At 52.1% G+C, this 60,576-nt stretch overlaps 5 protein-coding genes across 11 annotated transcripts; 2 read left to right on the top strand and 3 right to left on the bottom strand.

Moving 5' to 3' along the window:
- Window positions 1–7,772: 7,772 nt before the first annotated feature.
- LOC140252884 (olfactory receptor 5AR1-like) lies at window positions 7,773–8,711 on the top strand. The gene has a single exon (XM_072338099.1). The coding sequence runs from the start codon at window positions 7,773–7,775 to the stop codon at window positions 8,709–8,711; it is 939 nt and encodes a 312-aa protein (XP_072194200.1).
- Window positions 8,712–13,427: 4,716 nt separating this feature from the next.
- On the bottom strand, window positions 13,428–14,396 carry LOC140252901 (olfactory receptor-like protein COR8). Its single transcript, XM_072338124.1, has one exon. It carries the CDS (start codon window positions 14,379–14,381, stop codon window positions 13,428–13,430), a length of 954 nt encoding a protein of 317 aa, XP_072194225.1. The 5' UTR covers window positions 14,382–14,396.
- Window positions 14,397–16,146: 1,750 nt separating this feature from the next.
- FEN1 (flap structure-specific endonuclease 1) lies at window positions 16,147–17,635 on the bottom strand. The gene has a single exon (XM_072338087.1). The coding sequence runs from the start codon at window positions 17,383–17,385 to the stop codon at window positions 16,240–16,242; it is 1,146 nt and encodes a 381-aa protein (XP_072194188.1). The 5' UTR covers window positions 17,386–17,635; the 3' UTR covers window positions 16,147–16,239.
- A 22-nt stretch (window positions 17,636–17,657) lies between these two features.
- TMEM258 (transmembrane protein 258) lies at window positions 17,658–19,952 on the top strand. Of its 3 annotated transcripts, none has more exons than XM_072338139.1 (4): window positions 17,658–17,790; window positions 18,597–18,706; window positions 18,781–18,942; window positions 19,793–19,952. In XM_072338139.1, exons 1-3 carry the CDS (start codon window positions 17,788–17,790, stop codon window positions 18,905–18,907), a joined length of 240 nt encoding a protein of 79 aa, XP_072194240.1. In that variant the 5' UTR covers window positions 17,658–17,787; the 3' UTR covers window positions 18,908–18,942; window positions 19,793–19,952. The 3 variants fall into 3 exon arrangements, with proteins under 3 accessions (XP_072194240.1, XP_072194242.1, XP_072194239.1); XM_072338141.1 differs by having other exon boundaries at window positions 18,781–18,917; XM_072338138.1 differs by having other exon boundaries at window positions 17,660–17,790; window positions 18,781–18,922.
- Window positions 19,953–20,669: 717 nt separating this feature from the next.
- On the bottom strand, window positions 20,670–58,564 carry MYRF (myelin regulatory factor). 5 transcript variants are annotated; one of them, XM_072337988.1, is made up of 28 exons: window positions 58,386–58,564; window positions 46,724–46,811; window positions 45,990–46,325; window positions 43,349–43,410; window positions 40,702–40,990; window positions 40,307–40,479; window positions 39,878–40,001; window positions 34,433–34,628; window positions 33,998–34,074; window positions 33,627–33,737; window positions 33,246–33,336; window positions 31,822–32,022; window positions 31,515–31,623; window positions 31,313–31,422; window positions 30,571–30,731; window positions 30,051–30,123; window positions 29,664–29,752; window positions 29,316–29,384; window positions 28,658–28,738; window positions 27,069–27,154; window positions 26,765–26,926; window positions 25,714–25,819; window positions 25,526–25,614; window positions 25,351–25,438; window positions 24,996–25,070; window positions 24,747–24,849; window positions 24,370–24,444; window positions 20,670–24,251 (listed from the first exon to the last, which is right to left on the bottom strand). In XM_072337988.1, exons 1-28 carry the CDS (start codon window positions 58,429–58,431, stop codon window positions 24,165–24,167), a joined length of 3,357 nt encoding a protein of 1,118 aa, XP_072194089.1. In that variant the 5' UTR covers window positions 58,432–58,564; the 3' UTR covers window positions 20,670–24,164. The 5 variants fall into 5 exon arrangements, with proteins under 5 accessions (XP_072194089.1, XP_072194090.1, XP_072194087.1 ...); XM_072337989.1 differs by lacking the exon at window positions 28,658–28,738; XM_072337986.1 differs by having other exon boundaries at window positions 25,526–25,819.
- Between the last annotated feature and the right edge of the window lie 2,012 nt (window positions 58,565–60,576).

The following is a 60,576-nucleotide window of genomic DNA, read 5'->3' on the forward strand; positions in this document are numbered from 1 at the left end:
CCCTCAGCTTATAGCTTAAATCATAGAACCATAGAATCATAGGATCAGTAAATGTTGGAAAAGACTCCTAAGGTCATCTAGCCCAACCATCAGCCCATCCCACCATGCCAGCTAATTGTCCCTAAATGTCACATTTCCATGTTTCTTGAACACTGCAGGGTCAGTGACTCCATCACCTTCCTGGGCAGCCTGTTAGGTCTCTTTTGGGAAATTTTTTGGTCCTAATCTTACTTTATGATCTCTTTTATTGTCAGGACCTCCATTTCCTACCCTTTAGAGGTAATGGTTACTTTTTCTTTGCCACAAATACTGAGTTGCCTCGTTCCCCTGTCAGGAGGTCTGTAGATCTTATTGGAATATTGTGCCACTGCTTTCTGCCAGCAAACAAATGGAAGGGGCACAATTAGTTTGCTAAGTCTGCATTTTGTGGCTACTTGACAAAATCCAGCTTGACCGATTCTCAGGAACTGCTGGAATCACAATGTCCCGATTCAAAATAAATATTCATTATCACAGACACCCAAATCTCACATAGGTAAAGACACTGAGGACACACATTTGTTTTACAGCTACCTGGGGTAATGTGTTGCCAAATTCAAAGTTGCGTGCGTTTCAAAACTTCCCTTTAGCAAGAGGCTGAGGTCACAGACGAAATGGTTAATTATGTTGGAATTCCCAACAAATCCCCCAGATGTGAAACTGGTGCATATCACTATGTAAAGAGGATGTAGGCCATTGAGACTGGATGGACGCAGGCCTCTTTTGGCACAGTGGGCTACAGATAGCGGTGTATTGGTCATACGCCATGATAGTCATAAGGCAGCACTCAGCAATCCCAAAGAGCATTAATTTCTAAAGTTATGCTGCTCAGTCAAAGGAAAATGTCTTCGTTCCCTGAGGCCAAGGGCCCAGCATGTTGGATGTGATGGTTGTAGACTAACTATGATCCACAAGGGGAAAGTGGCTGAGGAAGAAGTACATGGGAGTGTGCAAGTCCTGGCTGGTCCTGACCAGAGCCATCATGACAATCTTCCCAGGAGCATCAGCAGAAACACCTCAAAGAGAGGGATCTGCATACCCAGGCTTTCATCCCAGGAGGATGAAACTGTGGACTGTATACTTAACTATCACAAACATTTTCTTCCCTAAAATGGACTCCCACAAAGAAGAGAATAGTAAAAATAACAAGAAAAAAATAGATCCTCTCCTACCTACACTTTGTGTTTATCCCATCTAATGGTTCTTTCAATAAATACTTATTGATTACAGAGCTCTCTATTCAGAGGGGGAAAAATATATTAGCTTTGCCTAAATCAAAGTATTTTGTCAAAATCAAATATTCCAGTGAAATATACTGAGTGCATTAAGCATTTCACCACCGGTGCAAACAATCCACACAGCGTTACAGACAGGAGTGTCTCTCCACTTGCCTGTACGTCATTCACAGTTCAGCTATGGCATTTGAAAAGAAATTATTCGTTAAGTTCAACAGTGCCTTATTAAAACAATTAGACCTGTTTGCCCTTCCCTTAGAAATGCTTAGAAAGATGCTGTAGGAAACATGAGCCTGACATCTGTTTGATGGTAGGAAATGTTCATCCAAATGGTTGGTATTTTGTTCAAAGAATATTCATACCAGCCTTTCCATGCTCTGTTCTGCAGAGCTCTGATAATAATATCTTAACTGAAACATCCCCTCCTTGATAAACGCAAAGCATCTATACTTTGTTGGTCATGTTAGTGAGAAACTTATATTATGAGAAAATATGAGGTTTCTCTCACTTGTGTTATGCAGTGCTCGGAAGCATTGTCCTCTCAATGGAAAATGGAGAGCTAGACTTGATGTCTAAAGCTTTAGGTCCGAGAACTAACTTTTAGGAGATAAGATTAGGTCACCCAAATAATAGAAGGAAGTATAGCAAGGTGTGGAGAAGGAAATAGAGATTCATCCCACCCCATATCAAAACTCTCCATACTTGAAGACTCCAATTTAAACTCAGGCACATGGTCTAGGGCAGCTCCTTCTCCTGGGAAGGAGCCTCCAGGTTTCTAACAGGCTCACTGTGGTCTCAGAAAAGAAGACTCAACTACAGCTCTTAGAACATTTTAGGCTGTAGATGAGTGGTTTGATTATGAGGGTGGCCACATTGTAGAAGACAGAGGGCTACCTTGTCCAGTCTTCTGGACATAGGCACATGAAGAAAACCATCCTGTAGGATCGACAACAAGAGCCATCAGATGGGAGGCACATGTGTGGAAGGCTTTGGATCTACTCCATGCAGAGTGCATCTTCAGGGTGGTGTAGAGGAGAGAGATGCAGGAGAGAAAGATGACCACGGCTGTGCCCAACGTGTGTATGATTACAAAGACAAAGATGACAGTCTCACTACTGTGGTTTGATACTTAAAATTCTGGATTTTATTTTCCCAGCACTTGCATTTTTATGCAAATAATCAGATCTTTATTCACCCTCATTTGGAAAGAAAATGTGAATTCCTGCAGGTCGTAGATGAGTAGGAAGGGAAACTCTCACATGATGGAACAAATGTCTGTAGATGGTGTGATAGCTGTTGCAAAGGATTCCAGGAAAGTTCTAAGTTAGCAAATCTCATGATGGAAAATATGATTCAGCTTTAGAGAGGAAGCCTAGAATCATCATGCACTTTTAGAGCTTTTAACTGATAGCATTTAGCTGATACTGTGATTTGTTTTATAGGATGGCTCAGGGCAGCCGCACAGACATGCACATAGACCTAGAGCAAGAGAAAGTCACAGGTTTCTGACTCTAATGCCACTCAGACCTTCTCCTTTGGCTTTTAATTACTATTCCAGTCTTAAAATCAGATTACTACATGTTACTCACAGTGGGTAATTTCATGTTGGTAGATTCATAATGTACATCTTTAGGAGCTCTGGTACATCAAGGCATCTTAAATGTACTACTATTCAGATAAGACACTTTCTTGAAAACTGAATAAATTTTAAAACATACTGATTCCAAAAGCTGTTTTGTTATTGATTTGTAGTCCTATTCTGCTGACAGCTGGAAATGTTGCTTTTCTTCATCACAAAAGTAGGCACTACCTCGTTTAATACTTGCATAAATTGTCACTGCCAAAGTGAAAGAAAAAGAATTAGTGTAACCCTAACCCTAACCCTAACCCTCTTACTGTAAAGAAAACCCACTGTGGTATAGCTGAAGGAGCCCCTAAAAGCGATGTAAAATGACATGAGCAAGAAACCCTGTTGCGTAAAGCAGGAAAGATTCTGTTTTGCCACGGTGCTACGGCTGCTCCTATTCAAGCTCAGCCTCAGAAAGCATTCCTCCTTTGAAGAACTTAGTCCCTCAGTATGTCCTCCAATTACCAATTGGATGTTGTAACTATCGTCTTCAGGATGTTGGCAATGTCTTATTTTTGAATTTGGTTGAATGTTCCCTATGACTTTCAAGGCTGAATTCTTTTCTTCCTGGCCATCACAAGCGTATTTTCCAAAGCTTCAATCTGATAATAACGCTACCATGTAAACTTGCAGTCTAAGTACTCTAAACATCATGACAGATAGTTATGCTTTGGCAAGTTCAAGTTTACATCAGCTAAGTGACAATACAGACAGAAGGAGGAAAGTAGAAGCCCTGCTTTTCCACATCAACAAAGATGTCAATCTTCACGGCCCATGTTAGATTCTGCAATGCAGATGTTCCAATTAGGTAAATATCTAATGTTTTATTGCATACACTGCACACAAATACACAGTTTTACACATACATCAGTGCTGGTTCCCCGTTGCTGAATTGGAGAACTTTGGTGAATCTTTCCAGCTGGAGTGCTTCCATAATTACAAGGTGTTGAGATGCTGCCTCTGAGAGAGGCTGTTTTTCAATAACATCACTTGCTGATCTTGGTACGCTCCTGCTCCCAGAAGACAGCCCATCTCAAGAGTTGAGGAATTAATAGCTCCTCGTCTCTGTCTCTCTTGAAATCACTAAGGGAAGCATAAAAAAAGCAATAGAGATTGACCCAATGAGGCTGTTGGCAGCTTACCCCAACCATCTAAGCTGGAAAGTAATAAATGTTGAAGACAAGAAATAGCCTCTGGGAGAGACATCCAACACCGTGTGGAATCAAGAGAGAAAAGAAGACAAAGAATAAAGATTCAGAATAAATTCGCTTCTCTGAAGTTCTGATTTATACAGCAAGCTGGATGGTGGAAAAACACTTTTTTAAGTCAATGACTGTGAATTAATTATAGAGAGATCAGATTAGAGGCAATGGTGTCAAAGGGAAGTAGCAGTAAGTGACAGCAGCAAAACTTGCCACTACGTGAAAACATCCTTGCCCGGTGTTAAGAGGTACACTGGGGCAAACATACAGAGAAGAAACCTTTAATACGGAGTGGGAATATTATCAGAATAAATGTTAATGAATATAGGCTTCACTTCCCTTAGTATGGTGAAAACTGAAGATGAAAACAATGCATGTGGTGAAGTCCAGAATGATGTAAAAGGGAAGGCTTGCTTTTAGACCTTTATTTTGACCTCATATTCGACCCTTCTCTAACTGCTTAGATATTGCATGGTCAATTAGATTTCAAGTCAGTTCTCCACCTATTCCAGACATGGCATGGAACCTCCTAAGTTCAGGTGAACATCAGTACTGAAAAAAGCTTTCACAGCAGCTGAGACCAACTGGATAAATCAGGGCAAGTGTTCCCTGACACTCAGTATGGGGCTGATGTGCTGGGAAAATGCCCAGGTATGTCTAATCCAGGTAGGAATGCAATGGGCTTTATAAATCTTTATGGTCCTTTCTATGGGACAAAGCCACCAACTTGACTGTAATGGTCTCCATTTCACTGTAGATAATGGCTTCTTCAGGTTGGAGCAGCCAGACTGGAAAAATCATGGTGGGTCTGAACTAGTCCTGGGCGCACACATCTATTGAACCACAACCTTCACCCCCTGCTGGCTGTGAAAAGTACAGAGGCAGTTGTCTTATCAGTTTCTCAACTGACAGATGAAATCACACCTATGGAAGTCAGGGATCCAAACAAGGAGTCCTAGTTATATGGTGTCTGTATCCATGCATTCTGTTTTAAAGCATGGTCTCCTATAAGGGGAAAAAAACTGTATAGCAAAGGACATGTTAAGAACTGGGAGCTCTTTAAAAGAGATGCTTGCAGTAAATTGCCCTTTGAATGCCCCTTCCCACCTCCTTCTTGATTTTTGGAGTGGATGGTGAAGAATATCTTTCAGTCATCATGACCTCCACCTGTTCTGTCTCTTAAGGCTGCCACGGGTTGTCACGGGTCATCGATATCTGTGACAATAACATTGCTGTAGACCAGCAATTAGCAAAAGATTTTCACAGTGCTGTGTGCATAGCTAAATCTCTGTTAGCAGTTCAGGCTGTTATGACTCATGGATTCTCATTAAGGAGCGAGCAGTATACAAGCAAGAATCACTTCTCTTAGGAAGCCAAATTGTGGCCAAGGAAAGGACAAAGGCTCCTTGCTGACCACAAGAACTTGTGGAAATCTGTGTCAAGGCAGCAAGTAGCTGCAATCAAAGAACGTCATTCAATGGAAATATGCACAAAGCTCTTGAATGCTTGGGAGATGTGCTCCTTACCCGGGAGTGGGGAGGATGGCTTCAAGTTGTAACACTCCAGATTTCCTGTGTTTTCCTCCTGAGCCTGTGGTTACATCCCAAGTGGAAAAGCCTTTGCAGCCAGCCAAAGGAGTGGCCTCCATCCACAGGGAGGTGTGAGCTGAATGGTCAGGGTGCCGCTCCATTGGGACCATCCCGTGGTATAAATCACTGCAGCAACACTACCTTTGGGGACGCTGCTATTTACAGCAGCTAATGGCTCGCTCGTCTGCGTTAGTTAAAGGTGAAATATTTCTGCTGAGGTGCACATCAGTATTTTGAACTCAAAAGCATATTTGGATCAGAAATTACGGCACTTGTGGTATCTTGAAGGAGACTGGGAGAAGAAGAGAGAACACTCTCAAGGGGAGATCAGCTCACAAAGTAAGGCTGAAATAAAGTGCATACATTCATCTGAAGGAAAAGGATTCTGCAATGACTGCTCAGATCCCAGCATTCATCTGATAGGGTAAGACTGATCCTCGCCTTTACTCCTGTAAATTTGTGATTATCCTATTTTAAATCTTCATGTTATCAGGAACACAAACCTATATTTCCTCTATCGCTAAGGTGAATAGCTTGAATAGGTGCCTTAATTCAGACAACTGGAAATACATGAGCCTGGCTCAGCACAGCTCCATGGTCTCCTCCCTGGCTAAGGTGAGCAGTGGGAGCTGCTGGGGAGAGATAAGCTTTGCCCTCTGAAAATGGGATGGGAGAAGTTTTGTGAGTAACTTCATTGCCAGGATGCTCTGCTGTGCCACAGAGCTTCCTCTGTGAAGGCTTTCCTCCATTGACTGTCAATTAAAGCAGTGAATTTTTACAGTGGCTCTATTTTTCCTCCAGTTTTTCCCCACGTTCTTTCCCTCCCTTTTGCCAAACCTGTGAGCCATACCCTGAAAATGAGGAGCAATTCAGTCAGATGCTGCTGCCTGAGCACACTGGGAATGGCACTGGGGTTACCCTGTGTTCCAGGACACGGTGGATCCCAGTTCTACCTGGCTGCAATCACTGCACCACAGCTGGCTCATATTCATAAACGCACACAGCTCCCTGCCCCAACACTTCAGTTACATCTGCAAATCAGGTTTCATCCCCCAGCCTGTCCCTGCAAACTTAAGATGTGATGAATGCCATCAATGCGTGGTAGTGGTTAACAGGGAGATGATGAGCTGGGACACAATCATTCATTTATCATTTGTTAAATTCATACGTACTCTTTATAGGTGTGAACTTAACACCCAGAGGAATGCATTTGCTCACAGTGTCATGGGGGCAATCAAGACATAATTTTATGCTTAACACTTAATTTTATATTCTCTAAGTTATATGAAGGAAATGTTTGATGCCCACCCTAGTGCAAATTATCAACTTTAAATCCAAATTTCTCTCATGATCTCTCTGAATTCATCTTCCCAGTGCTTCTAAGACTGTAACAACAAACTCCTAATTTATTGAGTGAGTTTCAGGATCACGCCACATCCCCTTCTCCCTCCCAGAGACTCTCTTTTCTGCAGTGTCTTGTCCAAAACTAAGGAAGAAAAGTGTCTATATTTTCACTTATACTCCAAACTATTACAACTGTAGCCTGAATATCCTCCTGAATTCCAAACCTTCCTGTTCTGTGTGTTTTCTAGTCTGTTTGAGGTGGGAAGGAAGGGAAACAAAGTCAGAGAGAGTCATAATCAACAAGAAGCCAAGGACAGAGTCTGTTGTCCACTGCCCTATCCCTTGATCTCATCAACCTGGAGGTTTCAAAATAAGATCCTGAGAAAGAAACAGAACTTCCTTAAGACCTCTACAGTCAGAGAAATGAGATGCCTTCAGCAGGATCTCTCCGCAGGCTGGGAGGGGTGTTTAGAAGACTTCACTTTAGAATGGGCTTCCTCTTTCCTTGACCTGGAGAAGAAAGCAAAGCCTAGCCGAGCTGGCTAACTTCTTGTAGTTAATGTGCAGCCCAGCCTCTCCTAGCTCCCTAGAATTGATGGATCTGGATGCCCCAGATGCATATGCATGAATCATCAAGTTACCCAACATCAGCTTAAAAAAAAAATCACAATAAAAGGCATAACTTTTACTGTCCTGTGTCTTTGTGCTCTCCCCCTTGGTAGAGAGGAGGCCCTGAATGGCGGAGGAGAATCGCACCTTGGCAGCAGAGTTCATTCTTGAGGGCTTGAGTGATCATCCTAAGATGAAGGCAGTCCTCTTTGTGGTGTTTCTGCTCATCTACATCATCACACTTCTGGGCAATGTAGGGATAATCATCCTCATCCAAGGTGACCCCAGGCTCCACACTTCCATGTACTTCTTCCTCGGCAGCCTCTCAGTGGTTGACATCTGCTTCTCCTCCGTGGTTACCCCCAGGACTCTAGTGAACTTCCTATCAGAGAGGAGGACTATTTCCTTCACTGGCTGCACAGGCCAAACTTTCTTCTACATTGTCTTTGTGACCACTGAGTGCTTCCTGCTGGCTGTCATGGCATACGACCGGTACGTTGCCATCTGCAACCCATTGCTCTACTCAACTATTATGACTCGCAGGCTGTGCATGCAGTTAGTGGTAGGGTCCTACATCGGGGGCATCCTCAATGCCATTATACAGATGGCTTTCATAGTCAGGCTGCCCTTCTGTGGCTCCAATGTCATAAACCACTTTTTTTGTGACGTTCCTCCCCTCCTGGCCCTGTCCTGTGCCAGCACCTACATCAGCGAGATGATCCTCTTCACCCTAGCTGGCATCATTGAACTCAGCACCGTCGCCACTATCCTAGTCTCCTACATCTTCATCTCCTGGGCCATCCTGAGGATCCGTTCAGCTGAAGGCAGGCAAAAAGCCCTCTCTACCTGTGCATCCCACCTGACGGCTGTCACCCTGTTGTATGGAACAACGATATTCATGTATTTGCGCCCCAGCTCGAGTTATTCCCTCAACACAGATAAGGTGGTCTCTGTCTTCTACACAGTGGTGATTCCAATGCTGAACCCACTCATCTACAGCCTGAGGAACCAGGAGGTGAAGGGTGCACTGAGCAGAGTAGTAGAAAGGATTACAGTTCAGGTCTGAGCAGAGTGGATGACACAGGAGCTGAAGAAGACCCTGAAAACCACAAATGCTCTGAGCACCATAGGGCAGGTGTCGGGCCATCCAGCTATGGGGATTCATCTTGGGCTGTGGAGGCTCTGACCATGGAGATGTTCAAAATATGCCCTGATGAGCCATGAGCAGCCTGGCCTGGCTGTGAGGTCAGCCCTGCCTTGAGCAGGAGTGGGATCATTTTGAGAAGAAAGGATTTCTTAGAGGTCTCAGGTCCTATGGGGGGCAAATGGCACCTATGCAAACATCTGTATGCATAGAATTGCATACAGACTACGCATTTACCTACATAATAACAACATATTCCTTTGTGTTCACGTACACATTTATTAGAGACATCCTCATCAACCCCTAGCTCAAATTAGATGTAATACCAAGCTGTAGCCTCTGCTCAGTAAATGAAGGAGTGGGGGACATGCTGTTGTTGGGTTTAGAAGACAAGCGCCTATACCAGAGGAATGCCAAATTACAGCACAGAAGCTTTCAAGTTCCCACAGAGTTTAGCAGCATGACATGGACAGTCTGACTGTATGATCTTGGAGGTCTTTTCCAACCACAGTAACTCTGTGGTTCTATGAGTTGGAATCAGCATTTCTCCTCCTTAAGGCTAACCTGGGCTGATGTGTACTTGGTAAGAAAGTGAAAATAGTTCCCTTATTCAGAATGGCTGGAGTGAAGCCAGGACATCCCACTCTGCTTGGCATGCAGCTGCTGTTAGATGTGTTGGCATTTAGAAGATGGCCCCTGCAAACCTCTGAGAGGTTTGCCCAAGTTTCAGTGTAGTTGATATTTGTTAGCTCTTTTTGGGTGGCCATATGTCTTTCTTCTTCCTTTCTTCTCCTTCCTCCCTCCCTCCCTTTTTTCCTTTCCTTTCCTTTCCTTTCCTTTCCTTTCCTTTCCTTTCCTTTCCTTTCCTTTCCTTTCCTTTCCTTTCCTTTCCTTTCCTTCCCTTCCCTTCCCTTCCCTTCCCTTCCCTTCCCTTCCCTTCCCTTCCCTTCCCTTCCCTTCCCTTCCCTTCCCTTCCCTTCCCTTCCCTTCCCTTCCCTTCCCTTCCCTTCCCTTCCCTTCCCTTCCCTTCCCTTCCCTTCCCTTCCCTTCCCTTCCCTTCCCTTCCCCTCCCCTCCCCTCCCCTCCCCTCCCCTCCCCTCCCCTCCCCTCCCTTCCCTTCCCTTCCCTTCCCTTCCCTTCCCTTCCCTTCCCTTCCCTTCCCTTCCCTTCCCTTCCCTTCCCTTCCCTTCCCTTCCCTTCCCTTCCCTTCCCTTCCCTTCCCTTCCCTTCCCTTCCCTTCCCTTCCCTTCCCTTCCCTTCCCTTCCCTTCCCTTCCCTTCCCTTCCCTTCCCTTCCCTTCCCTTCCCTTCCCTTCCCTTCCCTTCCCTTCCCTTCCCTTCCCTTCCCTTCCCTTCCCTTCCCTTCCCTTCCCTTCCCTTCTCTTCCCCTCCCCTTCCCCTTCCCCTTCCCCTTCCCCTTCCCCTTCCCCTTCCCCTTCCCCTTCCCTTTCCACTTTCTGCTATTCAAAGGTTTGAAACAAAGCTCTAATTAGCTTTCTAATTTATGTCCACAGTGGCTTGTTAGATACAAGCAGAATGTTTTCAGTAGAGGCCACATCCAGAAGGCATTCAGCTGGGTGGGAGGCATTTGGGAAAAGGAGTTTGAAAAAAGAAACAAACAGAACAACAATGGAGGATAACAATAACAGCAAAGTCTTTCTTTCTTACACAGAGATAACTCCTGGCTGAAATTACAGCTCCCATCTTTCACCGTTCTAGTTGGAAACTGTCGGGTGCTGTGAACTCCCAGCAGGGGAATGGTGGTCACATTTATTTCTTCCCCACCTCTAGGAAAGTTTTCTGTGACCCTCCGGCATTTAGACAAGCTGTCTGAGGTAGAGAAGTCTGAGATGTAAGCTGGATGAGGCCTTTCTAACTCAGTGTGAGATCCACTGTCTCATACACAGTATTTCCTGTACATCATCACTGCCTATGGGGTACCACTGGGAACAGATGTTCCCTTTTCTGCTATCTGAAAATGCTATCTGAAAATGCACATCTCTATCCTGATGCAGATATTCCAGGTTTTACAATAAAGGAAATGAAAATACGCCATGATCTCACAGCCATAATTTTGGGGTTGTAATGTCAGAAAATCCTAATGAAGGGCCACCTGGTTGGTCAGGGGGCTTATTGGAAGGTCTTACAATGGTTTACCCAAGAGATGCAAGATCTTACTGATCACAAGCAGGAAAGCAGCAGCCACAAATGCAGGTCCTTTCCCCGGGGGGAAAAGGATGAATATTGGTGGGTCTGCTGGTGGCTGCTTAGCAGAATGTGGAACTGTGAGCATGAAGAGGGCACGACCTGAGGCTGCAGGGTATGGCTTGCAGTTCAATTTCTTTCTGCTCTGGACAATGGCTTCAAGAGATGTGACTCCTGTTGGGGAGTTTCATCTGCCCTTTCTGAGATGAAGTCCATGCCCCCGGGCTTTAGTTCAATACCAAGACTCCCTGACATGAAGCAGCTGCTGGCAGGAGGACGCACAAAAGTTCATTGTGCTGCAGTCCACTGCTTTTCCTCTGACAGAGTGAAAAGCAGCTCTAAATCCCCATTAATAATAATGGAAGGCCATGCACATCACCTGCAGGGCATCTGAAATGAGGTGTCTGGCTGCGGAGCTGAAGTTTCCCCTGGAGCAAAGTGTTGGAAGATCACGATGGCTTTTAAGCGTGCATCCGTTTGTCAGATACCAGATAAGATGAGCACTTTCTCTGCTCTCTGGTATAACCCTGTCAAGTAATGATTAATGTTATCCAGGAAAAAAATCGATGCTTGGTTTTTCTTTTCATCCCATGTATTGCAGACCGTCATTTTAGGAGCAGATGATTTTATCTCAGGTGAGCTGAGAGAGAGTCTGAATTTACCTTTTATCTCCAGCTTTGGCATCCTGTCCAAAGAAAAGCCCAGTAGGGTAAAATCTTGGTTTTATTACTGCTCCATTTTACATGAGGTCAAGTTACACTGAGAGAGAAGCCACTTTTTATAGTCCTTTCACCTAGATGTGGCCTTCCTGGGAGATTTCCTGCCCGAATTCCTAGGATACGGATTTCCCACCCAGGTTCTGACACTGTCCTCATCAGAAAAGATACATTTCAGCACACAGTATGCTGAAAGTTAGATGTATTTCAGCAGAAACGACACAAAAGCTGTCATCTTGATGTGAGCGTGATCTATGGTCTGCGTCAAGTCTGAATGAGCATAGCCTACCGGTGTGTAGCATGCATGCCTTATTATATGCCAAACTCGTACTCGTTACTTTTATTTTCCCCTTTTCTTAGCTGAAGTGAAGGTACACAAATTATCCAACAGTTAAATCCATTTCCTCAGTGCTTTTGAGCAAACTGTGCCCACAGAATCTCCTGGTCCATGAGCTGCACCATCTCAACGAAGAGAGGTGAAGCAGCTACATGCCTCATCCAGGCACAACCTTGGCTGAAAGGCTGCCTGGTTTCATACCTTATCAATATCTGTATTTCTTTGCTTCCCTTTGGAGAAGGGAAGAACCGGCTGATCTTCCAAATGCTGGCCTCCATTTGAGCACAGGGTGCTCAAACACTTGGCTGCTGCAAAGCCACAAGGCACCAGGGAGTCACAGAATCATAAATTCAACAAGGTTGGAGAAGATATCCAGGACCACACAGTCCATCCACCTACCACTAGTGTTGCCCACTAAACCCTGTTGTCCCTTAGTACCACACCTACGTGTTTCTTGAACACCTCCATGGACACTGACTCCACCATCCCCCTGAGCAGCCCATTCCAACACCTGACCACTTTTTTGGAGAAGAACTTGCTCCTAATATCCAACCTGAACCTCCCCTGGAGCAAGTTAAGACCATTCCCTCTCATCCTATTCCTAGTCATTTGGGAGAGGAAGCCGACATCCACCATGCAAACTTACTGAAGGTGCACTCAATCCCCTCATCCAGGTCATTAATCAAGATTTCAAACAGGACAGGCCCCAGCACTGACCCCTGGGGAACACCACTTATGACCAGTCACCGTGCTCTCTCAGGATTTGCCTAAGGGCAATTGTAAAATTAAAATGGTAGCACTATGAGATTCCATTTCTAATTTGCCCTGAATCCAATGAGCATCACTGTCTTATTTTAGCCAAATAGTGAATGCCTTTTCTGCCTGCCTCGTCTGTTGTTTTGTTAGTTTTTGTTTGTTGGTTGGCTTGTTTAAACCCAAATCAAACCCGTGTCGGGTCCTTTCTGCAGTTTCAGCTATAAACATTTAAAAGGTTTGTATTGATCTGACCAACAGTGTAAGTTTTCTTCTCAGAGAGTATTTACCTCATATTGACTTGAAGTACCAGACAAGAATTAACATTCTTAACACTGTTAATGGATTTGGACCTCAACCTCAACCCGAGTTAACAGCTTGTTGCCCGGGGTGAGATGCCATGAGGAAAACAGTTGGCAGAAAGCTTGTTCAGTGTTTAATTAAGACACATCCTTTTCCTTCCACGAACTACATAAATTCTGGTAGAAACTGTACAGCCACGATTCCACGCATAAATGCAAAAGTGAATTAACTGTACGTCTTACAAAAGGCACCTTTGTAAACCAGGGCTTTTCTAAGAGAAACGCAACCAAGGGAAGGGGATGTACTGCTGAGTAAGAGAGAAGAGTCAGAGTACACAGTGAGAAGCTTGAGAGAGTATTTTCTCTCTTGCTCTCCTGAGTGCTTCTTTGACATCCTTATTCCTCAAGCTGTAGATCAGAGGGTTGAGCATAGGAACAAGCAAGGTGTAAAACACCGCCGTGACTTTCTCCATGTCCAGCGAGTACTTGGAGCCTGGCTGCATGTGGCTGAGGCCAGCAGGAACGTAGAACAAGGTGACAGTCAGCAGGTGGGAGGCACAAGTGGAGAAGGCTTTGTGCCGTCCCCTGGCAGACCTGATGCTCAGGATGGAGATGAGAATGTATCCATATGAGATGACGACGATGAGGAGCACAGTCATGGAAATGGTCCTGTTGAAGGTGACGAGCAGAAGCTCATTGAGGCGGCTGTCAGAGCAGGTGAGTTTCAGCAGAGGGTTGGTGTCACAGAAGTAATGGTTGATGATACTGGGGCCACAGAATGGCAAGGGCAGCAAGCAGCACGTCTGTGTTAGTGAGTTCAGAACGCCCCCCAGGTACGAGCCAGCCACCAGCTTCACGCAGAGACACTTGGGCATGGAAATAGTGTAGAGCAAGGGGTTGCAAATAGCTACATAGCGGTCATATGCCATCACGGCTAGCAAGAGCACCTCTGTGGTCACAAACATGAGGAAAAAGAAATGCTGGGTCAAGCAAGCGGAGTAGGAAATGGTTTTATTATCCAGCAAGAAACCAATAAGCAGCCTTGGAGAAAAGACAGAGGAGTAGCAAAGATCAACAACAGACAGATGGCAGAGAAAGAAGTACATGGGAGTGTGCAGCTGGGGGCTCCTCGCGATCACTGTGATCAGCCCAACATTACCCAGCAGGGTGACGAGATAAATCACTGAGAACACTATGAAGAGAGGAGTCTGCAGCTCGGGCTCACCTGTCAGTCCTAGGAGGATGAACTGACTCCCCACCGTGCTGTTCCCTTCAGCCATTATCACCAAGTATCAGCACGGCACGCCTGCTGGAAGGAGAGAAAACCGTGCAGTAAGGAAGAGCAACGGCACGGCTGGTGTACGAAGCTGCTAGCAGTGAGTGTAGCACGGGATAGTGGGGACATCTACTGTATGGGAGACGTATGGGCCGGCTAAGAGGCTTTTTCTCTGCGTCAATACATTTGCAGCGCTCCTTTATGGCTTCGACCCTCAACATCAAAGTCCCCAAAGTAAACGGTGGCTCGGAAGCTTCGTGCCACAGAGGGGATCGTTAGAAACTCTCTGAAGAGTTTTGGTCAGCCTGAACCGGGGTCCGGTCCCCGTCCCAACCCCTCCCACTCCCCACCCCCACCACTCCCCCCTCGGCATTAGTTTGCTCAGTGCTGATGTGGGCTGTGGGGGAAATTCATTTTGGTAAAGCCACAGCTGGGAGAAAAAAAAGCATCCAGTAAAGCTTAACGGGATGCCAAGGTTGGGCAGCTGAGCTCTCTAGGTGAAAATAATCACTGCTAGGCATCTGCCCATGATTTAAGATGCAGCAGCGTCCAAAGACAGAGACCTGCATGGGAACCTTCATCCATTCCCCCGTACACTGTGGTTTTGAGCATGTGAGCAACAAAGCAGCGGCTCTATCAGCTGCAAGGTCTAACATGAGCTCCGAGCAGCACGCAGACAGAACTGAAGCTTCAGATTAACCTCCCTGATGAGCTGCGCACTGTCAGACACCAACACTGACAACATCACCCCTCACACACACAGCTTGAGATCCAAACTTGGATCCTGGGTGAAGATCCTTCCAAAGAAATAATAATTACCATTATGATTATGAAGCGACAGGAGCAGACTGTGTTGCTTTTTATCTGCAGTGTCACTTGCAGAGAGCAGGGCCATCGAGCTCCAAGCACAGCACACACAGCTGTCCGGTAGCAGCATCAGTACATAGTGGTACTATCAGAAATACTTGCTGCTCTTGGCTGCAGTGTGTTTATTAAAGACATCAGAGGGCTTAAAATCCAGGGTTACCTCTGTAACGTTAATGGAATTCCCCTGTGAAACAAGCCCAGCCTCTTTTCTAACTTAGCAACCAGCTGATACAGATCAACAAAGCACCCAAAAGCCACTGTTAACACCGGCATTAAAACGTGAGTTTCCCATATTCCAGCCCGTGCTTCATTTGTTGGCTGTTGTCACTGATTTACACTAATGGGTTTCCATTTGAAATCAGGATTTTGTTACCGACAAGGTTTAAGCTCCCACTCCAGAGAACTTGAGAAATGTTATATTTGCACACACACACACGTTTTATTCTTTAAAAAACTAAAACAAAACTAAAGCGGTAACAGAAAAGCACGTCGCTCTGACAGGTAGAAGGTTATGCTTAGTACAGAACTAAATAATAACTTTACAAGGCAATGTCTTTATTTTTCATTTCTCCTTAGCCTGGGACTTGTGTGCCTGTGTGTACAACGTGGAAGGATGCGTCAAGAAAGTAAGGGATGTTTTATTGCCTTCTTAGTTTTATTGCCATTTTTCTTGTTAAACATAAAACTGAGCCTGGTAGGAAGGCTGGGGCTTGAGTGCTGCTGTTTGAGCTCAGCTTGTCCTTGGTTTATACACATTAAGCCAGAACTTGAGTTCCTCACTAAAGGGAGCCTCTTACCTCATCATTTCATTCTCCTCCCAACTCCACCCTGTCCTGTATTCACCTCCCCCTGCTGTTTGTGTCGGAAGGACTTTGACATTAACACACACAGCACCCCTCCCAGCAAGAACACTAAGATGACCGCAGATTTATTAGCCTAAAGTTCCCAGCTGAGCATAAAAACTAACAACAGAGGTTTGTGCTTGGCCAGTCCAGCTATTTCCCCTTTTTGAACTTGGTTGCGGCGCTGTTGGTCTTGGCTTTCTTCTTGGCTGACCCCTTGGTTTCAGGCTCCTTGCGCTTGGCCGACGTGATGGAGCCTGTCACCTTGAAGAAGTCATCCAGCCGGCCCTGCGTGCTGCCCTGCCGGCTCTTACTCAGCCTCTTGACCCCATTGCGGATGCGCTCCTCGTTGAACTGCTTCTCCCCACACATGAACCGCACGAGCTCCTCCTCGTTTGGCTCCGTCCACTTCAGCTCGACGTCATCGGGGTTGACAACGTCAGGCTCCAGAAAGAGCTTCTGGGCCTCTTTGTGCAACCAGTTGTCAGGCAAGGGGTACTTCTTGGTGTCGATGTGCTGGATGATCTCTTCAATGGTTTTGTGCTGCTTGATGAGCTCGACCGCCCTCTTGGGCCCGATGCCGCGGATGCTCTCACAGTAGTCGCAGCCCAGGAGGATGCACAGATCCACAAACTGTTCCCAGGTCAGCCCCAGGTCCTGCAGGATGCGGCTCAGGTGGAACTCCTGGATGGGCAGCTTCTTTGCCTCGCTGGCAGTGAGGTGCCGCATCAGCACGGGGCTCCCAAAGGTCAGGCAATCCATGTCCTCCGTGGCGGCCGCGTACACCTTCCCTGCCTTCACCAACGTAGCACAGCTGGCTTCCGCCTCCCCCGGCGCCTCCACGTAGGGGATGCCCATCAACATCAGCAGCTTCTTGCACTCGTCGGTGTGCTGCTGGGTCACTTTCACCAACCTCTTGCTGAACTTCTCGATGTTGTTCTCCTCGCCGGCCTCCTGCGCCTCCTGCAGGTGCTTCTCGGCCTCGGAGCGGCGCTCCGTCCTCTTGGCCAGCTCCCCGGCTTTGAGCTGCGGCGGTTTGCCGTCGAACACGTAGACGGGCTTGATGCCGTTCTCCACCATGCGGATGGTGCGGTAGAACATGCCCATCAGGTGGCTGGTGGTCTCGCCCTCCTCGTTCTGCAGCAGCTCGGCGCCCTGCCGCACGGCGATCAGGAACTGGTAGATGCTCATGGAGGCGTCGATGGCCACCTTCCGCCCGAAGTACGACTTGATGTCGTTCTCCCGGATGGCGCCGGGCGCCACGTCGGCGATCAGCTTGGCCAAGCCGTGGATCCCCATCCTGCGGGCGCACGGCAACGCACCGGGGGGGGGAACGAGGGACAACGGGAGGAATCGAGGCCTCACGCGCCGCGGCCTCCCGCCCCGACTGCCACCCTCGGCCCCGCTCCGCTCTCTCCGAGCCCTCCTCGGCCCCCTCTCGCCACCGCTTCTCCCCTCGGCCCTCTCCGGCCTGCCGTTACCGCCCGCCGCAGCGCCCGGCCGCCATTACCGCTCCGCTCCGACCCTACGCCGTTCCCGCGCTAGGCCGCGCTGCCTGCTGGGTAACCAATACCGAGCGGCTCCACGCTGACCCCGCCCATTCGACCCGGAGCGCGTCGCTTCCTCTTCCGGCGGTGAAGGGAAGCGGAAGTGGCTGAGGGGACGTGTCCGAGCGCGGCGGGAGCCGGGATCCGGGGCAGTATGGTGCGGCTTTGGGACGGGGCTGGGAACGGCTGGGGGCTGGGGCTGGGGGCTGGGGCTGGGGGCTGGGGCTGGGAGCTGGGGCTGGGACTGGGACTGGGACTGGGACTGGGGCTGGGAGCTGGGGCTGGGAGCTGGGGCTGGGAGCTGGGGCTGGGAGCTGGGGCTGGGACTGGGGCTGGGAGCTGGGGCTGGGAGCTGGGGCTGGGACTGGGAGCTGGGAGCTGGGGCTGGGACTGGGGCTGGGACTGGGGCTGGGACTGGGACTGGGAGCTGGGGCTGGGAGCTGGGGCTGGGACTGGGGCTGGGAGCTGGGGCTGGGAGCTGGGGCTGGGAGCTGGGGCTGGGACTGGGGCTGGGACTGGGATTGGGAGCTGGGGCTGGGAGTTGGGGCTGGGGCTGGGAGCTGGGGCTGGGGCTGCGACTGGGACTTGAAACCAAGACCGGGAATGGGAACCGGGAGCTGGGACTGCAGTCAGGAGCTGGGAATGGAAATGAAAGCCCGGAGCAGGAACTGAGGATGGGGCCTGGGACCAGCATAGAGAATGGGAAGTGGGGGGTAGAAGTAGGAAAACGGAGGGGAACAAGAACCGGGGCAAGGAGCAGCAATGAGAACCGAGGGCCGGGTCCGGGAATGGCAGCTGGAGGCTGGGGAGCGGGAGACGGGGCTGGGAGCAGGAGCTGGGGAACGGGAACGGGGGGCAGCAGCCGGGAAAGGGATCGCAGGTGGGGCAGGGAACGTGGGGAACTGGAGCAGGAACCGAGCGTGGGGCCCGGCAGCCCTGCTGCCCCATCCCGTGCCCCCACAGGAGCTGGAGGCAATGAGCAGGTACACCAGCCCGGTGAACCCGGCTGTCTTCCCACACCTGACGGTGGTGCTGCTGGCCATCGGCATGTTCTTCACCGCGTGGTTCTTCGTGTATCCTTGGGCACCGGGAGCGGGGGGACCCACCTCGCCATCCTCCTGTTGTCGCCTTAACCCTCTGCTGGCAGCTATGAGGTGACATCCACCAAGTACACGCGAGATATCTACAAGGAGCTGCTGATCTCGCTGGTGGCGTCGCTCTTCATGGGGTTTGGTGTCCTGTTCCTGCTGCTGTGGGTTGGGATCTACGTGTGAGGCCCAGACGGTGAGGTGTGGACCCCCCAGTGGCTGTAAGCGGGATGGGAGCTTGGTGCTGCATGTTGTGTGTGAGATGCCTGCAAAGCGTAACTCCGGGTTGTGTTTGTAAGCCAGCTTTCTTCAGAGGTGGATTTGGGGCACGCAGAGGGCTGTACCCTGACACCTTGCACCCAGCAGCGAGGAATATCCACATGCATCAGGTTAGGAGCAGAGGTGCTGCAGTGGAGCTTTGTGGAGAAGGACCTGAGTATCCTGGGTGACCACTGGTTGACTGTGAGCCAGCAGTGTTCCCTCACGGCCAAGAAAGCTATTGGAATCCTGGAGTCCGTTACAAAGAATATGGCTAACAGGGCAAGGGAGGTTCTCCTCCCCTTCTACCCTGCCCTGTGAAGGCCATATCTGGAGTACTATGTCCAGTGCTGGGCTTCCTGGTTCTGGGCAGACAGGGAACTGCTGGAGTGAGTCCAGTGAAGGGCAAAGATGCTGGGTGCCTGGAATATCTCCTTTGTGAGAAAAGGCTGAGAGCCCTGGGGCTGTTCAGCCTGGAGAAAAGAAGGCTGAGAGGGGATCTTATCAATCCTTATCAGTATCTCATGGGTGGGAGTCAAGTGATTGAGGCCAGACTCTTTTTGGAGGTGCCTAGTGACAGGATGAGGCTGCTGGCTGATTTAGGTAGAGAGGGCTTCTCTGCCCTTCTGTAAACTACAAACAGAACACGTTCATCTTGGTGTGAAGCAGTAAGGACTGCGCTTGCTATCTGCTCTCCTTTGCTCGAGGTGTGGTTCCAGTCTCACAGCACCTGGTAGAGGACCTGTCCCCATGCAGTGGGGGTGCTGCTCTGGGGAAATCTGTCTTACCTCTCCTTCTCTCTTTTGGTTCCAGGTGGGAAGTCTCAGAGAAGTTCTTTTTGTATTTGTTTTATACTTCAGCGTGGGAGCTTGTTTCAGGCCTGGACTGTGCTCCTGTCGGGTGACTCCTGCCAGCACAATGAACCAAACCTGAATAAAACTGGCTCTGTGGTGCACCTGCCTTTGGTTTTGCAGTTTGTCTCAGATGTTTGTACCTGGCTTTTTGAACCAACCCTGATTTCTACGCAAAACTCGTGAGCCTTGGGGTGGGCCCATTATTAAACCCACAGCCTTTTCCTAGGCTGTTTTCAGCAGCAGAAGCAGCTGTTCTGTAAAGAGGCAAGCATAATCCATATTTCCTTCCAAGCAGTTGAACACATGGGAGGAATTTAGCTGGACATCCTAATGCAAGGAGTATCAAATCCTGTGAAACTACAGCTGGTGGTGTGCGGCACCCCTGGTATCAAACTTGGGTGTCTTGGCAATAGAGCGTTCCTGTGCTACAGTGAGAGTTGTCTGAGTAACATCGTGCTCAGCACTGCAAAAAAAGCTACAAAGAGCATTTTAATGAGCTAGAGCTTTGATTGAGAGGAGTTTAAACTCCGACTGAGGATTTGTTATTGCTCATGGATGTCCATTGCTGCATGTGCCCAGAAGCTTCAGTGCTGCCTCACACTCTGCTGGAGTCCAGAAGTCTCGGGTGATGCAAACTGTGTTTGTGGGATGTGAGGTTTTGGAGGAATGCTTGAGAAATACAGAACAGCAGCGTAGCTGACCCTGTCCTTTGTTCAGGCATTACTGAACCGGGGTTTCTCACTGTTGTGACGAGCAGTTTGTAAGTAGTGAACTGAAAGGGGGGAAAAAAAACCCAAACAGCGAGGGAGGAACACAGGCAGGAGCCATCCTTGGATACAAAGCCAATATTCATATCTTTATTTATATGGGCATATTTACCTCCAGCATAAAACAAAAGTCTAAATAAGCCAAACATAAAAGTGGGGAATCCGGAGACTCGGCACTCCAATTTAGCAAAATATAAATATAAATCAGAAAGAAAGGAAGGGAAACCACGCTTGTTCCCCACAAATAAAAACCTATAATCAATAATACCTGCTAAGAAGGCAACTCTACGAACTCGCTGGCAATATACAGTGATTAAAGCTGTGACAGCAACATTTAAACCAAACAAATTAGTGCTTTACTTTCCTTAATTCTCACGGTGGTGGTATAGTCTCTATTTACAGGCTTTAAGCTCTTGACAGTAGGACAGAATGTTTGTGAATTTGCTTTTGAAACAAACTCCGGAACAGCCAAACTTTGGCCTCATTTCCACGCTTGTCTTCCTTCCTGCCAAGAATGTCTAGAGAGATGAAGCTCCCGTTTCCAGCTGAAGAAGGGTTTCCCCAAGCTGCAAGGCTGGAGACGTTGGCTCAGAGCTCCCTCCGTCTCATGCAGGTAAAAGGCCTGATTGTGTAACTCTCTGGTTACTGATTGGGGATGGGGAACACGGCAGTGGGTGCGGATGGGAAGGGCAGAGAGCTTTCAGTGGTGGTCTGTGCAAACGGCTGTTTCCGTGGGCTGAGAAGCAATCTCGTTGACTTTTTTGTTACAAAACCCTTTTGAGCTCGTTCCTCGTTGAAGACAAAAGATATTACTGCAATGTAAGATGCCGAAGATGATATTCTGAATCTCTCCTCTGGATACCATGGATTGCTGTCAGCCCCTTCTGTTTTTCCTGCTGTAAAACAGCTGTGCAGGGGCAGGACCACCTGTTGTGCTTTGGGTATGGCCTCATTTCATTTCTCAAGCTAACTGACCGCTGTTTTTTGAGACACACAGTGTTTAACACAGGCGTAGGGAACCCTGTTGGCAGAACAAGGCACTGGAGATGTTCCCATAGCCGTTAGGCACTTGGTTTGCTGAGGCCACTGTAACCCAATGGCTGAGTGTCACAGGGACACCTGAGAGACCCCAACCTCCTCTTGGGCTGGCACGTGTCCAGTGGTTGATTGCTTTCTCCCTCCCTGCCTGCAGCCAGGGAGACACTCGTGTGGCTCTGGTGCTCTGTTGGCAAGGGTGGCAGTGATTGCAGGCAGCACTGTCAGCTCCAGCTGTCACGGCACTGTCCATTACCTTTGTGGGGGATAAAAGAGAGCGTGGGCAGGTAGGAGAAATGGCAGCGGAGTCTGAGAAGGCTGCCCCTCAGCTGAGCAGAGCTTGCAGAGCACAGGGCATCGCTCGCCTGGATGAGGACTGGCTGAGCCACTGATTGCCAAGTGGAGAGTAAAAGCTGCCGAGAAAGTAACTTATTCAGTTTAAGGCTGAGCAAAACACTTGGGGCAGGTGGAAAGAAGAGTGCTGAGCATCCTCTCTGGAGAGCTCCACCAGAGGGTTTCCTTGCAGAAGCAGAAAATCCTGCTGAGCACAGAGCTGACCTGTATGTATGTCATTACTCCCGTGCCTCTTGCTCTCCCTCCGAGCTCCCCAAAGGTCTCCCTAAACTTCATTCCTTTGTGGCTGCCTGCCATTTTCCCTGCTCACCCTCTGGTTCCTGGCTGCCCAGGCTTCCGTGCATCGTGCTCACTGGAAAACATCGCCCATTTCATTCACTGCTGCCCATGGGCACAGCGCTGGAATTGAGACCTGACATTGGAACTGCCCTGCAAATAAAGGGAAGGGCAAGGTCCCGGAGGGGCAGCCACATAAACTCCCAGTGATGCTGCAAGGAATTGCAAGGCTGTGGCTGCTCTGCTGGGACAGCTTCAGAAGGGAGCTCTGGAACAGAAGCGGTGCACATAGGAACCACCTATCGGATAAAACATCTTCTTCTCCAGAGCAGAAGAGCCTGCTGGTGGTGGTAGAGAGTTGCTCCTGCCCCATGCTCCTCGGTGATGGAAACAGCATGGCCTGCAGCTGGCAAAAGGATCGCTGCGTCCATCTCCACTGACCGAACACAGTGGCAGCAGCCAGATCCTGATGTAGTTTCCCAAAGCGTGTGCTCCTCTCTTAATCAGCTTTAGGGTTTCCTTCAGGACCGGAGTGTCCCCGCTCACTGCCATTCCCCCGTGCTGCTTCCTTAGGAGAATGGGTCTCTGTTTTCTGGAGCTGGTGGTGGTTCAGCCTCCAGGAGCACAGAGGTCTCCTTTAGCTGAAGCAGGACAGGGAGGAGGACATGAGAGCACTGGGAGCTGACATGCCAGCACTGCTGCAGCAGTCGGGCTTTAACATGGACCTTAGCACTGCCCCCCTTCGGTTTCCTATGCAAGACTCACAGAGCTCAGGGACAGAATTAAGAGACCCATTTTTATGCGGCTTTAAAAATTAAAAACAAAAATTCAGTAGTTTAGCAAGTTAAGAACTTGTAACAGTAAAAGACCCAGAGTACACTCAGCGTAACTGCGTTCTGAGAGCAGAGATGGTGAGAACTCACTGTCATGGCTGTTCCCCCCGGTATGCTGGTGGTGCAGTGAAACCACACCGCATATCCCCAGCAGCCCAGCCTTGCTCTGCAGGGCACACCGGGCTTGGCCAGTCGTCTTCTTCTTCAGAGCCAACTGGGCAGCTGTGTGCACACCACGAGTGGCCAAGCATCGCTGGGGAGTGAAGAAAACGGGTCCCACCATGTTTAACTAACACTTCACACAGGTGGCTCGTGGTAGTTCTCCTCCCATGGGTTGATGGTGAAGCGTCCCCACGTGTGGTTTGGCCTGGGCGCAGCCTGAGCAGCATCTCTAGTGGGGTTCTTGAGTTTATCCATCCTGACCTGGATACGGTGACAGCACAGTGAGGAGGGGGGCAAATGTGGAAGCTGCACCTTCTGTGGGAGAACAGGGGTACTGAGGTCTCCAGGGTTTCCAGTGGGGCTGCAGGTCCAACTAGAGGGAACGGCGACTCCAGTGTACAACTTCCAGTATGTCCAGGCACAGCCTTTCCTTCCCAGGTGAAACTCCAGCTTTTCCCTCTTGGAAAGGGCTCCAGTGTTGAGCAATTCCAGTGTTGTGGAGAACTGACGTGGCACAGCCGGGCCAGTCCCGTGCTCTGGGATGTGGCAGATCCCTCCACGTTCCGTCCAGTGTAATGCTTTCAAATCCAGTGTCGCAGAGGGTGGGGGACACGAGCATCCCCAGAAGGGAAGGAGGGGTGTCTGGGTCAGTGTTGGTGCTAGGTGAGCCCAGGAGATGGCACAGGGCTGGTTGTGTTTCTGTGGCTTAGGTCCCGTGTTCTGTGTGTGCTGTACTTCGGTGTCAGCACAGCCAGCCACAACCAAACCATCATCTCCACCCCCGAGGAGGGTGATGGGGCTGAGGCGGGGCTGGGGGTCAAGCAGAGGAGGGCGTACAGGAGGTTCCCCAGTGTCACCATTCCCCCTCCTCTCTGCAACCAAAGGGCACTGGTGCTGCCAGGACTCACTCACAGAGCCAGTAAAACTGAAAATAATAGTCAGTAAAAAAGTGTCCCATCTGTTCGGGAGTAGTGCTGCAGTTGGCTCGGCCCTATGTGAGAAAGCAAGAAGAGCTTATGGCTCAGGGTAGGATACATGATGCCATGTCCCCGTTGCTGTCCTCCCACTTAGCCCTGGACAAGAGGAGCAAAGCGGCTGCTGGTACTCACAGTTTGTGCCACCCTGAAGTGGTAGGTGAACTCCCTGAAAGACAGCATCACAAGAGGCCAACGGTGCGTCGTTTCCTGAGGAAAAAAAGAGAGTATCTGCGGTGAGAGCAGGGTTGAGCATCCTGGGATGTCTCTGAAGCCATTGTGGCAAGCAGAGCAGATCTCTACTCCATCGAGTGACCCTACAGCAGTCTATGGAGGAACAGCACCTCCACGCTTAGCTATGGAGATAGGCTGAACAGGACAAAGAGCACTTAAATGCTTTATCTGGCCCCACGGACCTTGGGAGCATCAGCTCAGAGATATAAGGTGCACGGGACAGCTGCTTGAGCACAATGCTTCACACACGTGGGTAATGTGAGCTGAGCCCTCCTTACCTGCGTGTCTGTGCCATCACTGAAGCTGTCTGTGTTCGCAGCATCCTGGCAAGGGTCGCTGGAGACAAGGCCACAAAGGGAGATGGACAGCACAGAGGAGGAGCTGGGGAGACAAGAGGTGGTGAAGCCCTGGAAGGTGCCAGGCACTGCTGTCTCTAAGCAGGTTGGGCAGGAGACACCACGGTGACGTGGCACGGTACCCAGCCCACTTGAGGGATGTAGGAACACCAAGGAGCCCCGTCCACTCACTTCATCTCCAGGGTCAGGTTGGTGTTCACTGCTGTCAGCTGGCTGATGGGGATGCGGTAGGTGAAGTTTCCAGTCCTAGGGAGACAGAGAAAGACCTCACTGCAGCAATTCAGTTTGGAGTGAGATGGCCAGGATGGACTCCAAAGTCCCATCTCTGGGTTGGGCCAGTTCCCAAGCCAGCTCATCACCAAATCCAGTCCTCCTGCACGCTGGGTGAAGGAGCAGGGCTGGACTCAACAGGGGCTCCAGCTCCTGTGACCAAGGGCTGCCTCGGAGGGATGGTAAGTGAAGGCCCAAGAATCCAAGAACAGCCCATCTGCTGATGGAGCTCCCCAAGAACTGCTGTCTCCCTCACCTGCACGCGTTGCTGGCTGCACAGAACTGGGACTGGATGGCCATGTCGATCTCCAGGATCCGGATGGAACGCAGCACTGGGCTTGGCCCTGTGGGTGGGAGATGGGCTATGTAGGAACAGCGAGGGGCTGGCAACTGAGGAAGAGCCACAAGAGGGAGGCCAGGGGCCCACCTACCATCCGTGCTGGGGTCCTGCACGTGGGGCCACTCGCTCACCGGCTGCCTGACGCTGCGCTGCGGCCGGGCCTGCCCCAGTGGGGAGTTGCTGCGGGAGAGCGAGAGGTTGGAGATGTACTTGGATTTGCCCTGGAGGTGGGTGAAGGGGGAGGAGGGGCTGGCATTGGGGCTGCCGAAGCTCTGAGACCTGTCAGGCGTCTTTGGCCACTTGGTGTAGGAGGTTGCCTTCCTGGTGATGCCCCTGGATTTGGCTTTGATATTTGTCACTGGCTGCAGTGAGGTCTGACTTTGGTCTGTGAAGGAAAGGGAAAGACGCGCTGAGAGGCTGAAGGCCTGGGGTTGTCCTGTCCCCATGTCACCTCCTGTATCACACCCCTGCATTTAACAGCCCTTGCGTAGGGCAGAGCTCAGCGCAGGGTGAAGGCATGGCCTGGAGCACCTCTCCTTCAAGGAAAGGCTGAGGGAGCTGGGCTCATTCAGCCTGGACAAGAGAAGGCTCTAGGTCACCTCACTATGGCCTTCCACGTACTTAAAAGGAGCTGATAAACAGGAGGAGGGTGACTTTTTACACAGGCATGGAGTAATAGGACAAGGGGGGGGATGTTTTTTTTTAACTAAAAGATAGGAAATCTAGGTTAGATATGAGGAGGAAATCCTTTATGCAGAGGGTGGTGAGGCCCTGGCACAGCTGCCCAAAGAAGCTGCGGGTGCCCTATTACTGGAGGTGCCCAAGGCACAGCCTGAGCTGGTGGGGGGCATCCAGCCCACGGGCTGGGGGGGCTTTGAGGTTCCTTCCAACCCAACTATTTTGTGGTTCTGTGATCTTTAAGGTCCCTTCCAAACCAACATTCCTACGGTTCTATGACTCCAGGGCTGTTATGGCTGGGCAGTGACTGCCTGAGATGCTGCTCCTCCTGCAGTAGTGATGTAAAAAGTGGGCTTGTAAAGCACAGCTCCTGGCCTGCCAAAAGCAAACAGCACCGAGGCTGCTCTGCAAGCTGCACACTGGCCAGCTCTCATGACTCCGCACTGGCAGAGCGAGCTCTTCTGTTGCCACTTACCCTGGCAGCAGGATCGTGGATGTACAAAGCACACCACGTCAGCAGCCCAGCAGTCACTGGGTGGGTGCAGGGGTAGGACACCAGGTGAGAGGGATCTGGGGCCATGAAGTGATGCAGCAGTGGGACAGAGAGCTCAGCACTGTCCCAGCATCTCCCTCCTGCCGGGATGGGACTTACCTGTCTGATTGGTGGCATAAGTAGGGCTGGCCTCAGAGAGGGCAACAGAGGAGGCATTGGTGGGGGCAGCAGAGCAGCATGTGGAGAAACACGGTGGGTTGAAGCAGGCTAGCACGCTGTGACCGGGTAAAGCATCGAGTACGTTGAGCATGTTTGATGTGCCTGCAGGGCAAAGAGCAGAGAGACCTGGAGTAAGCCAACAGCGGGAGCACTGAGCGCTCTCTGCATCTCTTCTGAGGAGCTCCCAGCATGGAACTAGCTCCGTGCCACGAGCCTCTGGCATGGAGGTGCAGCTGTGACCCACCGTGGTGTGCTGGGGTCCTGCTGCTGGCTCTGTCTGATGCAGCTGTGGATCGCACCATCTGTGTTTTGTCGATATTCTGGCTTGACCTGGAATGTAGGAAAGCAGGGGTGAAGCTCTGCCACAGGGGACCACTCTGTGGGTGTAGCAGTGAGTGGGGGGATGGAACAAGCCAACAGAGCGATGGCAGGCAGGGGAGGAGGGGCAAAGCCTGCAGTGATCTGTGAAAAGCAAGGCAGGAGAGAAGCACACCAGGCACAAACATGGCACGGGGAGCTGGGAGATGCCACAGCGGATGGGGCGGCAGCCCTGCTTCTGGCAGGAACAAGTCTAAGCTGTGGCTGTTCACTGCGCAGAGATTTCTCCTGAGCTCCCAGCAAAGAAATGAAAGGCCTGACCTGTCCATTCCCTCCTTGTTTCAGTTTCCTCTTTCCCTTGTTTCGCATGTCCTGCCTGTCCTCTTAGCATTGCTCATGGCTTCTCAAAGACCCTACATTCACTTAGAGACAGCAAAATAACACTGTCACCTCCAAGACGTACCTGATTACATATTTCTTTCATCAGTGAAAGGAGACCCGGTGTTGGACTGCTGGAGGAAAAGCAGATCCAGCCTCCGAAGCCAGCTTTTATCCCAGCTAAGATCTACCTCCATCCCTCCGCTGCCTTGTCAACACTCACCATGCTCAGCTTTATCTTGCCTCCCATCAGCAATTACTTTTTAATAGCCTCTCGTAAACCTCATGGCATTCTGAAAAGAACAAATTAACCATACCTTGCACTGCTCTTCACACGGTATTTTCTTCAAAGGCTGCTGATGGACAAATGGGACCTGCTTCCTTCTGAAGGAAAGTATGTTGCTACAGATCACATCGACTAAGCTGCTTTACACATCTGGTCCTAATTAGTAACTCAGTCAGCTTTCCCTGCGTTGTAGTGCTGCATTAAAGGCCATCCCCCTCAAACTGCTTTCTGTTTGCTTCTTTTTCTGAAGATGCTTTTCCTGCAGTGCCAAAACACAGGATTGGAGTTCATAGACCGCCTGTTAGTGAGTCGGGCACCAGAAGTGGGTCGCAGTGCCTTTCCAAGCACTCCCAGGTGTGATGGCTCATAAATGGAAGTAATTAAGGTAGATTTTTTTCCTGCCCTTTTTGTGCACACTAAGCTCACCTGTAATTGTGAGTGACCCTTCACAATAAAGCTACTCATATATGAAGAGAGTGCAGGAACATCTCTGGGGTTAATTCTTCAATTTGCATCCTTTCTAAGTGCTGCCTATTCTTGTTCTACCTGCAGAGTGCAACTTCTTCATTTAGCCTTCGATTCATTAGTTCTTCAGCCTGCTGAATTCTCCTTCCATATTGCCTGACATGGTTTGATGGACACAGTGATGATGGGTGGACGGTTGGACCTGATGATCTGAAAGGTCTTTTCCAACCTTAAGGACTCTACGACGTAACTCCTGGAACCCCGCTTGCTGAGCCATCACCTTTTGCTCACCATTTTGGCTTCCGTAGCGCAGATGGAAAAAAAGAAGGGGAACTAAGAGAAGGGGTGCAGAAATTAAGTAACAGTATAATGAAAGAGTAACATACCGTGGGCACAGAGCAACTGGGACCCCGGGACCCCTGTGCCGAAAGAGGGCCAGGATACAGGCAGTGGGCACAGCAAAAGAGCTACGGGGCAGTGAACAGAGAAGGGAAGGAAAGGGAGGCAATGAAAGAGGGTGTGGGTGATGGAAATGGAAAGAAAAGAAAGGGAAAATGAAAGAGAACATGGAAACAAAATTGAGTTGGATGGGAGTTGTAACCAGAATGTAAGGGAGAGAAGTAGGACGGGGAAAAGAAAGAGAAAAAGATGCTCATTATCTGGTGCCATGAGCTCCTGAAGGAGCAAAGTGTGCTGAAACTGAATGCCCAGCACAGGCTGACTGTGTGCACGCCTGGCATTCTTTCCACATTAAGGAAAAGCTCCGCCTTGTACAGACCAGTCCAACCCCCCCACAATGCAGTGGTGGGACTTGGCTGTTTTAGTGCAGCAGAAGAGGCACCCAAATTACATTCAGACAGACCACGAGTAATGTGAGCAGCCAACCATCAGGATGCTTTTTCTTCTGCTCCTCGCTTTGCTGCAAAGTTTAAGGCTTGGACACGTGGATGCACTTGACTGGTCAATAACCCCACAGCAGCTGCTCCTTTTGCCTTAGACTGTCCCAGCCACCACATCCATCCCACTGAGCCCAGAGGTACCTACCCTTCAATATCCACAAGGTCCTCCTCGCTGCGCAAACTCAGCACGTAGAGCGTGGACATGGACACCACACTGCAAAGACAAAGGTCCAGGCTGAGGACGGGGCAGTGAACGTGTCATGGTGCTGCCAAGGGATTTCAGCCCATGAATGGATCTGTAGGCCCACTGACCACCCCGAGGATGGCAGAATGAGCTGGACCTCTTTGTTCTCATGCATTGATAAGCCTTGAGGATGCAGTAAGGAGTGAGACCACCCCTGGGACCTGTGTTTTAAGAACTGCCAGTTTGGTTGGCACAGCCTAAACCGAGCTGATGAGACAGAGAGAGGGAGGCATGGGTGTGTGGTCCCACCTGAAGGCCATGATGATCACCAAGGCAATGATGGTGCCTTGCAGGAAGCGCTGACTGATGCAGGCCTGCTCCGGGACAACCGATGGCGACTACAAGAGAGAAATCCCAAGCTCAGCTCAGGGCTCCAGTCCTCTCTGCTTCCGAGCATGTCACATCCCAAGCTTTCCTCCTGCTCCCCTGCGAGCCCCCAGCCCCCTCAGAGCAAAGCCAGGAAACACCTCCATCAGGCACAGACAAAATGGAAGGAGAGATCAGGAAAATGGGAGCAGACAGGGCTTCTCCCACTGCAGCACATGCAGGAAAACACTGGAGAACTGTGCAGAATGTTGTTCTCAGATAGTCCACCTTCCCCCACATAGCAAGGCTTGTTTGGGAGCAGTCCCTTACCTTGCTGGCTATCTTGTGAGGCCTCTTTTTGTGGGGTATGCTTCCTGCACGGCTGAACTGGCTCCCCGTTTGGCTGCAAGAAGAAGAGGTTCTCAGGCAAAAAGGTAACCCTGTGTGAAGTGTTTGCTCTGAGAAAGGCACTCACTAACTCTGGAAAAGCGTGGTGATCATTTTATAGTATTTTGTGGGGAGGGAGGAGGGAGTTGGTCTGAGAGCAGGATGTTGGTATGTGGATGCCAGAGCTGCCTCAGCTCTCTGAACCAACTGCAGACCAAATGACAACTAACAATGCCCCGCCAAACCTCCCCATCTTCTCCTTCCCAAAATGAGCTGCCATTCAGGACTGCCTGGGGTCCCTGGAGGTGTTTAAGAAACGTGTGGATATGGCACCGAGGACACAGTTAGTGGGCGTGGATGGGTTGATGGTTGGACTTGGTGATCTTAGAGGCCTTTTCCAGCCTTAATGGTTCTATGAAAAGAGCCATTCCTTTGGGATCTCTTGCCCTCAGCATGCCCATACCTGAATGCCCCAGAGCTCACAGTTGACTTCATGCTGTCCAGGCGTTTGAGCTTGGCCAACTTGTGGCTCCATCTCTCCAGTTCATCAATGCGGGTCTCCAGGTTGTCTGTCAGCTTGCACAGCTCCTTCACAGCTCCCACATTCTCCATGAAGATGCGTTCCTGCCAGGGAACAGGTCAAACAGTCAGCAAGAGCAAGACGGATTCTCTTAAAAACCAATGGATCCCCGATGCACTAAGTTCAGCCCTGGCCGTTCTCACTGTAGGCACTGAGGAGGGAGGGATGCAAGAGAAAGCTGGCAGCTTTGGGAGAGCAGTGAGGCGGTGAGCTCCATCCCCTCAACACCCAGAGCAGCAAACAGGCTGCCACAGGTTATAGTGAGTTCAGACAACCAGGTGCTCTCGGTTATCTTGACATAACCACCTTATCTTATCTAGAAAGGAGATTATGACCAAGAGCCTCCCTGCAGGAGGCTGCCAACAAGAAGCCTGTCCTGAGGAAGATGCTGACAACTTTCACCAACACCAGGCAAGCTCCTCCCTGCAGATGTCTGCTGTCAACTCAGGTCAGCTCCTGACATCTGAAAGATCAGCCAAGTCTGAAACTCATATGGGTGGTACTGGTTTAAAAGCATTCCCCAGGCACCATGCTTTCCCTGTTCCAGCTCTACAACTCTCTTGAGCCAGGTTCAACAGCCTCCCCAGCTTCCCTGCCCTTCCTGTCCTTTCAGGCTGCCACTGACCTTGTTCACCACCAGGAAGTTCTCCAGGGTCTTCCCATTGGAAAAGACCAGGTCCCCGGTGTCCTTCACAGCTTCGGGGAGGATCTCTTTCACCTCTTGAGCAATGACACCTGTGTGGAAATGGCACAGTGGCTCTCAGGACTCTGGGTAGCATTCTGCCCAGACACAAGCGGGGTAGCACAGCACAGTGCAGGGCCCATACCTGTCTCAGAGGTGTTGTCGATGCCCACCGTAGCTGCAAACTCAGGCGTGTAGTTGTAGTGCACCAGCCGCATCCGTGAGATCCTCTTTAGCTGCTCTGTGGTGTCCACCTGGGGCAAAACAGAGACGTGCATCTCCTAAATGGGGTGCTGCCTCTTCACATCCCATTGCTCTGACCCCAGGTGGCAAAACTCACTATGGTTCCCCTTTACAACAGGTCCCAGGTGCAAGAGGCACTGCGTGAGAGGGCCCTGAGCCCTGCTCTGAGCCATGTCAGTGAAGCCCACCCTGGTTTGCTCAGCTCTTACCTCCTGGATGTCCTCCTTCACTCGGACATCCGACGGGTGCATCAGGGAACCCATCACCTTCACATTGCCATGGACCACGAGGGCTTCATCAGGGCGATCCGTGTTGATGCCCACCCGGCCATGGTGGAAAACAGTATCAGGGAGCTGAGCCCGCTGCCACAGCACATCGCTGTCGCTCTCAAACTGGCCAGGGTTGGAGGCCTGGGGAGAGGCAGAAGATGGAGATAAGCAGATGTACCCCGATGACACACACTGTGCCCTTGTTCTGCATATGGGAGCCAGGGATGGGGAAGATCTCAGCTGAAATAGAGGCAGACTGATACAGGTTGCTTGAGAAGCTGGAGGGGACTCCCAAGATTGGAAGCTCATGACACAGGACCATGGTGAGTGTGCCTTCTCTACAGCACGCAGCTCTAGGAACACCTGGAGGCTGAGCTGCAACAGCATCTGCCCTATAGCAGGGACAGCAGGGAGCTGACAGCAGAAGAGAGGCTGTGAAGGTGTTAGACAGAGCTTTGCAGCAGCACACAGGAAAGTGGCAGAGACACGGATACACTGCCAGCTCTGGGAACAAATCTCAGCCTGCTTTTGCAGTCTTGGCATTCATCTGCTGGACCCATCCAAGCCTCTTCCACCAGGAACCAAGGTTACCCCTGCTCTGCTCCTCTCCCTAAAGGAAAATCCTTGCTTCCTTGAGCTGTGTTATCTCAACCCTAAGAGCTCTTACAATTCCAGCTACAACACAAGGACAGATGGAGTCCATAAGTGACACAGCAGTTGTTCCTGGCTCCACGATGCCCCAGATCCCACCGTTCTGCAACCTGTTGGGATGGAGCAGCACAGGCTGCCTGCAATTGCCTTCAGTTCTGGGCACTCTGGAGGCTGCACAGTTCCTTATACATCAGTCCGCAGACTCTGAGGTCCTTCTCTTTGTATTTTACCTCCTACCTTCAGGCCACAGAGCTAAGCAGTCATTAAAAGAGCCCTGGAAGAGTCCAGGGATGATGCCTACCTCTTCCTGCCCGCTCTGCATTCCCATTTGAATGCTGCTGCACAAAGTGCAGCCACGGCAGGGCACTCAGTCTTTCTGCACCTGGAATTCTTGACCCTGCTGTGGAATCCTAACAATACCATTCCCTCACTCCCAGCAGCTCTACTGTAAGCACCAGTGCAAGGTCAGGACAAGGAGACACCTTCCCTGTCCTGCAACAAGTTCTTGCTGCTTCAACCAAGCAGATGTAGAAAGGATGGAGCGAGAACGCAGGCATGGACAGGGACAGCCATGTGCAAGGACAGCTGCAAGCAAGGCAGTGTGGGGGAAGGGAAGAAAGGGCTGGGAGGGGAAAGCACTGCAAAGCTAAAGAGGTGCATGAGAACTGCCCAGCTCATCCAGCAAAGGGCTGTGGGAAGAGAGGAGGACTTACTCGGACGATGATGCGCTCAGAGATGTGGGCTGCGAGCGTGTAGTTCTGGTTCTGTGCGTGTGCCTGCAGGGCAACCACGAGCATAAAATACCTGGCAAGAGGGGAGAGAGGTCAGGGTGCCATCCTGCACCACAAACTGCTGCATCTGCCTCAAGGACAGTGTACCGGGCTGTCACAGAGAGCTGCACACATCCCCTCTCCCCTGTCCACAACCCCTTCCTTGCAGAATGGGGGAGACCACAGTGGCCACAGCAGACATTTCCTTTCCTCCGTGAGAAAAAGATGGGCAGCGTAGGGCCTGTTGCTTCCCAAAGCAAGGGCTGGCACAGCCACAGGCCCTGAGTGCTCAGAACAGTTTGAAAAGGTATCCCTGCTCTTCACCTCTGGTCTGGATTGGGTTTTCCTTTCTTCCTCATGTTATTGGCCGTGGTCTCGCTGAAGTGCAGCCGCCCCACGGTGACCTTGGTGACCTGCTCTGGAGGCAGGTTGACCCTGGGGAAGAGAAAACAGAGGAGCAAGTGAGGATGCTTCTGGAGAGGAGGGTCCTTGAGGAACGGCCATCTCCTGTCCTGCTCCGGTACAGTAGGGCTATGAATTGGGCACAAAAGGGAGTGGGCAGCATAGAGGGAGGAAAACTGCTGTGGGCAGCAAAACTGGAGGGTGTGATACCCACAGCGATACCTTGAGCCTTCCCATGACCTCCCCCCTCCCCACCCACCCCTGCTATTGCTTATTCCCCAGCCCACACTCACGTGACAGGGTTGAAGGGCCGTTTGCTACGGTCAGACTGTGACTGCTCGATGTTGATGGACTGGTTCAAGGCCTCTAGCTGAAGAGAAAGATTTGGGGATGTGATGAAGACAGGAAAGCTGAGACCTTCCCCTTCCCACTGTCTGCCCAGCCCCTCCTACACAACCAATATGCAGTGCCTAACTTGGGTGCAGCCCTGGCCGAGGGTGAATGGATCTTCCCAAATGCCTCCAGAGTCAAACAGGAGTGAGAGGAAACCCTGGGGACATCCAGGGAGCAATTTAATCCATCTCAGAGTCCCATCTTAAGAGCTGAAGATCAAGTATGACCTTCATCATTCTCCTGCACACACCCCTAGGACTCAGCATATGAAAGATGTGGTGTTGCCTGATCTCAGCTCCCCTTCTCCCTGCTGCATTCACTTGGCTCCTGCTTGCCTTCACTCCGTGCAGCTTCAGGTAGAAGCACTCTAAGGGTTTCAGGCCCTCAGGGGTCTTCACATACTTGGGATCTCCAAGCATGCCGATGTAGACCGTGACCTGGAAGTGATTCTTCTTCTGGCACACAAAGGCATCATCGCCCACGGAGAAGTTGAACCCTTTGTCAGCATCCACACGGTAGGTGAGCATGGGGCTGTGGAAAAGGCAGCAGACATTAGGCCAGAGCCCCGAGCGCATCCTGAGAGGCCTAAGCTCCCAGAAACAGAGGCAGTGCAGGCTCTGTGGGGTATGGCATGTGGCAACACCGATCCTGGGGGGTCCCACATGTCCATTGGTTTTACCCATTACGTTCCTGATGTTGCCCACACGCCCAATTCCTGTGGAATCAGCAAGGTCTGTGTGGGAGGAGGGGGATGCTGCTGCCCGGCCAACACGCACCAGCTGGGGAGGTTTAATCTCCATCTCCTTAGTGGGCTGGTTGCCATGGGAATGAGGGAAATATGTGGCCTTTAAGCAAGTCCCCTTTTCTCTCACCACCAAAGAACTCAGACCTGGCGGATGGGCCCCTGGGATGCATCTCAGCCCATTGAGAATCTCCAGCAAAAGACCAAAATCCCATATTTTCCCTTCTATTTTTGTGCTTAAACAGTCAGAAAGCAAGAGGCAGCTCAGCCTGGCCTCTGATATCAGCCTTAAAATTCGCTGAGCACTTTTCTACAGCAGGGTTAATGTTGGAGGAGATATGGGAGCCCATTCCCAGTAACACTGGGATGCAATTCCTTATCTCCTGCATCTGAGGGACTGTGCAGTCCCTGAGCACAGGCCAGATGGTGGAAGCAGAGCACTATCCTAACCCAGAAGCATGAAAGGAATTCCCTTCCACCACTGCTCGCCTCCCAGCCTTAGCCATGAGGTCTCCATTTAGCTCCTCTGGCTCAGGGGCCAGGGCTTGATCTGGCCCTAGAACCCTCTGTGCTCACCCAAGGATGGAGGAGCCCTTTTCCCATCTGCTTTCACCCCTCCGTCACCTCAGCTGTTTCCACTTGAAGACAGGTTGGACTTGCAAGCCACATTTGCTTCCGAACCATTCTATGGTTAACATCACCCAAACCAATGGCTGCCAAACATATGCCAAAACAGTCAGGCTGTCAGGCTGAGTCTCGTTCCCTGAGCTCCCAAAGGACTCAGCCTGTGACCAACATCACCCCCCTGCATGGGCTGCACTGGAGGGCATCTCCACTGTCACACATCCTACCTTCCACCTTAAACCACAGGGAACCCAGCCAATAAGGGGACCTGGGTGTCTTTGCCTCCCCATCGCTGTGCTCAGAGGTTGGGGAAAGAAGGCAGGAACTGCTCCTGGGGTCAGGGACAACAGCAGCCAGTGGCTTGGGGGCAGCTAGAGCAAGGCTAGCTGTTCCCAGTGAGCATGAGGGCCAGAGGGCAAAGCATCGGGAAGAAAAGGTCTAGGGTCAAATGGATTATTTGGGGCAGAATGCCCAGCTGACAAAAGCAGATTAACGCGGGGCTCGGAAGGCCAGGATCAGAGGAGAGGAGGTTTCAGGGGTTACCAACTCCCCATGCTGGGATCCACGCTTATAGGAGTGGGGAGTGCCCACATCCTCTAAGGGAAAGGCAATGCAAGGAAAAATGTCTCTGATGAGGAGGAGATCTGTTGCAGAAAATGGGATTGTCAGAGGGAAGTTCTCATGCCATCAGCTGTTTTTTTCATGGAAGGAAAATCTACCTCTCTCCAATTCCAAATTCCCCATTATTTCTACCATTCTTAAGCCATCATGTCTGGAATGCCCCATAGCTGAGGGTCTGTTCGCTCAGTACTTTCATGCTTTGTTCTCCTCTCAGGCTTCCAGCACCATCTCAGCTCATCTTCACCAACACCTGAAATACATTCAGGACTGGACCACATCACGCTGCTCTCTGTCCCCTGTGGGATCTGCAGCTGTTGGTGCTGGCTGTAGGGTCGCTTACTCCAAACCAGGCTTCCAAAAGCTTGCTTGATGGGAAGAGACTGCAGAGCCAGCCTTCCCCTCAAACTGCCTTACCTCAAACCGTAAACACTTGGGGAGAGGGAGGAGGGAGCCTGCTGGCATTTATCAGAGCGCACTGTCAGGGAGATGGATTACTTCTGCTCCCGAGAGTAAATTAGTGAGCTGCCTGGTTCCAGGCCTCTTCGGCACCGCTGCTGGAAACCACCTAACCCTTTTGAAGGTTCAGCAAGTCTGAAACCACAAAACCAGTGCAAAAGGCCAAGGAGAAACATACAATCAATAAAACTAATCCGGAGTCTTAGGTCTCCTTCAACCGACACAGATTCCTCAGCCCACATAACCACAGCATGAGACATAAACCAAGCATGCTAAGGCACAGATTTCCAGGCACCTCCGCTCCAATCCATGAAGGAGCCCTTCTTTCCTCCCTCTGTACTCTCCTCAGTTTCCTTAACCCAATCTGCTTCTAAGAAAACTACAGTCTGCAATCCCACTATAACTACACCTGCAGGCCTGGAAAGCTCGGCTCCCTTTGCTCTTCTCCTGGCTGCAGCCCCTGGGCACAAGGAATCTGTTGCCATCCTACAGCAAGGTTCACTGGTACCAGGCACATCTCTCAGAAGGCAGAAATGCGACCCAGGAACTGCAGAATTTGCTGAGATGCTCCCTGTGCTGAGCCCAGCTCGACAGCTGAGAAGGAGCCCGGCTCTGAGAAACAGCCCAGACCAGCAGTAAATGAGAAATGGCTGAAGGGCATGGTGGGGTACGTCTGAGGAACAAAAAATCTGTTGGTACTGGTTACCAGTGCATTCACCAAGAGCAGCACCAGTAGGAAATGATGAAAGAAAAGGCTTCCTTGCATCTCTGAGACACAACAGAGGGAAGATCAAGCACTACGAAGCTGAGAAATCTGCCTCCATGGGGGCTGCGAGCACTTGCCTTGCTCCACGGCAATGCTGTGGGTTGGATGCAGGTTTTTTTTCACCTACCCACATATCCAGGTGGGGCCTACAGCTTTTGAGAGCTCAGCCTCCTACACAGGGCACACAGCTGCTCGTTGGGTGCAGCAGTCACTGCTGCAACGCTGGCAGGCTCTTGAATGGTGAGAAACCACACTGGGACACAAAACACAACACAAAAACACTGGGAAACACAACAGCTTCCTACGGGCTCGTGGCTCGGCCTCTCTCCTTAACATGCCTTTCTGGTCTCGTCTGGAGGGCAAGGGTAGGAAAAAATCAGGTGATTCAGATGATTCAGATTCCTGGGGCTGTGAACAGGTTGTGGGCACGTGGATCACAGGGGAGAAAATATGCTTCCCCTAGGGGTGGGAAACTATAACGGCACAAATGAAGTGCATGATGACTAAGACAGGCTGAGAAGGGCTGGCTCTTGCTTAACGATCCCAGAGGAAACTAATATGGAAGTACTCACAGATCCCAAAGAGACACTCATTGGTTGAGTACACCAAAAAGGAAGAAAGAGACTCCTACCTGCTAAAGCATCAAAAAATAAAGAGGAGAGAAAAAAAGAAGCCCTTATAGAGGAAAAGAAGAGAAAGTTGAGCTTGTGCAGTTCCTTCCAGCTCTATTCTGGTGCAGCGCTACACCAAGAGACCCATTCAAATGATCTTCTACTTAGAAAGAGATGTGGCCTCAGCTTGTACAACCCCTCCTAGAGCTACCTGACTGCTGAGCTGCCACGAAGAAGGAAAAGACCATTGAGGTTGTGTGCAGCAGAAAATGTAGCTGATCAATCCTTCACCTCTTCTTTGGGTGGGATCCAGCACCGCAACAAACCACACGTGGGTTCCTAAAATCGAGGTGAAACCATTTCAAAGGAATTTAGCCATTACGCAACCGGGCCGTGACCTAAATGCAGCAAAAGTAGGTTTGCTCAGGCTTCCACCCTAAATCCTAAAAGCAGGTATTAGCAAGTGACCCCGAGCACAGAGCTGAAGAAGGCGGTAGCGCAGGGCTGGGATTGCAGGAGTTAAAAGCTGCACTTTTAGCTGTGACTGCAGTGTAGTGTTAGTGTGCCTGTGCAATACCACGGTGTGCAACAAACCTCTGCCATGGGAGCTGTGGTGTGTTTCAGGTGAGAGACCATTTACCCAGCACGGGTAAACAGCGAGACGGAAGGCAAAGGAGGGCTCATTGTGTCAGAGAGAAAAACGAGGCCACGTACAGAGCTCTTTGGACCCTGCTGACTACAAAAGGCTCATTTGTGCTTCTGTCACGCAGGGAAACCCCTGCTGGCACTGATAGCGGATGAGAGGCCACTCTTGGGACCAGGAAGGTGGCTTTGTCAGGTGGAAAAAGCTCAGTGCTGTAGCTGCCCGGTGATGTCCAGGCCCTGGCTGAAAACCAAGCACTAAAGATGGGAAAACAGTTTGGCAAAGAGAGCTTGCTGGGAAGCTGCCAGGCCACGGCATGCTAAAGAAAAGATTCACACCACAGAGGAAACACAGTTGAAGCAGAGCACTGCAGAGGACTATGGAAACAGTCTGGTAAAACAGAAGCAAACACCTCCCCAGCTTAAACCCCTCCTGCTGCGGATGGGGAAACAGCCACAAATACGGCCTTTGCAAATGGCAGGGTGTCACCAAAGAAGTAGCCATGGGTCACGTCTCTGCAGGGCTCTCAGCCACATGTCCTTGTCCTACCCTGAGCACCATCTGGGCAAGCTACGAAGACAGCCATGGGTTATTTGGCATCACGAGCAGAGCAATCCATCTTCCACGTCCCCCAAGAGGACCCTACAAGCCTCTGGCTGTCCAGAAAGAGAAGGAAACAGGGCAGTCTGCTCAGTTTCTGGAAGCCTGCCTGCTGCCTGCCTGCTCTCAGTCACCTCTGAGGAATGTAGGGAGGATCCAGAGTGGGTTCCTCCTGAGCTCTCTTTCCTACAAAGCTTGTTCACACTCTGCCTCCACCCTCTACTCCAGCTTTCCTCTCTGCCTGCACTCCTGGCCTCTCCACCCCTCCTGGTTTTCCAGCCTTTCCCTCTTCCTTTCTCTCCTCCATCCACCAACCACTCCTCCTCCTCAGGCTCCTCTCTGCACTGCTCTCAAGACATGCTGAAGTGGCTCTGGATTATCCCCAGCCACTCCTGTTATGCATTGTCCTGGAAATCCTAACACACCTTTTAAAACCCTGCAGCTTTTGTAAGCCTGGCCAGGGGGAAAGCACACTGCACATCCAAATGGTGCTTAGGCAAGGCTGTATTTGCCAAAAGAACCCCCCGGTGGTAGCCCAAGGTCTGAGTGGCTGCTTCCAATGCTTCTGAACTGTTGGCTCCTGCAGAACCAGACCCAGGCAAGCAGAAGTCAGCAGGTGATAAAAGGCAAGGCAGGTCCAACACACTGGATCTCCTGAACCTCAATGGAAAGTCCACTGAATGAAAGGCTGGACGTGACTCTGGGTGAATTACTCACAGTTCTTTATAGTTGGCATCATAGAGAGTTGCCCACTTGTTTTGCTGATGCGGCTGCCACTTTATAGACTGGTAGTTGGGGTCTAGGTAGGAGCCATTCAAGCTGTCGTTATCCTGAATCAGGCCTGCAGAAGGAGAAAGATGTGTTTCAGTCACCCTGATGAGGCCCTGGCAAGTCCAGCCTAGTGAGTGTCAACCCTGTCCATGACAGGAGGTTGGAAACAGATCTTCTTTGAGCTCCCTTCATTCTATGATTCGATAATTCTATAGCACAGCATTCAGTTGGGTATGAGCACAAGGAAGCCAGTCACTTCCTGACAGCCAGGGCACAGCAGTGGCATGTGGTCTGGACCCTGCCCTGCTCCCCAGGCACTGCCAGGTTTGCATGCTGGGGAGGGATTAAAGGAATGAGAGGTTGAAAACCACATACCTGGAGAGAGAGGTCCCGGCTGGTGCCAAGGAGGTGTGGGAACTCTGTCGGGGTTAAGCTGGACAGACCCCATGCCTGGCTCCTGCTTTATCAGCCCATTGAGCATCTGTGCACTGAGGGTGTTGGGGGGTGACTCGGAGTGCTTCCTTTTCTTGGCAGGATGCACCGGGAGGCTGTGGGACAACAGGGAGGTGACAACCCTGCAACACCACCACCTTCTGCCCACCCACCAACTGCGAGTTCTGTGCCAGGTGTGCACTGAGTCACATCTCGGTTTCCCCTCTGTCCCCACCATCCAGCTTGGAGTGTCCACCCTGAGCCATCCCCACCTCAACACCTCCCCAGAGTCCCCCGAAACCCAAATCACATCAAATCCCAATGCCCAGTGGCCTTACTCTGCTCCGTGCTGCTGGAGAAGCTGGTGCAGCATCTGTGACTGCTGAGCGTGGTGGAGGTCAGCTGGTGCCATGCCCTGCCCCATGCCGTAGGGTGGCATCAGGGGCTCAGCCTTCATGTACAGGTCCCGCTGCAGGCCAGGGTAGTGCGGATGGGAAGGAGGGGGCACAGCCTGCAGGTGGGGCGGAGGAGGAGGCGGCGGCGGCGGCGGCGGGGGGTGCTCCAGGCGGGATGGGGGAATTACATGGCACATGTTCTCAGGGGTCATGGTCCGAAGGAGGTGAGGATCTTGAAGAAGAGAGAAAGAGGAAAGCCCGTGAGACCACCACGAGGTCAGCTCCAAACCCAGCCACAAGGAATTCCCAGTGAGCAGTCCTATGCCATCAGAACTGAGCTGCATCCAAAGAACCCAAACTCAAAGGGCACACGGGTTTCTCAGGACAACAGGGAAGATTACAACTAGTCCTGAAATTTCCTGAAGCTTAGGTACCCTGATGTTCTGTAGTGAATGTGTGGCTTTAAGGAATTCTGTTTGCTACCAACTCTGCAATTCCCTTCAAAGGGAAGAAGCATCAGGCACAAAGTTAGGATGAGAGGTGAGGGCTGTGCCAGAGGTGGGCCAAGCTGGGTATAAGGAAAAATGTCTTTGCAAAGAGTGGTGCTGCATTGGCAGAGCTGCCCAGGGAGGTGGCGGAGTCACTGTCCCCGGAGGCATTCAAGGAACACGGAGATGTGGCACTGAGGGACGCGGTCAGCGGGCACGGTGGGGACAGGCTGAGGGTTGGACTTGATGAGGTCTTTTCCAACCCTGATGATTTGATGACAACTCCTGCATCGCCAAAGAACTACACGGATCAAGAAAGAGCGATGGGATGACAGGTCCAACGGCGGCACCTGCCCAAAGCCTGCACCTGGAAATGCAGAGCCAGAAGGTGACTTTGACCTCCACATTTCAATAAACAAAAAGAAGCATTCAAATGACCCCACCTTCCTCCTCGTCTCTGCGGAACAGGGTACTAAAGAAATGCCATGCTTGGGATTGATTTGAATACGCTGCCATCAGAATAAATGCTGGTGGAGAGGCATGCAAATCCTCTCCAGCTGCTTAGGCTCCAGCTCAACACAAGCTCAATGCATGGCAATGCCAGTGCACAGTGGAGGGCTCCGGCTCAAAACAAAACACTTCTGGAATCTGGACTCACAAATATAGTCCAGAAACCAAACACACTGGTACAAAAGTTGATGCACAGGCAAGACTTGAACAAGCTCCTTTCAGATGGAGCAGGAAATCACAGAGTCACAGAATGGCTGGAGTTGGAAGAGACCTCAAGGATGAGTCAATGTTGGCACCATCTCAGCAGCTTATTTTTATGTTTTGTAGAAACCAATGGGCATGTGCCATATGCCACGTGGGTGGAAAGCAAAGACTGGAGTCTGGTGAATTGCAGTGACCCTCTACACCAGCTTCTCCATCCTCAGTGCATCCCAGAATAAACAGTGGGAACAGGAGAAACTTTCCACCTGGAACACGTTTCTCTGGCAAAATCACAACCTTCTAAAGTCCAAAGTGAATAAATGGAGTCGACAAATGAGGATCTGAATGCAAGCGTAAGTTTCCCAAGCACCCTTGGACAACGAGCACAGACAGACTCGGGGCTGCTTCGGGGCTTGCAGAGCAGCCCAACGCCCTGCCCTGCAGAGCACTGTAAGGAATGGGTTTTCTCAACATCTCCAGTGCATGTGCTGCACGCAGGGCCCTGCACAGCTCCCCGCTGCCTCCTCTCCTCCCCGGGCAGAGCGCTGGAAGCACATCGGAGCAGCTCTCCCCTCGGTGAGCAACTCGGCCTCTTTGTTATATTTAAGGAAGGGGCAGGAGGAATTCCAGGGATTTTTTTTTTTTAGCAAGATAAACAGAACTCTTGACCTCTTCCATCAAAAAAAAAAGAGTAAGTGCTGTTCCTGGTGAGGAATGGCTGGAGCTCAGGGAAGAGGGTGCTGCTGGCGAGGGGGGAGGGAGCCCAGCACAGCCTTCCCTCCTCACCAAGGAGTTTCTTCCAGCAAAGCACAGTGAAGGTCAGCACAACGCTGGGTGGCTTCCCAGCAGGGAGCCGGGGGGCTGGCAGTGACCGTGGGGTGGGACGGGCTCTCTCTCACCCTTTGCAGGGGGAGCCCCAGCTCAGAAGGGAGGGGAGGGCGTGGAAGGAACTTACTGCTGAACGGAAGGCTCATCTCGGTCTCCCCGAACAGGGTTCCATTTCAGGGACGTTCTCCTTGCCTTTGGCTCACACGGGGCGCAGGGCAGGACGGGGAGGCTCCAGGTGCCACATCCCACCCTCCCAGGGACGAGCCATGCTGCCGATCGCTCCCCGTGTGAGTGGGTTCACACCTCTCCTTCCCTCCTGTTCCCTCTCCTGCTCGCTCTCCCCCCCTTGCAAAGACCAGCAGGAGAACAATAGGCGAAAGTCCAGGGATATTTACTAACTGATAATCTCCCCACGTATTGCAGCCGCCTGTTTTCTCCCGTCTGATAAAGACTGCAGAGCCAACCACTTTCACGGAACAAAGAGGGGGAGGATGTCGGGTTTGGGGTTTTCCTTGTTGTATATATACTTTTCCCCCCTCCCTCCCTCTCCTTAAAGCACTTACCAGTCACCTGCTGAGGGGAGTAGGCTTCTGATCCAGAGTCAGGGGGAGAGTCGGGTAAAGTGCTGCAGAGAAAACAGAAGGGAAGGTCATTGTAAAGCAGCTTCCAGCAACGGAATCAACTGGTCTAGTTTGAGCAAAGCATGGTCCCACAAGATGCCCATCACCCTGTACCTCCAGTGACCATATGGGGACTGCACTGCTCTCACCATTCCCCACAGCCCACACTTTGGCAGCAGGAAGAGGTATTTTGCTGACCTGCCTATGAGGTTTCCCCATCAGCTCAGCAGCTGAACAGAAAGACATCCGAAGACCTTGTGCTTCACCATGGAGAAATGGGGGGGGTGGTTCTGGGGGAGCTGAAAGCACAACCTGGGAAGGCCACGGGCTGCACTCTGCTGTGTGACCTATGTGAACCTGAGCACCACCACAGCTGCCAGCTGTATCACTCTGCCTCTGCTCCAGTGGCACCAGGGGAAAGATTCGGTCCTAACTGCAAAATGCAACTGAATTGGGCACTCAGCTGCACGACCAGAGCTCGGGGATAGCAACCACAGAGAGGGTGTCACCTCTGCTTCCTCCCTTACTGGAAGCTGGGCTCTTCAGCCATTCCCAAAGCCCCTCCTTGGAAATCCATTGGAACCAACGCTTCTTTCTCTTTCTCCCAGCCCTTCCTCACCAGACATATCTTCAGGCCAGAGCAAATCTTCCACTGTTCTGGTGCACAAGAGAACGATTTTCTCATCTCAGATTCTGGTTCTTCTCTAGTAATATCTTGCAGGAGAATAAATGCATGGAAAGAGTCGAGGCTCTGCTGACAGCTAGACCAAGCCGCAGTCACTGCAAGCAGGGGTGGGCAGGGAGGTGGTGGCTCTAGGGAAAGGACCTGCAATGTGCTCTACCACTGTGCCACTACCACCGGCAGTGGGATATCCAGGGAGGGAGGTATCTTGTCTGCCCGCTTGTATCTGCTGCCTTGGTAAACACCACCACGTTCCAGCAGCACAGCACTCCGCAAAGCCTGCTCCTGCTATAACAAAGCAACCAGGGACAATTCAGGGCCAACAGGAGCAGAAAGATGGGTGCTGTGTAGGGAGGTCATGCAGGCACACCCAGCCCACGGACAGGGCCTGTGGGCGTGTGACACTGAGACTGCTTCTCCAGGAGAAGTTTACTGCCGTGGGATGAGTCCTTCTGGGATGTCAAAGAAACGCTGCCAACAAAGCTGACCTAGTTCATTTCACCCAACCAAGGCCTCCATCTCCAGCAGCAAGCACTTGCTATGAACCCTGCTTCCACTATATGCAGTGAGCACCAGGTCCCAGTGGAGTCCATTCACAAAGCCACATCCCAGACCAAGGATCCACCATGGACAAAGCAGCACATATTCCCAGACAGATGCCTCAGTCGCCTCCATGACAGCCCCAAATGATGACACGAGCTACAGCAGTTCTCGATGTCTCCATGGTAGACTTGTTGTCCTCCTGCAAGTCAAGATGACGAAGCCAGCAGACGGGTAATCAGACCTGGTTTATGACTGGAGGATTGCTATGATTCCATCCACGACTTCTCACATCCTGGAGAATGCCAGAGGCATGCAGAAGAAAGGGATGTCACAACAGGGTACCCCACTCCGCTTTTGGACATGGCTTCCCTAAGACACGCAGTTCAACTACAACTCCCTAGTCTGGGAATAAAATAAGGGCAGATTTGATGTAGGTTGTCACATTCTGGAAGATCTTTTCCAGTTCATCCAAGTCATTCATTTCAAAGTCATCCCAGCGGAGCTACATTACAGACCCAATTATTCCTCCTGCAAGCTGGTGAATTGTGGGCACGGGAGGCACCGCGCCGTACTTGCTGGCGACACTAGAGGGCACAAAGCAGAGGGAGAAAAGCCAGAGAGGGCTTTGTAGAGATGAGCAGCAGTTCTGGGGTCCTCCTGGCCTCCACGTCCCGTACATCCATCATCCGCTGCAGAAGGCACACAGCTGGGCCGTGCTGTCTGTGTGGTGCTCCCTGCCAAGGCCGCCATGTTGCTGCGCCCTCCCAGCCCACCGGCGCCGTTCCCTCCTTCATTCCTCCTCCCAGCTGGCCAGTTGAGTCCATCAACAACACTAAGACACGATTATCAACTTCCCCTTCACTGGAGCTGCATCCAGATCCAGTTACAACGGGGTGTAACTCCATCTCAGACACCATCTCTTTCTTCTCTTCAGTATCTAAAACATCAGGCCAAGAGAAATGTGTGTATTTTTGCCCAGCTTAGCTAACATCTTCCCCTGGGATTGCCAAGGGGACACCCTGGAAAGTAAGTTGTGTCTCATCCATACTTATTCTGCATCTCTTCCTTCTTGGAAAGGATGATGCTACGTCCCATCACACACCTGGAGATGTGCATCTGTCACCTGTCTCCCCGTATGCACACGGGATGCCACTGCTCCTCTCCAACTCAGTACACACAAACAAGACCAAAACTGAACACAAAACTCGTGGCAAAGCATCTCCCTGTGAAGCCAGGGCTTAACACAGCTGGCGGTTAAGGCACTATGGGACAAGCCACCTCTACCCTCCAGGCCCCACCAGCCCGGAGGACTGCCTGTCTCACCTCGTGCCCTTGTCCTGCCACCCCAGCCCCACTTACCCAGGTGCGTAGGAGGCCTTGGGCTCCGATTTGATTGGAGGGACCATGTTGTTTAGGCAGTGGCCACCGAGGTAGCCTTTGGGCACTGCCATGCCATTGTTGTTATTGCAGTTGAGGTGAGCACCATAGCTGGGTCCGCAAGGGTTGGCCAGGAGAGGACCATGACGGATCGGGATCTGGCTGCCCGGAGGAGGAAGGTGGAGGGAACCACTGGAAGCAGGGTTGTTCACATGGCCAGCACTGCCGACGGAACTGGGAAGAGGCGCGTTGATGGTGGCTGAGCTGGTGGGCTGGGGGTGTGCACAGCCAGATGAAGCAGGGATGTCAGGGAAACAGCTGAGAGAGAGAAGGTGATAACCTCAGCTGCGAGACAGGTAGGCGGCACTTTCCACCCCCTACCCAGCCCTTCAGCGACGGGGATGGAGCTGCTAAGGTGCTCTGGGACACCCAGAGGAGGAGTGAAACAGCCAGCATTGTGGTGGCACCAGCAGGAGTGCACAGGTTGGTCACTTGGATCAGTGGGAATGATGCGACCCCAAAGGGTGAAAAATCCACCTGTAGGGATGGAAAGGCCAGAAGTGCCCAGGAAACCAACCTCCTATAGAGGAGGGCTCTAGGAGGGACAGTGGTGCAATCCAGGGCACAGTGATGTCAAGATTCCTCGCATTGCAGAGCTTCTCCACAGAAAAACACAGCAAGTGCTGTTCCTGCTGTGGAGCAAGGGAACCACTTACATATCTGGTGAGTCCTCCTTGCTGATGTACTCCTCCAGGATGCTGGTGTCGATGTTAGATGGCTCCAGAGCTCCATTAATGTCGTGGCCTGTGAGGGGAGAGGAGGCGGAAGCGAGAGCCGTGAGATCGACATGAAAGGCAAAGGCGCCGTAGAGCAGAAGCACCGCCAAAGACCTTTGCAGAGCCAAAACCAATATGAGAAGACCAGCAGATCCTGCCGTTTGAGAAGGACCACTGGTCCATAGAACATCTGTATCCCAGTGCAAAACCAGACAGCGCCGAAGCCGGGCAAGCGGCGGGTTTCCCTCTGCCTTCTCGAGGCCTCCTCCTCCCCTCTCCTGCCCTGGGGAAGCTGGGTTGGGTTTTGTTGACAGAAAGTGCTTTCTTTATCTGTCTCTCTCAAGTGGGAGTCTGCAGCTCTCTGGGGTCGCTGCCAGCCCTCGGTGCCAAAGACCCTGCCAAGAAAGTGGAAGAGGAGGCCCGGCCCCGATAAGGAAGAAGGCCCTTCCCAAGAGGCCCAAAGCTCATGGGCCGGCCCTCACCCCCCACAGGCCGTGTGCTAGGGAAAGGTCAACCAATGAACCGCAAAAAAACCCCATACGGGGGGTTCTGGCCCATACCCGGCCAATGGCAGCACTCTCCTCTGCAAATCCCTTTCATAGTAAGACAAGCAAATTGGCAGAAATAAATCCAGCCAGGAATTCTGCCAAGCAGACGGGGTATGTACAGGGGAATCTCTCCCTTGGTAACGAGGGGGGAACGATCCTGGGGATGTGCTCATAGGAGGACATACAGCCCGTGGGGTACTGTGGGCAGGAGGAGGTGACACTGTTCCCTGTAAACCCTGTGGCTCATAACCCTTCACAATCAAGGCACCTCTTCTGCACTCTCTCCATCACCTCACTGCTGGCCAACAAGACCGAGCCAACAAACCAGACGAGGCAACCACTGGCCACAAAAGCTATTGGAAGACACGTCTTCATCCCGAGTTCTGGGCTGGAGAGCTACGCTTCCAAAAGAGTGGTGCTGCTTTGGCAGAGCTGCCCAGGGGGTGGTGGAGTCACTGTCCCCAGAGGTGCTCACTGAATGGGGAGATGCGGCACCAAGGGACGTGGTCAGTGGGCACGGTGAGGCAGGCTGGTTAATGGGCATGGTGAGGTAGGTTGGAGTTGGACTTCGAGCTCTTCTCAATGTCAACTGATTCTGTGATTCCAAGAAAACAAAAAAGGCACTTGACTAATTTTGCTGTCTTTCCACAAGCTATTGAGCGTGCCCAGGAATAAGCCTCCTTATAAGACTCCAATAGCTTTCCCTCCCATCTCCAAACCCTAGCAGCTTCTCCACAGTGGAAGGGGAGCCCAGGACCTACCCAGAAAGGACAAAAAGCCCTCCAATAACAGCAGCACTGCTGGGCTCTCCTGTTTTTCTGCTGCCTTCTCTTAAAAGTCACCTTCGGGAGTGCTCAGCGGAGACCCAGGTGTGGGGTGTGATAAGAAATGTGATGCAAGAGCTGCGTCAGCTGTGCTGCCACAATAATGGCAAGGCTGGGTCCAGCTGCACACGCGCAATGGGAAAGGGCTGCCCGCTGAAAAGGAAGGGCTGTCCTCGACTTGAGGACGTGGGGACAGGGAACGTCCCACTGCCCATGGCTCCCATGCATACCCGGTTCTTACAGAAAGCCAGCTTAGGTGATTAATTAAAAGTTAATGCTTGTCCACTGAGTCACGAGCTCCTATCAACACTAATAACGTTCCCTCCCCTTCCGACGTAGGATTAGGAGGGAGCAGGAAGCCACCCTGGGCAGCTCAACACCCACACGGCACTGGAGTTTTTGTCACCTGTCTCCTCTCTCCAGTGTTCTCTCAGCCCCAGGCATCACGCCGACCTCCCTGGAGGGGCTCCTTGTGTCAAACAACCTTCCATTACACCCCTTCTTCAGCTGGTGCTGCCACAAAAGAGCTCCCAAACCTGCCAGCCCTGCCTTACCCTGAGCCCCCTCCTCACAACAGCACCGAGGAGGCCCTGAAGGCAAACTCTGCCACGAGAAGCAGATGCTAAACCCACAGCACCCTCCTCATGAGCAGCTCAGAGGCCCCGTATGTGCGAGAATGTCAGGAATCCCAATGTTTGGACTTGTTTTCTCTGCCTTCCCCAAACCTCCAAACACGACCGCCATCCAAGCGGAGCTGCTTGCTGCCTTGCTCCGACGGCGCGGGGCTGCTGGCACAGCTCTCCTGCTGATATCAATCCCTGTCCTCTTTCCAGGTGCTCCACCACAGCCCATTTCCCATTGAAGATGGGCACTGAAAGAGTTAAAGGCGTCTGGCCCCTGCAAGTCATCATATTTACAGGTCTAAGAGATTAAACCCAGAATTTACCTCGGGTGATAGGCTGATAAGTTTATGGTATTTCTATTTATAACAGTACCTCCCCCCCAATTCTTGCTCTGTTGCCTGTCTTCTAATCACCTATAATCCTGCCTGGGTCACCTGGGGGTGGGAGGAAGGGAGAAAGAAGAGGAACTTCATCCTGGGATCCACTAACAAGAACCAGATGTGGGAACCCGGAGACGACGAGGTCAACCACCTCCACAGGCTGGGGAACACAAGCGGGGAAGAAGAAGGGATGTGGTTGTGCCAAGCCATGCATGGTTGCATGGTGCATCCCCATAGCTATGCACCAGAGGCTGAATTTTTGTGCTTGGTTTCAGAGACCCATTTTGTGGGGTGCTGGTTTGAATGACAGATGAAGCACTCTGCTGCAAAAGCAAGACTGCAGTGGAGCTGAACAAAGAGCCACAGTGGGTATCATGGTAGTGGTGGCATCCCTCTGCCAGCTTGGCCCTACCTGGTCCCCAGTCCAAGAGCTCCAGGCAAGGAACCTGTGACGGTGCTGGAAGCCTCCCCTGCTCCTCCTGAGCACCCTGCTGACAAAGCCACCGCCAAGCAGGCAGGATGTGGTAGAAGCCTCCAGGAGCCACACAGCGAGGTGGCACCCATAGGTTGCACAACTGGCAGCCCCACTGCCACATCGGCACATTCCCGGGGCCCCGTGGGCTCCGCGTCCCTTTCGGCTTCCTCCTGTGTTTATCCTTCTGCCCTGGAGGATTGGCTGCTGTCTGGGCTGCGAACACGAGGAATCCAGGCCACAGCACGCTAACCAAACACCATCTAAGCTCAGGAGCTGCGGGTTTGGGATCGCTGCTCCCCAGCTGGGAACGGCAGCCTCCCATGCCTCGGGATGGGATGCAGTGAGGGTGAGAGGACACGGCAGTCCTATGGCTGCTCAGAGCCCTGGGGACAGCAGGATGCTTAAGGCACGCAGTCCCAACCCTGTGGGTGCAAATGGGGAACACATCCCCTCTGGTAGGGGGCAATGTGACCCCGCAGCCCCCGCCTCCCCTCAGATCCTCAGCCCAGCATTCCTCCTTAATTAACGCTCTTTATTACCTGACGGTAACGATAACCAGTCCCTCCTGGCAGAAGTGGCTCCTGTAACCCGAGTGGGACGCCAAGACAGACCTCTCCTCCATCTCCCCCTGAGTGCTTTTGGGACCACCCCAGAGCGAAGCTCCGCCTCGAGCTGTGGGGTGAGCCCCTCCGTTGATCCTCTTCAGCTCCTCAGGGCAGCCTGCTGGGGTCTGCATGGGCTGACAAAGGGAGAAACCAGGGGTGCCAACCCAGCAGCTCCCTAACTTCAGGATCCAACGCTGATGGAGCTGACCTACACGGGGTTACTCCCTCCTGCATGCTCTCAGCAAGCGGTTTCAGGTGCGTGAAGATCCCTTTCTGCTCACACACACAGCTCATATCTCTCACCACCACAAAGGCAGGACTGCTGCACAGTCAATGCAGTGATATGGCCATCTCACTTCCAAGGACATCACCCATCCTCTTGAAGCCACGGAGCAGTTCTTGCATCCCCACTGGTACAGAAGAGGTGGGGTTTAACCAAGACACCAGATCCTGGTACTGCAGGATAAGCTGCAGTGGCCAGAAGGTCCTTGGAGCAACAACTGGGCTCAACCAACAGCAAAACACGCCAGTGCCATTCATGACACACTGCAACCAAACCACTGCCATCCTTCAGCCCAACACCCAGAGTCAGCAGCATCCCCACACCTCCATCCTCCTCCCCAACTCCTCCCAAACCACCCCAACCCCTCTGTTCTCCTTCTGGCCTGTCCACCTTCCCTTCTCTCCCTCTCCCAACCCAACCCACGTGTCCCCAGCTCCTGTCTCCCCTCGTCCCTTTCTCCCCAAGCCATTTCTCCCCCAGAGCCCTGGGTCCCTTCCGGCTGCCCACCCTGGTCTCGGCCTCTCCTCCACCCTTGCCAGCTGTGAACATCGGCGTGGATAGAGCCATTGTCCTTTGGGCATCGGGGCCGAGGAGGAGGGGGGGAAGGTGTGAGAGGGGACACAGTGGAGCGTTTGTGCGTGTCCCCGCTGCCGTCAATGCCCTGCTTGTCCATTCATGCACTAAGATGGCAGAAACAGCAGCACCCACACAAGCGTCGCCATTTGGTGGGGTCCAAGGTGCCCGCCCAGGGGGGCACATTGCCCTGTTTGTTTGGGGAACGGCAGAGCCACAAGATAATGCCTGTATCTCCCTGCCTGGACTGAGGGTGGCGGTGGGGATGGCAGGAGTGGAGAAGGTCTCTCTGTGAGCCCAGTGTCTGGGAAAAAGACAGCAGGGAGAGGCTTCCACTGAGCACCCCAGGGTGACCACAGCAACACTGTCCCTGCTGTAGGACCACCAGTGCTGGGGGCTTGTGGCTCCCACAGAGGCTGCAGGGCCACCGTGCACACGTGGGGCTCGGAGATGCGTGCCAGCCTCGTGCAAAGCAATCCTTAGGCATGAGGCTGAACGACCAGACAGCAACAGAACACAAACCTACAGGCAGCCAAGCAGCGCCTGGAACACAACGTCCAGATCGGGCATCTTGTTCCTCCCTTCTCCTTGGGAGGCAACAAGGTCTCTCCTGTCCAGCCTGGACAGCCTCCAGAAGAGTCCAAGCACACGAAGGCTGAGCTATTTATCTGGATGGGATGTTTTCCAGGGCCTGGGGAGAACCATCACTATTTCTGAGCACCCAATATCAATCTCTTGCAAACGGGAGTGTCGGGCCATCGATGCTTGGCATTGGTTCAGGGTTGGCTCATGAGCTGATGCGTCCTGCTTTGAGTTCTCTTTATAGTAGTGAAGGGTATGGAGATGCATAATAAAACCTGCTGTTTGCTCATTCTGACCAGCCGTGAGCTGTCTCCTGCACTGGAACATTGCTCCTGCACCAGGGATTTAGCAAACAGTTCCCAGACAATACAGATCAGATACCGAACGTGCTGCTTGGATCCCGTCCCCCCTGCAGGCTGGCTATGCTCTGGGTCTCACGTCAGAGCAGCCAAGAAGGAACAGCTTTAAACAAAAAGAGGGGAGATATAGGAGGAAATTCTTTACCCAGAGACTGATGAGGCCCTGGTGCAGGCTACCCAGAGAAACTGTGGGTGCCTCATCTCTGAAGATGCCCAAAGCCAGGCTGGATGGTGTCCTGGGAAGCCTCAGCTAGTGGAGAACAACCAGCCCATGGCAGGGATTCTGGTTGGGGGGGCTTCAAGGTCCCTTCCAACCCAACCACTGTGTGGTTCTGTGATCTTTAAGGACCCTTCCAACCCAACCACTGTGTGGTTCCGTGATCTTTAAGGACCCTTTCTAACCCAACCATTCGATGATTGTATGGCTTCCTGACACTTTGTCTTGAGGTAGCAGTGCAACTACAGAGGATCAGAGCGTTTGACTCCTTTGAATCACACAGAATAATGTATTTCTGTGGGAGATGGATTTCATGCCATCAACCTGACGATACCTGCCTCCTGTGACCACCCAGTGCATTTCCTTTAACACTGAACGACCTGATTAGAAACTCCTTCCCTTGTTTCCTCATCCCTGCCGTAGCTCACCAGCCCTCCCAAGGAAGCACCGTTGGCTGCATTCACCCGAAGCAACTCCAACAACCACACGCTGTCTGGGGATGGGGAGCTGGCTTCATTCCTCTGCCTCCACCAGCTGCCGAGGGAGCACTGCTGTCCAAGGTGCCACTGCCTCCACCCCAGGGCTTCCACACCTATGGAAAGCCCACAGCCACCTCCACCAGGTACCCATCCATACGGTACCCTCTCCCAGAGCTCCATCACCTACTTATTTGTGCCTTGGATGAGTTGAGGAAAGCTCCTGCTCTGGTGTTCCCCATTCCGCAGGTCCTCATGTTGCTGCGTCTCGTGTCCCTTCAGCCCCACCACAGCAACAATGAAAGAAGGTTTGAAACACCACCTTTCTCCCCTATGTTTTCCACACGAGAAAACTCACCCCTGTCCAGCTCTCCGTGCCAGCACCCCTTCCAAATGCTGAGCCGAAACAGGAGGGAAGGCAGATGGACAGACCCTCCCTGTGCCCACCCAGAGCTCCTCACTGACCTCAGGGTTTGATCCGGATGGGACCTCAACATGGAAGGGGCTGCTTCTGTCCTCCTGCAGAGCTGAGCATTGATCAGATTATCAGCAAGCAGCCGACTGTGCCATGGCTTGATGGCCCTTATAGGGCCCTCCTGAAGCTTTTGCTTTGCTTTAAGCAGGTGTTTCATTTCCAATAAAGTCAAAGCTGTGCTTTTTAGTGCTTTATTGTATCAATGTCCATAACCGTTACTTGTCATAACAGAAGAGATAAGCCAAGATCGGGCTGGCTGATAAACCGTTTGGTTTCCTGTTGGTTTGGACTTCCAGCAGATAGCTGTAATCTGCACAACGGACTCGAAGTCATAAATGAAAGCTGTCTATTAATAAGAGTCATCCGGCACACATTCTGAGTTGCTTTCCTTACCCACTCACAGAAATCGGAGACACCAACATCTAGATCATGGCACGTGAGTCGTGAGAGCAGTGGAAGATGACTTGACAGAGTAGTGGGGAAGGAGAAAGAGTGGGAAGAAAGGAAAGGTGAACGCAGGCTAAGTCTGGAGAGGCTATAGAAACACAACCGACTGGCATCAAAGCAGACAAAGTTCAGCAAGATAAGGAGAAGGAAGAGGGTGTACCCATGAACCCTGATGTGGGAGCCAACGGGTAGCCAAGTGTGGTGCCCAAAGCGATCTGGACTCTAAGAGCACCCCTATTCCCTCCTCTGGGCTCTGCACCTCCCCTGTATCTGGCAGCCTCATCTCCCCCTGCCCACAGCTCCGGGGTCAGCCTGGAAAACTCCAGAAGGTCACGCTTTGGGTTCTCTCTACTTCTGAAGGATGCTGCCCTATGAGTTGGAGCCTGGAAGAGGCGACCAGCCAGCTCCATCCCAAAAGCCACCAGCCCTTTCCTGTCTGTGCCTCCAGCTGCTCCCCCATCCTCAGGCGACACACACACTGGTTAATCATTCCTCAGGCACCTTTAGCTTACCGGGGTTCTTATCAGAGAGCACAAAGTCCAAGTCCCAACCAGCAGCACGGCTGCAGGGAGACAAGGGGCTTCCCAACAGGCCTTGCTGCCGCAGTGCCAGGCAGGGATGCACTGCAGGGACCAGCCTCATACACCCGTGTGTGCCTGGGGGCAATGCCCAGCTCCTTGCAGCACTCACCGTGCATGCTTTGCTCAGTGGAGACTTTCACCACTCGGCACATACTGGAGAGCTCTGTTCTTCCAACGGAGTATTTCCAGGTGACAAACCCTGCTTTACTTCCTTACCTTGCAAGAAGCTTTGATTCCTATGAAGAAGCCAAAGCATCCCTTGGCTCTGCTACCCAAAACCATGGATAGGCAGTTGGGAGCTTTTGGAGAAGCTGGCGGTGCAGGCTGTGGACAAAAGCTTTATCCTCTGGGCTCCTCAGCCCCTTGGACCTCTCCAGAAGGCCCACGCATTGGTAAGTAATTCCCAAGCACAAGCCCAGCACCAAGTCCTGCTTTGCATCTCGGGGGGAATACAGTTCAACCTCCCGGCCAGGATCCACAGCCACAGACCCCACTCACATCAACAAGTCCACAAGGCCGCGTGACAACTCCCACCTTCACACCTGCTCTCCAGAAGACCCAAACCACTCACTGCTGCCTTCTTGCACCTTGTGTGTGCACCAGACACAGAAATGCCTCTACGAGGCTCCCAGCCTCGGCCAGCCTTTGGGATCGCTGTACCACATCCAGGTATGATGGGGTCAGCACCACAGTTGCCTGCCCTCACAGGAAGGGACACATCACACCGACAGCTGCACTTCTTCGGCCCAGCTGGACCTCCCATTCCATCCCAGCAGTGCACCCTCTGGGCCAGCATCTCTTTCCGATACCTGTTGCAGCAGCAGCCCTTTTGCAGTCCCTGTGCCAGCAGGGATCTCTGAGTCACCAGCAGCCCAGTCACACCGCAGCACCTTTCCCTGCCTCATGGCTGGTCCCTGTATGGGCATCGGCTCCCCAGACACCAACATCAACCTGAGCATGGGCAAAGTACCTCTTTCCGTCCCCGACACAGCCTCCATGGGTGCACGTGGCTCTGAATCACAAGCCACCCCTTATCAGATGTCCTTAAGAGATCCACCCTCCTACAAGTAGCTTACTCTGTCCCCACATCCCCCGTCCTTTTCCCATCCAGGAGAAAGAAGGTTTGGGGGAAGCTGAGGAATAGAGGGCAGGATGCAGAGAAGAACCAGCATGGTTACAAGGGCAAGGATGAGTGCTCTGGCTGAAGGCTTTCGGACCTCCTCCTACTACTCCTGGATGGAGCAAAGCCCTCTGCCAAGGAATGCTCCTCAGGGCTGAAAATGGGCTCAGAAAAAAGACAGAGAGGGCAGTGAGGAGGGGAAGCTGAGCTGCGGGAAGATGGAGAGGAACCTGGACTGTTACCTGCTCGGATCCAGTGCATCCTGAGCATGGTGAGAGCAGACGTCAAACCCCCGCTGCGTCCCTGCTCTCGCCCTCTGTCATTTTGCTGCCTGTCCAGCTTGCAGGGCTGCTGGTTGCCAGCTTTTCTGTTCCTCTGGGGAGGAGTGGGAGGGCCGGGGAGCACACAGCTGCTACACTCTGGGATTTGGGTCTGCGAGGGGATTACCAGGAGGGATGGTCATGTGTTTGTGCTGTACCAGGTTCCCCGGGACGACTCTGTCACGGGCTCACTCTGCTCAGCCCCACACAAAGCCTCTTTCCTTCCCTGCTGCGCCATCCCACCCCAAAGAGACGGTGACACCGCAAGGCCACCCCTGCCCCGAGCTGTGGCCCCACATGGAGCACCACAGCGATGCACTGCAAAGCCTGCTGCCAGGGATGCACTCAGAACACACTGGGCTGGGCAGGCAGAGGGTAGAACAGTCAAAGTGAAATCCATCTCCCCCAGAAAACGTTTTTCTGTACGCCTCAAAGGAAGCAGACACTCTGATCCTCTGTAGTTGTACTGCTACCTCAAGACCAAGCGTCAAAAAAATCCTACAATCATCGAACAGCTGGGTTGGAAAGGTCCTTAAAGACCATGGAAGCGCGGAACAGTTGGGTTGGAAGGATCCTTAAGGATCACAGAACCATGGAATGGTTGGGTTGGGAGGGTCCTTAAAGATCACACAATCATAGAACCATGGAATGGTTGGGTTGGAAGGGTCCTTAAAGATCACACAATCATAGAACCATGGAATGGTTGGGTTGGAAGGGTCCTTAAAGATCACACAATCATAGAACCATAGAATGGTTGGGTTGGAAGGGTCCTTAAAGATCACACAATCATAGAACCATGGAATGGTTGGGTTGGAAGGGTCCTTAAAGATCACACCATCATAGAACCATAGAATGGTTGGGTTGGAAGGGTCCTTAAAGATCACACCATCATAGAACCATAGAATGGTTGGGTTGGAAGGGTCCTTAAAGATCACACAATCATAGAACCATGGAATGGTTGGGTTGGAAGGGTCCTTAAAGATCACACAATCATAGAACCATGGCTGCTTGTCCCTCAGCAGCTTAGGCTGCCCAGGGCCCCATCCAGCCTGGATTTGGGCACCTCCAGGGATGGGGCATCCACAGCTTCTCTGGGCACCCTCTGCCAGAGCCTCGCTGCTCTCATAGTTAAGAATTTCCTCCTAAGCAGGAAAGCTGAGCAATGGCCCCCATCTCCTCCCACAGGGTGGCATTTCCTATTGACATATGGAAAGTGCTCCATAATATGCAATAAAACTCATCGAAAAAGACAGCCAGTACCACTGAGACCTGCCTGTGAGCCAAAACCCTTCACTAACACCAATGTGCTCGCTGCCTTGCTGACAAACACGGTGCTCCCCAACAGCTCGGAGGCTCCCATGACCCCAGCAGCAAGGCAGCGCCTGCACAGACACTTGGTCTCACACACCCTCAGTGAAGACTTGCATTTAACCCTATTTAACCAGCCACCACCTTTCCCAACCCCAACCCCTCCAAGCTTTCAGTGCTCCCCACTCTTTTGGGGGGTCCTTGCCCAATCCCCATGACCAAACCACTCCCTTCCCCTGCCCCTCCAGCCCGGCTCTGCGCATCCTTCCCACCATACATTCTTTAACAGCCTCTTATCTCATAAATTAGCTGGGAGAGAGAGGGATCCCGAATAGCTGAGCTCTGTCGTAACTCTTTCCCTTACGCGAGCGGTAGGCAGGGAGGAAGGTAAGGTTTCTAGCAGGATGCCAGCCAAGGGTCAGGAGCTTTCAACTCCCTCCTTTCCCTTTGATACAAAATACAAATGCTCCAGGCAAACACTCCCAATGCTTTGGAAGACCAAAGCGAGCTCCTTTAGCTCCGCTGCCAGAAGCCCCAGCGTCCCGCGCGCCCTCCTCCCAACCTCACCCCCCTCCATCCCAACCACGCTGCTCCCCACCGCTCTCTGCTTTCCCCCTGTGCTCCTCTTCCTCACAGCCTCCGCTCTTGCTGAGCAGGCTCAGAATGGTCAGAAACCATTAACCCTTCATTAACCCTTTGCAGAGCCCAGGGAAAACCCATCTCTGCTCTGCAACATCGAACATCTACAGACCCGTCACCCCCAGACGGGCTCCACTTTTGCACCAGAACCTCTCCTCTCCAACGCTGTGTTGTATAGATGGCATCTGCTGCTTAACAACAGCACCAAAGGGATGCAGGTGACCAAGAGAAACAAACGGGGCTCTGCAAAAAGCTCCGCTCAATGTTCTTCAAAGGAAGCAAAGAGGAGATGGAGAAACAGCCCTCAGCGCTGGCTTCCTTCACTCTGCTTTAACGTGGATGAAATGGTTTTAGGGCAAAAGGGAGATGGAGAAAGAGATGGAGAGTAATGAGGAAAGAAGGGAAAAGGAAGAACAGAGAGGAGGAAGAAGAAAGGAAGGAAGGAAGGAGGAAAGGGAAAGGAAAGGAAGGAAGGAATGGGAAGTAATGGAAGGAAGGAGGGAAGGGGAAAGGGAAAGGCAAGGGAAAGGAAGAGGAAAGGGAAAAGAAGAGGCAAGGGAAAGGAAGAGGCAAGGGAAAGGAAGAGGAAAGGGAAAGGAAGAGGAAAGGGAAAGGAAGAGGAAAGAGAAAGGAAGAGGAAAGGGAAAGGAAGAGGAAAGGGGAAGGAAGAGGAAAGGGAAAGGAAGAGGAAAGGGAAAGGAAGAGGAAAGGGAAAGGAAGAGGAAAGGGAACGGGAAGGAAGGCGGTCTCCCCGCCGCTCGCCGTACCTTCGAAGAAGCGCTGCAGAGCCTCCGTCTCGTCCACCACCTCCATAGCTGTGCCATGCACCGGGCTAACGGCCGAGCCCGCAGGGGGACGCACAGCCCCCGGGGCCGCTCCGCGCGGGGCCCAGAGCCGCTGCCGGCGCCGAGCGCGGCCGCCCGCTGCCCATCGGCCTCCGCCGACGGCTGCCCCGCTCCGCCCCCGCCCCGCCCTGCTCCGCACGGCGCCCCCTGCCGGCCGCGGAGGGCAGCGCAGCGGGGCGGCCCCGCTCCCTTACGGCGGCTCCGGTGTTCGCTGCGACCCGGCGGGCGGAGGAGGGTCGGGATGGGTCGGGTCGGGTCGGGTCGGGTCGGTGTCGTTTTGCGGGACGGCGGTGTTTTCTCGCCTTCCCCCCCTCCCGCCCCCTCATAACGGGACAGTATCTAAATGAAGTCACAGTGATCCGACCGCAGTTCACCAAAAGGCGAGCCCCTGCCAGCCCGAGACTGTGGGGCCATTCTGTGCGGGGCAGATAAAGCACACAATGAGGTTTTGTCCGGCCCCGCGCACCAATTCAGAAGGGCAGATTCTCTGATATATATAAATATATTTTTCTCTCTCGCACAGCTGTGCACTGACCAATTCTTCTCGGCAGAAGGGAGGGGGGCTGAGGTTTGGGGACAGTAATGGGTCTATTATTTCAGGGATGGAAAGAAAGAGCTCAACAGCCCTTTTTTTTTCTCCCCTCTGCCTCTTTCCCTTAAGACAATTGTTATTCTCTGCTGCCCCGCTGCCCTTGTTCCTCATCCCCCCCTCCCAACCCCCGGCTTTGGGTACAGGCTGCGTGGGAAGGAAGCAAAATGTTTGCTTTGTGGAAATCTGCATTCAGTGTGGAACCCGAGACCCACTGCAGGTGATAGAGCCCACGATTGAGGCTCCCGACCACAACAAACGACCCCACTGGACTCAGAGCACATCATCCCGGGTTATCGCATCTGGGTATGACTACTCTCATCTAGACTCATTCCCAGAGCTAATAAAAGGGACTTCAGAGATCACAAAGTGGTTGGGTTGGAAGGGTCCTTCAAGATCACAGAACCACAGAATGGTTGGGTTGGAAGGGACCTTGAAGACCACAGAACAGTTGGGTTGGAAGAGCCCCCAAAGCCCCTCTAGCTTCAACCCCTGCCATAGGGCTCAGACCAGGCTGCCCCATCCAGCCTGGCCTAGGGCACCTCCATAGACAATAAAATAAAGCTGAGTGCCCCCCAGCCCTCATCCTGTGTTCTCAGACACAGCTGGGAGAGTTTTTGGTCTCCAAAAACCCTTTATGGTGACAAGTCAGCAGGAGCAGAGAGGATGCTGCTGGGACCCCCCACTGACGGCCTATGCTACATGCTCAGGGTTCATACATCAACTTGTTTAGCAGCTCGAAGGCACATCAGTTTTAAACCTAAGGCCACAGGTGCTCAGATGCCACAAGGGCTAAAGGGGCTCCAGTAGAGGAGCTGCAATCCCTGAGACTGTTGCCGAGCTGTTATTTCCCATGGCTGTTTGGTTGCACGGAGGGACAGAGAAACTTCTCTCCTTGACCCCACCTGACTTCCCCACAGCTCTTATCAGGTGCCGCAACGCTGCTTTGAGCCTGCCTGTATATCCAGCACGACCACAGAAAACAACAGAAACGTCCTTCCAGGTAACGTGCATAACTTGGCGATGAGATGAAGGATGCTGGGATGGAGAAAAGCTCGGTATCTTCTTCCTTTTCTTATAGCTTTTGCCTGGGGATGCAGGAAGGCAGACAGACCAGCGAGGGAACATCAGCACAGTACAAAGGAGAGTCATTCACTCTGGGGTCATTGGCCACGCTAACTTCAACACTGCTGATAGGGTTATCACAGCTGTGTAAGGTACATCCCAGATTGCTCCCTGCCTGCTGGGAACGGCCTCATCTTCCTGCAGATGCTGCCTTCTCTCCTCTCTGTGTGTTCCCAGGCGGCCCAATAGCTTTCTGCTTCGGTACAGCTCCTCCTTGCCTCAAACACTGCTGCAATTCTTTCCCCCCTCAGCAAGCGTGGCTGTTCTGGGATCCTCCTGCCAGCTGTGCAGAACGAAGGCATTGCAGAATGGAAGCAGTGCAGCCACCTAAACAAAACTCTGCTTGCTCGGGCTGCCTCTCGCTCATGCTTTGTGCAACCCCTGCCAGTCTCCAGGCAA

Source organism: Excalfactoria chinensis, chromosome 5 (genome assembly GCF_039878825.1).
Source record: "Excalfactoria chinensis isolate bCotChi1 chromosome 5, bCotChi1.hap2, whole genome shotgun sequence".
Classification (NCBI taxonomy): domain Eukaryota; kingdom Metazoa; phylum Chordata; class Aves; order Galliformes; family Phasianidae; genus Excalfactoria; species Excalfactoria chinensis.

Bases quoted from the DNA above. Each gene is read 5' to 3' on its own strand.
- TMEM258 (XM_072338139.1), top strand. The intron at 18,707-18,780 runs GTATCCTTGGGC...CTCTGCTGGCAG, and splicing joins TTCACCGCGTGGTTCTTCGT to CTATGAGGTGACATCCACCA.
- MYRF (XM_072337986.1), bottom strand. From the start codon at position 58,431: ATGGAGGTGGTGGACGAGACGGAGGCTCTGCAGCGCTTCTTCGAAG. The intron at 46,326-46,723 runs GTAAGTGGTTCC...TCTCTCTCTCAG, and splicing joins AAGGAGGACTCACCAGATAT to CTGTTTCCCTGACATCCCTG. The intron at 32,023-33,245 runs GTAAGTCCTCCT...GCCTCTCCCCAG, and splicing joins CTGAGCGCATCATCGTCCGA to GCCTCCAACCCTGGCCAGTT.
- LOC140252884 (XM_072338099.1), top strand. From the start codon at position 7,773: ATGGCGGAGGAGAATCGCACCTTGGCAGCAGAGTTCATTCTTGAGGGC.
- FEN1 (XM_072338087.1), bottom strand. From the start codon at position 17,385: ATGGGGATCCACGGCTTGGCCAAGCTGATCGCCGACGTGGCGCCCGGC.
- LOC140252901 (XM_072338124.1), bottom strand. From the start codon at position 14,381: ATGGCTGAAGGGAACAGCACGGTGGGGAGTCAGTTCATCCTCCTAGGA.